Here is a 70,085-nt window from a genome sequence, read left to right as displayed (position 1 = left end):
GATGCGATGGGAACGCCGGGAATTCTTTCCGTTGAAAGCAGGGAAAGGATCCCTCATCTCGAGCTCCGAGGGGGAAACGGGGCTCCTCTGGATGTGGGCGGGACCATCGTGCTTCCTCTCGAGTGGAGACGGGTATGGCGGTGAACTTCTTGAGTTGCAGCAAGGGTGTGAACGACCCTTTCGAAGTTCCAGAGGTTAGGTGTCATTAGTCTCCAGACGCCTCATCGGAAATAGGCCTCATCTCGCCTGGAAGGGAGAACTTCCTGGATTTTCTCGAGTTGCGGCAGGTGTTCTCGAGTTACGACGGGGACCTCAGGGACCCGCCCTGGTGGCCTCAGGAAAGGCCAGTCCCCATGCGAGGTGCTAGGGGGCCTCTCGGGATTCCTCTCCCGTCGATACCAGGGCCAAAAACCTTGTGTGGAGTCAGGGCCGGAACCGAGGATTCCTCTCAGGGGCTGACATGGATCTTTGGGTACTTCTGGAGTCTCCGCAGGGGAGTCAGGCCTCGTCTCGAGTGGGGGCATGCACGTGCGTTTTCTTTCCAGTCTGTAGCAGCAATGTCACGCTTCCCGTCGCGTGGATCAAAGGATCTGTGGTTTTCCCTCGAGGCTTTCCCACAGGGCTGTCCCACGTTCCACCGTGGTGTGAGTCGATCCTCGGCGTGAAAGATGAGCCAGTGCAGGGCACAGAGGTTCCTCTGGAATGGACTGAGACATCTGGGGGACTCTTGGAATGGTGGTACGACCATGGAGTTCCTCTCGCCTTTCCTGTTGAGAGTGCCTCCTCTTGAAATGCGACGGGAACGCCGGGAATTCTTTCCCGTTGAAAGCAGGGAAAGGATCCCTCATCTCGAGCTACAAGGGGGAAACGGGGCTCCTCTGGATGTGGGCGGGACCATCGTGCTTCCTCTCTAGTGGAGACGGGTATTGCCGGGGTCCAGCCCCGGTGGATCCAGGGAATTCGAAGGGTGGACGGCGTTGGCGTGGAAAGACTTGTTTTTTTATTAATATAAGATTAGATTAAGAAACTGTAGTGCAGTAGGAAGATTAAGTGGAGAAAGAGGGCTGAATAGCTTGGTTTACGCGGAAGACCAATAAAATTCCAGACAAGGAATTTGCACCATCTACGTTGGGCCACCGGTGCCCGCTTGAATATCTAAGGGTGCCTCGCCTTAAGCTCCCTTTCTCGCGGATCTTAATAACCAGGGCAAATAAGTAGACCTGGCGAGCCTCCGCGCCCCAGATGGAAATTCAGCCTGAAATTAAAGTAAAGAGCAGAGGGAAGAAAAGGGAGAGAAAAAGAGAGAGAGAGAGAGACACGGGGGGAGCCATATTCCCAAGACACCAGGCCGAGACTAGTCCGAGAAACTGGTCTGAGAATCTGGTCCCGTCCTTTATTGTTCAGAAGGCCTTTTATACTTTTGATAAAACATGGAGATCAATGGGTAACACAAAGTTATGCAGCGTTAGCAGTCCAGACTCTTATCAAAACCAGGCTTTTCTCTCTGCATACCTAATTGTATACACAAGTCTTAGGTAATTTACATCATCTTCCAACCAAAAGGGCCAATTAACATTTTACAGCCTTTTTTCTGATAAGGGTTTGTCAACCACAAGACTTATTTGTGTTGATCTTCCCAAGGTCTGGTGCCACTCTCGGAAAGCACTAAAGAAAGTTACATTCTTAGACAGCAAGGATACAGCAACTTATAACAAGTAGAGGGAGTGCAGTGATTTATAGCAAAAGAGAAGCAATTAACTCAAAAGTCTAGTGTTGCTAACATCAAAACTACTATGTATCTTTTTCTACATCCTGCTTACATTAACATCCTTCCAGGTGCCTAAAAGATAAAGAATAAGGAGGTCTGGCAGCAATCCTTGAGTCAACAGTGAAAACCCTCTACCAATATAATTTTTAACTCTTTAGAAAAGGCTCTGTATCTTTAAGATGCTTTTAAGCTTTGTGCCTCCCGCGGTTGGGGGGCTGTAAGCAATTCACAAGCTGTAAGCTTTGTGCCTCTCGCGGTTGGGGGGCTGTAAGCAATTCACAAGCTGTAAGAGGTCTGGGGAACCTGTTAGGCAGACTAGAGAGCTATCAGAGGGGTTTAACTGAAACATCCCTTTCAAATGCAGAAGACTAAAACCCTGAATTGACTTTTTTCCAGAGAATATCAGAAAAGTGGAAAAGCAGAGCACAAAAGCCGGCAGATTTTTGCTGGGGTACATGCTTAGGAATATCCAGAGGGGTCCCTGAAGTCTGAGCACGCCTTGCGTATGTCAGCTTCCTTCCTCATGACCTTGTCACGGGCGGGATTCCTCACACTGGCTTCCGGCAACTCCCCCTTCTTTATTAGTTTTTTAAAAAAATTAGGTGCAGTTCAGTCGCGAGATTCCGAATGCTCTGCCGAAGAGTCCTGACAACACAAGGAAGCACGATTACAAGGAGCAGGATTATGGCACCCACAGCAGCATAGCTAGAGACAGTAGTCAGAAGAGTTTTTCCAGAAATGAAGTCAGAGAAGGTGTGGAAAAAGTCATTGGCTTCTCCTGCGGCGGTAAAATCTAATCGGGAGTGTTCCAAGGTCTGAATCTGATTATGAAGTTTCCCTAAATCTAAACTAATATCTGAGCTGTTCCAGACACCTAAAATATGATTTTTGACCCTCTCCCATTTAAAATCTGTCTCATTTACTTTCAGGGATGTAACACATATCCACCGGTAATCGGCATGACATGAAAGAGCCAATTTCATTTTCAGACTCTGTAATTCATTCCCAATATGCATTACTGCTTCTTCTAAGGCATCAATCCTTATTTCTAGCTTCCTATCTATAATTTCCTGGGTTGCCAGCGTTAGAGAAACATTTTTGGATACGGTGTCAACATATTGGGCAGTATACACTTGTTGAGACAATGATAATGCCGCCACAGTAACAGAAGTAATTGCGGTTATCAAAGCTGATATTCCCAAAACAAGTAAGCCCACAAACCGTCGTGTTCGCATTAAATCTTGTAGCTGTTGCAGTACAGCTAGGCCATGGTTATCATACCAATACGTGGCTACAGTTACAGGTACCATGAGATAGGGCGGACGTTTTAAAACCATGAAAGAGCAAACTTTATATTGAGGAGTTAAACAGGATGAAAGCATACATTGTTCACAAGACACTACATGGGGTCCACCTGTATAATTCAATTGTATGTTAAGTCTTTCAGAATCATTAGTGAAAAGAAAAACATAAGGAGAGGGTAGACAAGCTAAAATAGAGTAAATAGAGGTATTTTTTGGTCGGATTAAAATAATAGGGGCAGTAGCCGCAAGGGCTCTCCAAATTTCTGGCTGCCAAAAGGTTTTACCTCTAGTTATATAAGACAGCATAGGGGGAACAAATTGGTTATGATGCCGTCTGGTGGCAACTAACGGCCAAGAAATTGAATATTCTTTCCAATTATCCAATCTATTGATAAAGTCATCGTCAGACTCAGGGTCTTGACCTGGATTTGGGTTGCTCCAGTCCTGAATCGCACAATTTCTTCCTCCCGGCATATTGTAATCTACTCTCGAATTATAAATACAAGATTTCCAAATCGGATATCCTGAATGATCATCTATAGTTTTCCAAATAACATCTGAGGGAGCAACATCATCACAATTTGGATATTCTGATGGAGTTTTGAGAGACAAAGACTTATAGGGGCCAAGGACCCCAGGCATACGGGCTCGTAATATCCAAGCAGACCGATCCCCTATAGATGCAAATTTAGAGGTTGGGGAATCTGTCATAACTGCTTTTGTGGAGGCTCCAACGCATCCTGTCTTGGTAAAGAAGTCTCCTGTAAGGCCAGGAGGAAAATTAAAGCAGACAGGAAAATCATCTGCTAGTCCTTTAAAGGTATAATTGAAATTAATAGGGTATTGGTCTTTTGTATAGGAAGTATAAGATCCTCCCAAAAGGCGAGGCTGGTCTGTACTAACTCGTATGGGGTCACTGTTCCAAGTAACAACTTGGAAAGTTGGAGGATCCGGGAGAAACGCCCAATATTTGGTTGGAATGGGAGCAGCGCTTACCTGGCAAGAGAGCAAGGCAAGCATGGCAATAAACACCTTTTCAGGAGAGACTGACGATCCCTGTAGGGTAGCTATCCCCTGTGCCTGGCGACAGAGAGCTTTAATCTGTCCCCAGGTGGGCAAGGAGGCTTGTTGGGTTGACTGAGCTGGGCGTCCTAATGGATTCCTGCGAGGCAAAAAATCAGGGGGTGCAATATCCTGTATCTGAAGTCGTGACATCTGTCCAGTGGGTGGCTCCGATCCGCGCCTATCCGGGATCTCCAATGTCAGCTGTCCTGGGGTCAGCGGCGTTTCCCGTGCTGGCGGAGGGAGCGGGGGAAGAGGGAGTTTCTTCCTTTTTAGAGATCGCGGTGGCGGGGGATTCTGGTATCCGGGGAGCTGAGACATGGCGAATTAGTCTGTCTGGAACCCAAATCGGAGCGTCCGCGTCCTGTGGAAAAACACAAGCATACCCTCGCCCATTGGTTAATAAGGGGTCAGGACCTTTCCATTGTCCGGAAAGAAGGTCCCTCCATTTTACTAATGGTTTTGCATTCAATTGCTCTGGGCACCAATGGCGAAGCATTGCAGTGTTTCCGGATGAATCAGCATTTAAGTTATTTATTACGAAAAGAGCATGTTGCAAAATCTGATGGGGGGAACTATATTTAAATTCCCCTTCTTTTAGTTTTTGAATATGGATTTTCAGTGTTTGATGTGCTCTTTCCACAATGGCTTGTCCTTGTGGGTTATAAGGGATGCCGGTGTTATGTTTAATTTGAAATCTTGTACAGAATTGCTGAAAAGATTTAGAAGTGTAAGCAGGAGCATTATCACTTTTTAAAGCTTTTGGCAAGCCCAGATAGGAAAAGCATGTAAAAAGATGTTGTATTACATCTTTAACTGCTTCCCCTGTACGAGCAGTGGCAATAATAACATGAGAGAAGGTATCTACAGTTACATGAACAAAAGACAGTTTTCCAAATGAAGAGACATGGGTTACATCCATTTGCCAGAGTGCATTAGGTTTGAGACCGCGAGGGTTAACTCCCAGAGGCAAAGCATTCACGGTAGTAGGACAATGTGAACAAGAACGAACAATCTCTCGGGCAGATTCTCGAGGAATTTGAAACTGGTATCGTAAGGCAGTGGCATTTTGGTGATGAAGTGAGTGAGAAGCTCGAGCTTCTTCAAAAACAGAAGCCACTGAAATCCTGGTTAACGAATCTGCCAATTCATTGAGAGCATTTAAAGGGCCAGGCAGGCCGGAATGAGCCCGAATGTGGCCGATAAAGAACGCCCGATTTCTTTTCCATATTTGCTGCTGCAGTTTAGTTAACAAATGGAAGATAGCAGTTTTGTTTTCAGGCAAAACTGCAGTCTCAATGTGTGGAAACAGCCTGACCACATACTGAGAGTCAGAATAAAGGTTAAATTCTTTCTCCGCAAACATAACAAAGGCCTCAATAACAGCTGTGATTTCAGCCCTTTGAGCTGAAGTTTCTTGTGTTTCCAAAAGTTTTTGATGATCTCTTGTGACTATAGAGGCTCTACCGTTAGCCGATCCATCAGTAAAGACTACCTGAGCATCTGAAATAGGGAACTGTTTACACCGGACAGGAAAAATAACTGGATGGTTAGACATAAAATTTAGTAAAACATGCGAGGGTAAATGATGCAAAATTTGACCACAGTAATTCCCTATGGCAATCTGCCAGTCTTCATCAAACATTAAAAGAGCATCAAGCTGCTCCTTATTATATGGAATTACAATCTCTGATGGCTCTTTACCAAACAATTCAATGCTCCGCTTCCTTCCTTTTAGCATTAATGTGGCAATTAAACCAGGATAAGAAGCCACGACTTTTTTAGCTTGGGTAGGAAGATGGATCCATTCTAAAGGGCCGCGTTGCCACAGAACTCCCGTAGGCGCCGTTGGAGTAGCTAGGCAAAGGAACTGCCACGTCATCGTCAAATCAATTCTTTTTACATAGCTATTTGATAAGGCTGCTTCTACTTTGCCTAGGGCTTCTTGAGCCTCAGCTGTTAATTGTCTTTTTGAGGTTGGATCAGGATCCCCGCGTAAAGTGTTAAAAAGAGGTTTTAATTCGGCAGTGGTTAATTTTAAATATGGTCTAATCCAATTAATATCACCTAAGAGTTTTTGATAATCATTTAAAGTAATAAGATGGTCTTTTCTCAATTGCAGCGGGGTATGAGTCACCGTTTCCGAATTTATGACTCTTCCTAAGTAAGTTATGGGCGGATTGATTTGAATTTTTTCTGGGGCAATTTTTAGGCCTCTGTCTGTCAATGCCTGGGTCAGGTCCTGGAGCACAGTCTGCAGGTGAACTCTATCAGGATGAGCTATTAAAATATCATCCATATAGTGAATCATATACACGTGTTCATATTTAGCCCTAGTATCTTCTAGAGCGGCATTAACAAATTTTTGGCATAAAGTAGGGCTATTTTTCATTCCCTGAGGCAGAACCTTCCACTGAAACCGTAAATAAGGCTGTTTAAGATTTTCTGATGGCAGACTAAAGGCAAATCGCTTTTTATCCTCAGGATTTAAGGGAATAGTGAAAAAACAATCTTGTAAATCAATAACAATTATATTATATCCCTCTGGAACGGCTACTGGGGAAGGGAGCCCAGGCTGTAAGGCCCCCATGTCCTCCATGGTGGCATTAATAGCTCTCAAATCCTGTAAAAGTCGCCATTTACCAGATTTTTTCTTAATGACAAAAATAGGAGTGTTCCAGGGGCTATTGGAGGGCTCAATATGTCCCAATTCTAATTGTTCAAAGATTAATGCTTTAGCTGCCAATAATTTTTCCTTATGCAGAGGCCACTGTTCTACCCACACCGGATCTTGAGATTTCCATGTGATGGGGTCGGCAGCAAAAACAATGGCCTCAATTATAAATTTGGATATCCCAATCCAGCACGTAGCTTGCGAGGAGTTGGGCAAATTGGCTCAATTATTCCTGTCTGTTGTTTACCCAATCCTTTTGATGGATCATAGCCCATCTGCAACATCTGAGAGGTCACTTTATCATCAGGGCTAAAAAGTAACACTCCCATTTGAGATAGCACGTCCCTCCCCCACAGGGTAAGGGGGAGCGAAGGAACGACATAAGGTTGGAAAGTTCCACGGGTATCCTCAAATTGCCAATCTAAAATTTTTGCACTTTTGGCTATTGTGGGGGCTCTTCCTATCCCCACCAAGTTATTTTCAGTAGTATGTGTGGGCCAGGAGCTGGGCCAGTCTTTTCCTGAAATGCAAGAAACATCTGCTCCTGTGTCTAATAACCCCACAATAGACTTGCCATTAATCAGGATAGTCTTCATAGGACGTTTCTGAGTAATTTCTGTTATCCAAAAAACCATATCACTAGACCCAAATCCTTTATCCTGCCTTTCATTTTGAGTAGCTGTGCGCCCAATTGCAGTGTGGTAAGGCAAAAGCAAAAGTTGGGCTATTCTTTGTCCCTGATGTATTTGGAAAGTTTTAGTTGGGGGTGAAATCATTATCTGGATTTCTCCTGTATAATCTGAGTCAATTACTCCAGGGATGATTGTGAGACCTTGCATAGCTAAGGAACTTCTGCCTAGTATAATTCCTACTAAACCTGTTGGTAATGGGCCTTTAACTCCTGTAGGTATTTTTACAGTGGGGCTATCTGGTGTTAATATTGCTGAGGTGGTGGAACTGAGGTCCAGTCCTGCGCTGCCTGGGGTTGCTCTGATGAGTTCTGCGATGGGACGAAGGGAATGAATGGGTTCAGTGAGGCTGCCCCAATTGTTGTCGGGGCCTGAGGCTGGCCCCTCAATCCGTTTCCCGACTGCTGGTCGGGGCCCAAAAAGGCTCCATTTCTATGGAATTGTGACCTACATTCTTTTGCCCAGTGATATCCTTTTTGACAACGAGGGCAGAGAGATCTAGGGAGATTAGTAGGCACAGCCGGGGAGGGAGAATTCGGCAGAGAAGAACCGGCTGCTTTTTGGGGACAAGCTCGCATAAGGTGCCCTTCCCGTCCGCAAGAGAAGCAGGCCTTGGATAAACCAATATTCTGGCCTGGACTACTGGAATGACTCTTTGACGGGTTATTTCTATTTGTAAAAAAGGACTGTACTGCCTGCTGGTAAGAATTTCCCTTTATGGCTGCAGCTATGGCAACGCCCTGCATCATCGCTGGTCCTACATCTGCACATTGCCTGATATAATCTATTATTTCCCCAGTTTCTTTAATAGGACGTAAAATGGCCTGGCAGGTAGAATTAGCATTTTCAAATGCCAGTTGTTTTATCAATATACTAGCTGCCTCAGTGTTGGAAATTACTCTGTTGACTGCCTCTGCAAGTCTTGATATAAAGTCTTCATATGGCTCTTCTGGTTTTTGTTTAACATTTGAGAAGGAAGAGGTAGATTCTTTCCCTTCAGGCAACAAACGCCAAGCCCCAAGGGCGCAGGCGGTTACTTGATCTAAAGTGGTTTTATCTAATCCCATTTGATCTCTAAGTGTTCCAAAATCATTAGTCCCTGCCAACATATTTTTTATAATATATCTTGGGCCATATTTTTGGTTAGCATCAGCCTGTTTTTGGGCTAGATCTTCATATTCAGTTCTCCAAAGTACATATTGACCTCCAGACAGACAAGCTTTAGCGACTGTCTTCCAGTCATGGGGTGTCATCCATCTGCCCGCTAAAGCTTCCACCAATGATACAGTGTACGGGGCTTTAGGCCCATACAAAGCACAAGCCTGTTTGAGTTCTTTAATCATTTTCATTGGAATGGGTTCCCAGTGGGGGGCTGTTCTCCCACCACTTCCACCAAATATTATGGGGAAACAAGCCTCAAGGTGGGGATCAAGTTCATCATCTGGGCTAGAGAAAACTCTTCTTCGGGGAGCTTCTAGTGGAGGCCCCTCACCCTTATAGGGAGGGGGGGGCAAGGGGTGTCCTATGTCACTTTCTTCGTACTTTGGGAATTTTTTATCCGTTCTGTGTTTAGGTCTTACGGATGTTTTATCTGGGGAATCTGGCCTTAAACTCTCAGGTGCATATAATCTGATGGGGGACATTTGTCTTGAGCCTCTGGAAGCAGAAGGCTTAATTAAGGAAATTTCTCTTGAATTTGTGGAAGCAGGTGGTCTGGTTGGGGAAGTTTTTATTAAGCTCTTTGGAGCAGATAATCTAATTGGAGAAGTTTCTCTTAAACTCCTTGGAGCATCTTTATTTAATAAAGACCAGTCCTCATCAGAATGATCTTGACTTACTTCCTCTTCCAAATCTTCCTCATCTGAAAGCTGCTCTTTTTTGTCATCTCTATCTATTACCTTTTCTTGGGCAGTCATTGCAGCTATCATTTGACTCAACTGCCGATAGTTAGGTGTAGCCTCCTTTTCATCACTCTCCTCTTCGATAGATACCTTTTTCTCTGCACTTTCCTCTTTAAGATGTACCTTTTCAGATTCAGGGGCAGGGTCTAGAGCGTCCCTAATTATATTCCATAAGGAAAAGGCGTCAGTAGGCACCTTTTGTGAGCCATGTTCAGCATGGTAAGTTTTTAGTTGTTTTCCTACTCTCTCCCAGGTGTCTAAGTTAACAGTGCCTTCTTCTGGAAACCAGGGACACTGTTCTTGTACAAAGGAAAAAAATGAATGAATATTGGATTTTTTAACTTTAATTCCTCGTTTAGTTAGTAACTGCAAGATTACTCCTGTAAAAAGCTGTCTTTCTTTTGATTCACTGTTACCCATGTCAGAAAATTAAGTCTTATAGAAAAGTCTACCTCAACAAAAAGGTTTTACCTTTGGCGAGGGGGGTTTTGTTTTCAACCCTAAGATAGCAGGTTTCTTTTCAACCTCTAGAGCACCAGGTTTCTCTTAAACCCTTGAACACTTCCCACTCCTCCTCACCCTGTCTATCCTACAGGGGGGTCCGCGGCACCCTGAGTGGGGTCCTAGCCGTCCCGAACACTCAACACTGGGGGAGTACCCGAAAGTACTCCGGGGGGAGTGATTAAGTCACTCCGGGGGGGAGCAACAGAGAGTGCTCCGGGGGGAGCAACAGAGAGTGCTCCGGGGGGAGCTACAGAGAGTGCTCCGGGGGGAGCTTTTGCTCCGAGGAACCTACCTTCGAATAGCCTGTTCCGGGCGCCACTTGCCGGGGTCCAGCCCCGGTGGATCCAGGGAATTCGAAGGGTGGACGGCGTTGGCGTGGAAAGACTTGTTTATTTATTAATATAAGATTAGATTAAGAAACTGTAGTGCAGTAGGAAGATTAAGTGGAGAAAGAGGGCTGAATAGCTTGGTTTACGCGGAAGACCAATAAAATTCCAGACAAGGAATTTGCACCATCTACGTTGGGCCACCGGTGCCCGCTTGAATATCTAAGGGTGCCTCGCCTTAAGCTCCCTTTCTCGCGGATCTTAATAACCAGGGCAAATAAGTAGACCTGGCGAGCCTCCGCGCCCCAGATGGAAATTCAGCCTGAAATTAAAGTAAAGAGCAGAGGGAAGAAAAGGGAGAGAAAAAGAGAGAGAGAGAGAGACAGGGGGGGAGCCAGATTCCCAAGAAACCAGGCCGAGACTAGTCCGAGAAACTGGTCTGAGAATCTGGTCCCGTCCTTTATTGTTCAGAAGGCCTTTTATACTTTTGATAAAACATGGAGATCAATGGGTAACACAAAGTTATGCAGCGTTAGCAGTCCAGACTCTTATCAAAACCAGGCTTTTCTCTCTGCATACCTAATTGTATACACAAGTCTTAGGTAATTTACATCATCTTCCAACCAAAAGGGCCAATTAACATTTTACAGCCTTTTTTCTGATAAGGGTTTGTCAACCACAAGACTTATTTGTGTTGATCTTCCCAAGGTCTGGTGCCACTCTCGGAAAGCACTAAAGAAAGTTACATTCTTAGACAGCAAGGATACAGCAACTTATAACAAGTAGAGGGAGTGCAGTGATTTATAGCAAAAGAGAAGCAATTAACTCAAAAGTCTAGTGTTGCTAACATCAAAACTACTATGTATCTTTTTCTACATCCTGCTTACATTAACATCCTTCCAGGTGCCTAAAAGATAAAGAATAAGGAGGTCTGGCAGCAATCCTTGAGTCAACAGTGAAAACCCTCTACCAATATAATTTTTAACTCTTTAGAAAAGGCTCTGTATCTTTAAGATGCTTTTAAGCTTTGTGCCTCCCGCGGTTGGGGGGCTGTAAGCAATTCACAAGCTGTAAGCTTTGTGCCTCTCGCGGTTGGGGGGCTGTAAGCAATTCACAAGCTGTAAGAGGTCTGGGGAACCTGTTAGGCAGACTAGAGAGCTATCAGAGGGGTTTAACTGAAACATCCCTTTCAAATGCAGAAGACTAAAACCCTGAATTGACTTTTTTCCAGAGAATATCAGAAAAGTGGAAAAGCAGAGCACAAAAGCCAGCAGATTTTTGCTGGGGTACATGCTTAGGAATATCCAGAGGGGTCCCTGAAGTCTGAGCACGCCTTGCGTATGTCAGCTTCCTTCCTCATGACCTTGTCACGGGCGGGATTCCTCACACTGGCTTCCGGCAGGGTATGGTGGTGAACTTCTTGAGTTGCAGCAAGGCTGTGAAAGACCCTTTCGAAGTTCCAGAGGTAAGGTGTCATTAGTCTCCAGACGCCTCATCGGAAATAGGCCTCATCTCGCCTGGAAGGGAGAACTTCCTGGATTTTCTCGAGTTGCGGCAGGTGTTCTCGAGTTACGACGGGGACCTCAGGGACCCGCCCTGGTGGCCTCAGGAGAGGCCAGTCCCCATGCGAGGTGCTAGGGGGCCTCTCGGGATTCCTCTCCCGTCGATACCGGGGCCAAAAACCTTGTGTGGAGTCAGGGCCGGAACCGAGGATTCCTCTCAGGGGCTGACATGGATCTTTGGGTACTTCTGGAGTCTCCCCAGGGGAGTCAGGCCTCGTCTCGAGTGGGGGCATGCACGTGCGCTTTCCTTCCAGGCTGTAGCAGCAATGTCACGCTTCCCGTGGCGTGGATCAAAGGATCTGTGGTTTTCCCTCGAGGCTTTCCCTCGAGGCTTTCCCACAGGGCTGTCCCACGTGCCACCGTGGTGTGAGTCGATCCTCGGCGTGAAAGATGAGGCAGTGCAGGGCAAAGAGGTTCCTCTGGAATGGACTGAGACATCTGGGGGACTCTTGGAATGGTGGTACGACCATGGAGTTCCTCTCGCTTTTCCTGTTGAGAGTGCCTCCTCTTGAGATGCGACGGGAACGCCGGGAATTCTTTCCCGTTGAAAGCAGGGAAAGGATACCTCATCTCGAGCTTCGAGGGGGAAACGGGGCTCCTCTGGATGTGGGCGGGACTATCGTGCTTCCTCTCGAGTGGAGACGGGTATGGCGGTGAACTTCTTGAGTTGCAGCAAGGGTGTGAAAGACCCTTTCGAAGTTCCAGAGGTTAGGTGTCATTAGTCTCCAGACGCCTCATCGGAAATAGGCCTCATCTCGCCTGGAAGGGAGAACTTCCTGGATTTTCTCGAGTTGCGGCAGCTGTTCTCGAGTTACGAAGGGGACCTCAGGGACCCGCCCTGGTGGCCTCAGGAGAGGCCAGTCCCCATGCGAGGTGCTAGGGGGCCTCTCGGGATTCCTCTCCCGACGATACCGGGGCCAAAAACCTTGTGTGGAGTCAGGGCTGGAACCGAGGATTCCTCTCAGGGGCTGACATGGATCTTTGGGTACTTCTGGAGTCTCCCCAGGGGAGTCAGGCCTCGTCTCGAGTGGGGGCATGCACGTGTGGTTTCCTTCCAGGCTGTAGCAGCAATGTCACGCTTCCCGTGGCTTGGTTCAAAGGATCTGTGGTTTTCCCTCGAGGCTTTCCCTCGAGGCTTTCCCACAGGGCTGTCCCACGTGCCACCGTGGTGTGAGTCGATCCTCGGCGTGAAAGATGAGCCAGTGCAGGGCAAAGAGGTTCCTCTGGAATGGACTGAGACATCTGGGGGACTCTTGGAATGGTGGTACGACCATGGAGTTCCTCTCGCCTTTCCTGTTGAGAGTGCCTCCTCTTGAGATGCGACGGGAACGCCGGGAATTCTTTCCCGTTGAAAGCAGGGAAAGGATCCCTCATCTCGAGCTCCGAGGGGGAAACGGGGCTCCTCTGGATGTGGGCGGGACCATCGTGCTTCCTCTCGAGTGGAGACGGGTATGGCGGTGAACTTCTTGAGTTGCAGCAAGGGTGTGAAAGACCCTTTCGAAGTTCCAGAGGTTAGGTGTCATTAGTCTCCAGACACCTCATCGGAAATAGGCCTCATCTCGCCTGGAAGGGAGAACTTCCTGGATTTTCTCGAGTTGCGGCAGGTGTTCTCGAGTTACGACGGGGACCTCAGGGACCCGCCCTGGTGGCCTCAGGACAGGCCAGTCCCCATGCGAGGTGTTAGGGGGCCTCTCGGGATTCCTCTCCCGTCGATACCGGGGCCAAAAACCTTGTGTGGAGTCAGGGCCGGAACCGAGGATTCCACTCAGGGGCTGACATGGATCTTTGGGTACTTCTGGAGTCTCCCCAGGGGAGTCAGGCCTCGTCTCGAGTGGGGGCATGCACGTGCGCTTTCCTTCCAGGCTGTAGAAGCAATGTCACGCTTCCCGTTGCTTGGATCAAAGGATCTGTGGTTTTCCCTCGAGGCTTTCCCTCGAGGCTTTCCCACAGGGCTGTCCCACGTGCCACCGTGGTGTGAGTCGATCCTCGGCGTGAAAGATGAGCCAGTGCAGGGCAAAGAGGTTCCTCTGGAATGGACTGAGACATCTGGGGGACTCTTGGAATGGTGGTACGACCATGGAGTTCCTCTCGCCTTTCCTGTTGAGAGTGCCTCCTCTTGAGATGCGATGGGAACGCCGGGAATTCTTTCCGTTGAAAGCAGGGAAAGGATCCCTCATCTCGAGCTCCGAGGGGGAAACGGGGCTCCTCTGGATGTGGGCGGGACCATCGTGCTTCCTCTCGAGTGGAGACGGGTATGGCGGTGAACTTCTTGCGTTGCAGCAAGGGTGTGAAAGACCCTTTCGAAGTTCCAGAGGTTAGGTGTCATTAGTCTCCAGACACCTCATCGGAAATTGGCCTCATCTCGCCTGGAAGGGAGAACTTCCTGGATTTTCTTGAGTTGCGGCAGGTGTTCTCGAGTTACGACGGGGACCTCAGGGACCCGCCCGGGTGGCCTCAGGAGAGGCCAGTCCCCATGCGAGTTGCTATGGGGCCTCTCGGGATTCCTCTCCCGTCGATACCGGGGCCAAAAACCTTGTGTGGAGTCAGGGCCGGAACCGAGGATTCCTCTCAGGGGCTGACATGGATCTTTGGGTACTTCTGGAGTCTCCCCAGGGGAGTCAGGCCTCGTCTCGAGTGGGGGCATGCACGTGCACTTTCCTTCCAGGCTGTAGCAGCAATGTCACGCTTCCCGTCGCGTGGATCAAAGGATCTGAGGTTTTCTCTCGAGGCTTTCCCTCGAGGCTTTCCCACAGGGCTGTCCCACGTGCCACCGTGGTGTGAGTCGATCCTCGGCGTGAAAGATGAGCCAGTGCAGGGCAAAGAGCTTCCTCTGGAATGGACTGAGACATCTGGGGGACTCTTGGAATGGTGGTACGACCATGGAGTTCCTCTCGCCTTTCCTGTTGAGAGTGCCTCCTCTTGAGATGCGACGGGAACGCCGGGAATTCTTTCCGTTGAAAGCAGGGAAAGGATCCCTCATCTCGAGCTCCGAGGCGGAAACGGGGCTCCTCTGGATGTGGGCGGGACCATCGTGCTTCCTCTCGAGTGGAGACGGGTATGGCGGTGAACTTCTTGAGTTGCAGCAAGGGTGTGAAAGACCCTTTCGAAGTTCCAGAGGTTAGGTGTCATTAGTCTCCAGACACCTCATCGGAAATAGGCCTCATCTCGCCTGGAAGGGAGAACTTCCTGGATTTTCTCGAGTTGCGGCAGGTGTTCTCGAGTTACGACGGGGACCTCAGGGACCCGCCCTGGTGGCCTCAGGACAGGCCAGTCCCCATGCGAGGTGTTAGGGGGCCTCTCGGGATTCCTCTCCCGTCGATACCGGGGCCAAAAACCTTGTGTGGAGTCAGGGCCGGAACCGAGGATTCCTCTCAGGGGCTGACATGGATCTTTGGGTACTTCTGGAGTCTCCCCAGGGGAGTCAGGCCTCGTCTCGAGTGGGGGCATGAACGTGCGCTTTCCTTCCAGGCTGTAGCAGCAATGTAACGCTTCCCGTTGCTTGGATCAAAGGATCTGTGGTTTTCCCTCGAGGCTTTCCCTCGAGGCTTTCCCACAGGGCTGTCCCACGTGCCACCGTGGTGTGAGTCGATCCTCGGCGTGAAAGATGAGCCAGTGCAGGGCAAAGAGGTTCCTCTGGAATGGACTGAGACATCTGGGGGACTCTTGGAATGGTGGTACGACCATGGAGTTCCTCTCGCCTTTCCTGTTGAGAGTGCCTCCTCTTGAGATGCGATGGGAACGCCGGGAATTCTTTCCGTTGAAAGCAGGGAAAGGATCCCTCATCTGGAGCTACGAGGGGGAAACGGGGCTCCTCTGGATGTGGGCGGGAATATCGTGCTTCCTCTCGAGTGGAGACGGGTATGGCGGTGAACTTCTTCAGTTGCAGCAAGGGTGTGAAAGACCCTTTCGAAGTTCCAGAGGTTAGGTGTCATTAGTCTCCAGACACCTCATCGGAAATTGGCCTCATCTCGCCTGGAAGGGAGAACTTCCTGGATTTTCTTGAGTTGCGGCAGGTGTTCTCGAGTTACGACGGGGACCTCAGGGACACGCCCTGGTGGCCTCAGGAGAGGCCAGTCCCCATGCGAGGTGCTAGGGGGCCTCTCGGGATTCCTCTCCCGTCGATACCGGGGCCAAAAACCTTGTGTGGAGTCAGGGCCGGAACCGAGGATTCCTCTCAGGGGCTGACATGGATCTTTGGGTGCTTCTGGAGACTCCCCAGGGGAGTCAGGCCTCGTCTCGAGTGGGGGCATGCACGTGCGCTTTCCTTCCAGGCTGTTGCAGCAATGTCACGCTTCCCGTCACGTGGATCAAAGGATCTGTGGTTTTCCCTCGAGGCTTTCCCTCGAGGCTTTCCCTCGAGGCTTTCCCACAGGGCTGTCCCACGTGCCACCGTGGTGTGAGTCGATCCTCGGCGTGAAAGATGAGCCAGTGCAGGGCAAAGAGGTTCCTCTGGAATGGACTGAGACATCTGGGGGACTCTTGGAATGGTGGTACGACCATGGAGTTCCTCTCGCCTTTCCTGTTGAGAGTGCCTCCTCTTGAGATGCGACGGGAACGCCGGGAATTCTTGCCCGTTGAAAGCAGGGAAAGGATCCCACATCTCGAGCTACGAGGGGGAAACGGGGCTCCTCTGGATGTGGGCGGGACCATCGTTCTTCCTCTCGAGTGGAGACGTGTATGGCGGAGAACTTCTTTAGTTGCAGCAAGGGATTGAAAGACCCTTATGAAGTTCCAGAGGTTACGTGTCATTAGTCCCCAGACGACTCATCGGAAATAGGCCTCTTCTCGCCTGGAAGGGAGAACATCCTGGATTTTCTCGAGTTGCGGCAGGTGTTCTCGAGTTACGACGGGGACCTCAGGGACCCGCCCTGGTGGCCTCAGGAAAGGCCAGTCCCCATGCGAGTTGCTAGGGGGCCTCTCAGGATTCCTCTCCCGTCGATACCAGGGCGAAAAACCTTGTGTGGAGTCAGGGCCGGAACAGAGGATTCCTCTCAGGGGCTGACATGGATCTTTGGGTACTTCTGGAGTCTCCCTAGGGGAGTCAAGCCTCGTCTCGAGTGGGGGCATGCACGAGCGATTTCCTTCCAGACTGTAGCAGCAATGTCACGCTTCCCGTGGCGTGGATCAAAGGATCTGTGGTTTTCCCTCGAGGCTATCCCTCGAGGCTTTCCCACAGGGCTGTCCCACGTGCCACCGTGGTGTGAGTCGATCCTCGGCGTGAAAGATGAGCCAGTGCAGGGCAAAGAGGTTCCTCTGGAATGGACTGAGACATCTGGGGGACTCTTGGAATGGTGGTACGACCATGGAGTTCCTCTCGCCTTTCCTGTTGAGAGTGCCTCCTCTTGAGATGCGACGGGAACGCCGGGAATTCTTGCCCGTTGAAAGCAGGGAAAGGATCCCTCATCTCGAGCTACGAGGGGGAAACGGGGCTCCTCTGGATGTGGGCGGGACCATCGTGCTTCCTCTCGAGTGGAGACGGGTATGGCGGTGAACTTCTTGAGTTGCAGCAAGGGTGTGAAAGACCCTTTCGAAGTTCCAGAGGTTAGGTGTCATTAGTCTCCAGACGCCTCCTCGGAAATAGGACTCATCTCGCCTGGAAGGGAGAACTTCCTGGATTTTCTCGAGTTGCGGCAGGTGTTCTCGAGTTACGAAGGGGACCTCAGGGACCCGCCCTGGTGGCCTCAGGAGAGGCCAGTCCCCATGCGAGGTGCTAGGGGGCCTCTCGGGATTCCTCTCCCGTAGATACCGGGGCCAAAAATCTTTTGTGGAGTCAGGGCCGGAACCGAGGATTCCTCTCAGGGGCTGACATGGATCTTTGGGTACTTCTGGAGTCTCCCCAGGGGAGTCAGGCCTCGTCTCGAGTGGGGGCATGCACGTTCACTTTCCTTCCAGGCTGTAGCAGCAATGTCACGCTTCCCGTCGCGTGGATCAAAGGATCTGAGGTTTTCCCTCGAGGCTTTCCCTCGAGGCTTTCCCACAGGGCTGTCCCACGTGCCACCGTGGTGTGAGTCGATCCTCGGCGTGAAAGATGAGCCAGTGCAGGGCAAAGAGGTTCCTCTGGAATGGACTGAGACATCTGGGGGACTCTTGGAATGGTGGTACACCATGGAGTTCCTCTCGCATTTTCTGTTGAGAGTGCCTCCTCTTGAGATGTGATGGGAATGCCGGGAATTCTTTCCGTTGAAAGCAGGCAAAGGATCCCTCATCTCGAGCTCCGAGGGGGAAACGGGGCTCCTCTGGATGTGGGCGGGACCATCGTGCTTCCTCTCGAGTGGAGACGGGTATGGCGGTGAACTTCTTGAGTTGCAGCAAGGGTGTGAAAGACCCTTTCGAAGTTCCAGAGGTTAGGTGTCATTAGTCTCCAGACACCTCATCGGAAATAGGCCTCATCTCGCCTGGAAGGGAGAACTTCCTGGATTTTCTCGAGTTGCGGCAGGTGTTCTCGAGTTATGACGGGGACCTCAGGGACCCGCCCTGGTGGCCTCAGGACAGGCCAGTCCCCATGCGAGGTGTTAGGGGGCCTCTCGGGATTCCTCTCCCGTCGATACCGGGGCCAAAAACCTTGTGTGGCGTCAGGACCGTAACCGAGGATTCCTCTCAGGGGCTGACATGGATCTTTGGGTACTTCTGGAGTCTCCCCAGGGGAGTCAGGCCTCGTCTCGAGTGGGGGCATGCACGTGCGCTTTCCTTCCAGGCTGTAGAAGCAATGTCACGCTTCCCGTTGCTTGGATCAAAAGATCTGTGGTTTTCCCTCGAGGCTTTCCCTCGAGGCTTTCCCACAGGGCTGTCCCACGTGCCACCGTGGTGTGAGTCGATCCTCGGCGTGAAAGATGAGCCAGTGCAGGGCAAAGAGGTTCCTCTGGAATGGACTGAGACATCTGGGGGACTCTTGGAATGGTGGTACGACCATGGAGTTCCTCTCGCCTTTCCTGTTGAGAGTGCCTCCTCTTGAGATGCGATGGGAACGCCGGGAATTCTTTCCGTTGAAAGCAGGGAAAGGATCCCTCATCTCGAGCTCCGAGGGGGAAACGGGGCTCCTCTGGATGTGGGCGGGACCATCGTGCTTCCTCTCGAGTGGAGACGGGTATGGCGGTGAACTTCTTGAGTTGCAGCAAGGGTGTGAAAGACCCTTTCGAAGTTCCAGAGGTTAGGTGTCATTAGTCTCCAGACACCTCATCGGAAATTGGCCTCATCTCGCCTGGAAGGGAGAACTTCCTGGATTTTCTTGAGTTGCGGCAGGTGTTCTCGAGTTACGACGGGGACCTCAGGGACACGCCCTGGTGGCCTCAGGAGAGGCCAGTCCCCATGCGAGGTGCTAGGGGGCCTCTCGGGATTCCTCTCCCGTCGATACCGGGGCCAAAAACCTTGTGTGGAGTCAGGGCAGGAACCGAGGATTCCTCTCAGGGGCTGACATGGATCTTTGGGTACTTCTGGAGTCTCCCCAGGGGAGTCAGGCCTCGTCTCGAGTGGGGGCATGCACGTGCGCTTTCCTTCCAGGCTGTTGCAGCAATGTCACGTTTCCCGTCGCGTGGATCAAAGGATCTGTGGTTTTCCCTCGAGGCTTTCCCTCGAGGCTTTCCCACAGGGCTGTCCCATGTGCCACCGTGGTGTGAGTCGATCCTCGGCGTGAAAGATGAGCCAGTGCAGGGCAAAGAGCTTCCTCTGGAATGGACTGAGACATCTGGGGGACTCTTGGAATGGTGGTACGACCATGGAGTTCCTCTCGCCTTTCCTGTTGAGAGTGCCTCCTCTTGAGATGCGACGGGAACGCCGGGAATTCTTTTCCGTTGAAAGCAGGGAAAGGATCCCTCATCTCGAGCTACGAGTGGGAAACGGGGCTCCTCTGGATGTGGGCGGGACCATCGTGCTTCCTCTCGAGTGGAGACGGGTATGGCGGTGAACTTCTTGAGTTGCAGCAAGGGTGTGAAAGACCCTTTCGAAGTTCCAGAGGTTAGGTGTCATTAGTCTCCAGACACCTCATCGGAAATAGGCCTCATCTCGCCTGGAAGGGAGAACTTCCTGGATTTTCTCGAGTTGCGGCAGGTGTTCTCGAGTTACGACGGGGACCTCAGGGACCCGCCCTGGTGGCCTCAGGACAGGCCAGTCCCCATGCGAGGTGTTAGGGGGCCTCTCGGGATTCCTCTCCCGTCGATACCGGGGCCAAAAACCTTGTGTGGAGTCAGGGCCGGAACCGAGGATTCCTCTCAGGGGCTGACATGGATCTTTGGGTACTTCTGGAGTCTCCCCAGGGGAGTCAGGCCTCGTCTCGAGTGGGGGCATGAACGTGCGCTTTCCTTCCAGGCTGTAGCAGCAATGTCACGCTTCCCGTTGCTTGGATCAAAGGATCTGTGGTTTTCCCTCGAGGCTTTCCCTCGAGGCTTTCCCACAGGGCTGTCCCACGTGCCACCGTGGTGTGAGTCGATCCTCGGCGTGAAAGATGAGCCAGTGCAGGGCAAAGAGGTTCCTCTGGAATGGACTGAGACATCTGGGGGACTCTTGGAATGGTGGTACGACCATGGAGTTCCTCTCGCCTTTCCTGTTGAGAGTGCCTCCTCTTGAGATGCGATGGGAACGCCGGGAATTCTTTCCGTTGAAAGCAGGGAAAGGATCCCTCATCTGGAGCTACGAGGGGGAAACGGGGCTCCTCTGGATGTGGGCGGGAATATCGTGCTTCCTCTCGAGTGGAGACGGGTATGGCGGTGAACTTCTTCAGTTGCAGCAAGGGTGTGAAAGACCCTTTCGAAGTTCCAGAGGTTAGGTGTCATTAGTCTCCAGACACCTCATCGGAAATTGGCCTCATCTCGCCTGGAAGGGAGAACTTCCTGGATTTTCTTGAGTTGCGGCAGGTGTTCTCGAGTTACGACGGGGACCTCAGGGACACGCCCTGGTGGCCTCAGGAGAGGCCAGTCCCCATGCGAGGTGCTAGGGGGCCTCTCGGGATTCCTCTCCCGTCGATACCGGGGCCAAAAACCTTGTGTGGAGTCAGGGCCGGAACCGAGGATTCCTCTCAGGGGCTGACATGGATCTTTGGGTGCTTCTGGAGACTCCCCAGGGGAGTCAGGCCTCGTCTCGAGTGGGGGCATGCACGTGCGCTTTCCTTCCAGGCTGTTGCAGCAATGTCACGCTTCCCGTCGCGTGGATCAAAGGATCTGTGGTTTTCCCTCGAGGCTTTCCCTCGAGGCTTTCCCTCGAGGCTTTCCCACAGGGCTGTCCCACGTGCCACCGTGGTGTGAGTCGATCCTCGGCGTGAAAGATGAGCCAGTGCAGGGCAAAGAGGTTCCTCTGGAATGGACTGAGACATCTGGGGGACTCTTGGAATGGTGGTACGACCATGGAGTTCCTCTCGCCTTTCCTGTTGAGAGTGCCTCCTCTTGAGATGCGACGGGAACGCCGGGAATTCTTGCCCGTTGAAAGCAGGGAAAGGATCCCACATCTCGAGCTACGAGGGGGAAACGGGGCTCCTCTGGATGTGGGCGGGACCATCGTTCTTCCTCTCGAGTGGAGACGTGTATGGCGGAGAACTTCTTTAGTTGCAGCAAGGGATTGAAAGACCCTTATGAAGTTCCAGAGGTTACGTGTCATTAGTCCCCAGACGACTCATCGGAAATAGGCCTCTTCTCGCCTGGAAGGGAGAACATCCTGGATTTTCTCGAGTTGCGGCAGGTGTTCTCGAGTTACGACGGGGACCTCAGGGACCCGCCCTGGTGGCCTCAGGAAAGGCCAGTCCCCATGCGAGTTGCTAGGGGGCCTCTCAGGATTCCTCTCCCGTCGATACCAGGGCGAAAAACCTTGTGTGGAGTCAGGGCCGGAACAGAGGATTCCTCTCAGGGGCTGACATGGATCTTTGGGTACTTCTGGAGTCTCCCTAGGGGAGTCAAGCCTCGTCTCGAGTGGGGGCATGCACGAGCGATTTCCTTCCAGACTGTAGCAGCAATGTCACGCTTCCCGTGGCGTGGATCAAAGGATCTGTGGTTTTCCCTCGAGGCTATCCCTCGAGGCTTTCCCACAGGGCTGTCCCACGTGCCACCGTGGTGTGAGTCGATCCTCGGCGTGAAAGATGAGCCAGTGCAGGGCAAAGAGGTTCCTCTGGAATGGACTGAGACATCTGGGGGACTCTTGGAATGGTGGTACGACCATGGAGTTCCTCTCGCCTTTCCTGTTGAGAGTGCCTCCTCTTGAGATGCGACGGGAACGCCGGGAATTCTTGCCCGTTGAAAGCAGGGAAAGGATCCCTCATCTCGAGCTACGAGGGGGAAACGGGGCTCCTCTGGATGTGGGCGGGACCATCGTGCTTCCTCTCGAGTGGAGACGGGTATGGCGGTGAACTTCTTGAGTTGCAGCAAGGGTGTGAAAGACCCTTTCGAAGTTCCAGAGGTTAGGTGTCATTAGTCTCCAGACGCCTCCTCGGAAATAGGACTCATCTCGCCTGGAAGGGAGAACTTCCTGGATTTTCTCGAGTTGCGGCAGGTGTTCTCGAGTTACGAAGGGGACCTCAGGGACCCGCCCTGGTGGCCTCAGGAGAGGCCAGTCCCCATGCGAGGTGCTAGGGGGCCTCTCGGGATTCCTCTCCCGTAGATACCGGGGCCAAAAATCTTTTGTGGAGTCAGGGCCGGAACCGAGGATTCCTCTCAGGGGCTGACATGGATCTTTGGGTACTTCTGGAGTCTCCCCAGGGGAGTCAGGCCTCGTCTCGAGTGGGGGCATGCACGTTCACTTTCCTTCCAGGCTGTAGCAGCAATGTCACGCTTCCCGTCGCGTGGATCAAAGGATCTGAGGTTTTCCCTCGAGGCTTTCCCTCGAGGCTTTCCCACAGGGCTGTCCCACGTGCCACCGTGGTGTGAGTCGATCCTCGGCGTGAAAGATGAGCCAGTGCAGGGCAAAGAGGTTCCTCTGGAATGGACTGAGACATCTGGGGGACTCTTGGAATGGTGGTACACCATGGAGTTCCTCTCGCATTTCCTGTTGAGAGTGCCTCCTCTTGAGATGTGATGGGAATGCCGGGAATTCTTTCCGTTGAAAGCAGGCAAAGGATCCCTCATCTCGAGCTCCGAGGGGGAAACGGGGCTCCTCTGGATGTGGGCGGGACCATCGTGCTTCCTCTCGAGTGGAGACGGGTATGGCGGTGAACTTCTTGAGTTGCAGCAAGGGTGTGAAAGACCCTTTCGAAGTTCCAGAGGTTAGGTGTCATTAGTCTCCAGACACCTCATCGGAAATAGGCCTCATCTCGCCTGGAAGGGAGAACTTCCTGGATTTTCTCGAGTTGCGGCAGGTGTTCTCGAGTTATGACGGGGACCTCAGGGACCCGCCCTGGTGGCCTCAGGACAGGCCAGTCCCCATGCGAGGTGTTAGGGGGCCTCTCGGGATTCCTCTCCCGTCGATACCGGGGCCAAAAACCTTGTGTGGCGTCAGGACCGTAACCGAGGATTCCTCTCAGGGGCTGACATGGATCTTTGGGTACTTCTGGAGTCTCCCCAGGGGAGTCAGGCCTCGTCTCGAGTGGGGGCATGCACGTGCGCTTTCCTTCCAGGCTGTAGAAGCAATGTCACGCTTCCCGTTGCTTGGATCAAAAGATCTGTGGTTTTCCCTCGAGGCTTTCCCTCGAGGCTTTCCCACAGGGCTGTCCCACGTGCCACCGTGGTGTGAGTCGATCCTCGGCGTGAAAGATGAGCCAGTGCAGGGCAAAGAAGTTCCTCTGGAATGGACTGAGACATCTGGGGGACTCTTGGAATGGTGGTACGACCATGGAGTTCCTCTCGCCTTTCCTGTTGAGAGTGCCTCCTCTTGAGATGCGATGGGAACGCCGGGAATTCTTTCCGTTGAAAGCAGGGAAAGGATCCCTCATCTCGAGCTCCGAGGGGGAAACGGGGCTCCTCTGGATGTGGGCGGGACCATCGTGCTTCCTCTCGAGTGGAGACGGGTATGGCGGTGAACTTCTTGAGTTGCAGCAAGGGTGTGAAAGACCCTTTCGAAGTTCCAGAGGTTAGGTGTCATTAGTCTCCAGACACCTCATCGGAAATTGGCCTCATCTCGCCTGGAAGGGAGAACTTCCTGGATTTTCTTGAGTTGCGGCAGGTGTTCTCGAGTTACGACGGGGACCTCAGGGACACGCCCTGGTGGCCTCAGGAGAGGCCAGTCCCCATGCGAGGTGCTAGGGGGCCTCTCGGGATTCCTCTCCCGTCGATACCGGGGCCAAAAACCTTGTGTGGAGTCAGGGCAGGAACCGAGGATTCCTCTCAGGGGCTGACATGGATCTTTGGGTACTTCTGGAGTCTCCCCAGGGGAGTCAGGCCTCGTCTCGAGTGGGGGCATGCACGTGCGCTTTCCTTCCAGGCTGTTGCAGCAATGTCACGTTTCCCGTCGCGTGGATCAAAGGATCTGTGGTTTTCCCTCGAGGCTTTCCCTCGAGGCTTTCCCACAGGGCTGTCCCATGTGCCACCGTGGTGTGAGTCGATCCTCGGCGTGAAAGATGAGCCAGTGCAGGGCAAAGAGCTTCCTCTGGAATGGACTGAGACATCTGGGGGACTCTTGGAATGGTGGTACGACCATGGAGTTCCTCTCGCCTTTCCTGTTGAGAGTGCCTCCTCTTGAGATGCGACGGGAACGCCGGGAATTCTTTTCCGTTGAAAGCAGGGAAAGGATCCCTCATCTCGAGCTACGAGTGGGAAACGGGGCTCCTCTGGATGTGGGCGGGACCATCGTGCTTCCTCTCGAGTGGAGACGGGTATGGCGGTGAACTTCTTGAGTTGCAGCAAGGGTGTGAACGACCCTTTCGAAGTTCCAGAGGTTAGGTGTCATTAGTCTCCAGACGCCTCATCGGAAATAGGCCTCATCTCGCCTGGAAGGGAGAACTTCCTGGATTTTCTCGAGTTGCGGCAGGTGTTCTCGAGTTACGACGGGGACCTCAGGGACCCGCCCTGGTGGCCTCAGGAAAGGCCAGTCCCCATGCGAGGTGCTAGGGGGCCTCTCGGTATTCCTCTCCCGTCGATACCGGGGCCAAAAACCTTGTGTGGAGTCAGGGCCGGAACCGAGGATTCCTCTCAGGGGCTGACATGGATCTTTGGGTACTTCTGGAGTCTCCCCAGGGGAGTCAGGCCTCGTCTCGAGTGGGGGCATGCACGTGCGCTTTCCTTCCAGGCTGTAGCAGCAATGTCACGCTTCCCGTGGCGTGGATCAAAGGATCTGTGGTTTTCCCTCGAGGCTTTCCCTCGAGGCTTTCCCACAGGGCTGTCCCACGTGCCACCGTGGTGTGAGTCGATCCTCGGCGTGAAAGATGAGGCAGTGCAGGGCAAAGAGGTTCCTCTGGAATGGACTGAGACATCTGGGGGACTCTTGGAATGGTGGTACGACCATGGAGTTCCTCTCGCCTTTCCTGTTGCGAGTGCCTCCTCTTGAGATGCGACGGGAACGCCGGGAATTCTTTCCCGTTGAAAGCAGGGAAAGGATCCCTCATCTCGAGCTACGAGGGGGAAACGGGGATTCTCTGGATGTGGGCGGGACCATCGTTCTTCCTCTCGAGTGGAGACGGGTATGGCGGTGAACTTCTTGAGTCCCAGCAAGGGTGTGAAAGACCCTTTCGAAGTTCCAGAGGTTAGGTGTCATTAGTCTCCAGACGCCTCATCGGAAATAGGCCTCATCTCGCCTGGAAGGGAGAACTTCCTGGATTTTCTCGAGTTGCGGCAGGTGCTCTCGAGTTACGACGGGGACCTCAGGGACCCGCTCTGGTAGCCTCAGGAGAGGCCAGTCCCCATGCGAGGTGCTAGGGGGCCTCTCGGGATTCCTCTCCCGTCGATACCGGGGCCAAAAACCTTGTGAGGAGTCAGGGCCGGAACCGAGGATTCCTCTCAGGGGCTGATATGGATCTTTGGGTACTTGTGGAGTCTCCCCAGGGGAGACAGGCCTCGTCTCGAGTGGGGGCATGCACGTGCGCTTTCCTTCCAGGCTGTAGCAGCAATGTCACGCTTCCCGTCGCGTGGATCAAAGGATCTGTGGTTTTCCCTCGAGGCTTTCCCACAGGGCTGTCCCACGTGCCACCGTGGTGTGAGTCGATCCTCGGCGTGAAAGATGAGCCAGTGCAGGGCAAAGAGCTTCCTCTGGAATGGACTGAGACATCTGGGGGACTCTTGGAATGGTGGTACGACCATGGAGTTCCTCTCGCCTTTCCTGTTGAGAGTGCCTCCTCTTGAGATGCGACGGGAACGCCGGGAATTCTTTCCCGTTGAAAGCAGGGAAAGGATCCCACATCTCGAGCTACGAGGGGGAAACGGGGCTCCTCTGGATGTGGGCGGGACCATCGTGCTTCCTCTCGAGTGGAGACGGGTATGGCGGTGAACTTAATGACTTGCAGCAAGGGTGTGAAAGACCCTTTCGAAGTTCCAGAGGTTAGGTGTCATTAGTCTCCAGACGCCTCATCGGAAATAGGCCTCATCTCGCCTGGAAAGGAGAACTTCCTGGATTTTCTCGAGTTGCGGCAGGTGTTCTCGAGTTACGACGGGGACCTCAGGGACCCGCTCTGGTGGCCTCAATAGAGGCCAGTCCCCATGCGAGTTCCTAGGGGGCCTCTCGGGATTCCTCTCCCGTCGATACCGGGGCCAAAAACCTTGTGTGGAGTCAGGGCTGGAAACTAGGATTCCTCTCAGGGGCTGACATGGATCTTTGGGTACTTCTGGAGTCTCCCCAGGGGAGTCAGGCCTTGTCTCGAGTGGGGGCATGCACGTCCGCTTTCCTTCCAGGCTGTAGCAGCAATGTCACGCTTCCCGTGGCTTGGATCAACGGATCTGTGGTTTTCCCTCGAGGCTTTCCCTCGAGGCTTTCCCACAGGGCTGTCCCACGTGCCACCGTGGTGTGAGTCGATCCTCGGCGTGAAAGATGAGCCAGTGCAGGGCAAAGAGGTTCCTCTGGAATGGACTGAGACATCTGGGGGACTCTTGGAATGGTGGTACGACCATGGAGTTCCTCTCGCCTTTCCTGTTGAGAGTGCCTCCTCTTGAGATGCGATGGGAACGCCGGGAATTCTTTCCGTTGAAAGCAGGGATAGGATCCCTCATCTCGAGCTCCGAGGGGGAAACGGGGCTCCTCTGGATGTGGGCGGGACCATCGTGCTTCCTCTCGAGTGCAGACTGGTATGGCGGACAACTTCTTGAGTTGCAGCAATTGTGTGAAAGACCCTTTCGAAGTTCCAGAGGTTACGTTTCATTAGTCCCCAGACGACTCATCGGAAATAGGCCTCTAGTCGCCTGGAAGGGAGAACTTCCTGGATTTTCTCGAGTTGCGGCAGGTATTCTCGAGTTACGACGGGGACCTCAGGGACCCGCCCTGGTGGCCTCAGGACAGGCCAGTCCCCATGCGAGTTGCTAGGGGGCCTCTCGGGATTCCTCTCCCGTCGATACCGGGGCCAAAAACCTTGTGTGGAGTCAGGGCCGGAACCGAGGATTCCTCTCATGGTCTGACATGGATCTTTGGGTACTTCTGGAGTCTCCACAGGGGAGTCAGGCCTCGTCTCGAGTGGGGGCATGCACGTGTGCTTTCCTTCCAGGCTGTTGCAGCAATGTCACGCTTCCCGTGGCGTGGATCAAAGGATCTGTGGTTTTCCCTCGAAGCTTTCCCACAGGGCTGTCCCACGTGTAACTGTGGTGTGATTCGACCTCGCCGTGAAAGATGAGCCAGTGCAGGGCAATGAGGTTCCTCTGGAATGGAATGAGACATCTGGGGGACTCTTGGAATGGTGATACGGCCATGTAGTTTCTCTCGCCTTTCCTGTTGAGAGTGCCTCCACTTGAGATGCGACGGGAACGCCGGGAATTATTTCCCGTTGAAAGCAGGGAAAGGATCCCTCATCTCGAGCTACGAGGGGGAAACGGGTCTCCTCTGGATGTGGGCGGGACCATCGTGCTTCCTCTCGAGTGGAGACGGGTATGGCGGATAACTTCTTAAGTTGCAGCAAGGGTGTGAAAGACCCTTTCGAAGTTCCAGAGGTTACGTGTCATTACTCTCCAGATGCCTCATCGGAAATAGGCCTCATCTCGCCTGGAAGGGAGAATTTCCTGGATTTTCTCGAGTTGCGGCAGGTGTTCTCGAGTTACGATTGGGACCTCAGGGACCCGCCCTGGTGGCCTCAGGAAAGGCCAGTCCCCATGCGAGTTGCTAGGGGGCCACTCGGGATTCCTCTCCTGTCGATACCGGGGCCAAAAACCTTGTGTGGAGTCAGGGCCGGAACCGAGGATTCCTCTCAGGGGCTGACATGGATCTTTGGGTACTTCTGGAGTCTCCCCAGGGGAGTCAGGCCTCGTCTCGAGTGGGGGCATGCACTTGCGCTTTCCTTCCAGGCTGTAGCAGCAATGTCACTCTTGCCGTCGCCTGGATCAAACGATCTGTGGTTTTCCCTCGAGGCTTTCCCTCGAGGCTTTCCCACAGGGCTGTCCCACGTGCCACCGTGGTGTGAGTCGATCCTCGGCGTGAAAGATGAGCCAGTGCAGGGCAAAGAGGTTCCTCTGGAATGGACTGAGACATCTGGGGACTCTTGTAATGGTGGTAGGACCATGGAGTTCCTCTCGCCTTTCCTGTTGAGAGTGCCTCCTCTTGCGATGCGACGGGAACGCCGGGAATTCTTTCCCGTTGAAAGCAGGGAAAGGATCCCTCATCTCGAGCTTCCAGGGGGAAACGGGGCTCCTCTGGATTTGGACGGGATCATCGGGCTTCCTCTCGAGTGGAGTCGGGTATGGCGGATAACTTCTTGAGTTGCTGCAAGGGTGTGAAAGACCCTTTCGAAGTTCCAGAGGTTAGTTGTCATTCGTCTCCAGACGCCTCATCGGAAATAAGCCTCATCTCGCCTGGAAGGGAGAACTTCCTGGAATTTCTCGAGTTGCGGCAGGTGTTCTCGAGTTACGACGGGGACATCAGGGAACCGCCCTGGTGGCCTCAGGAAAAGCCAGTCCCCATGCGAGTTCCTAGGGGGCCTCTCGGCATTCCTTTCCCATCGATACCGGGGCCAAAATCCTTTTGTGGAGTCAGGGCCGGAACTGAGGATTCCTCTCAGGGGCTGACATGAATCCTGGGGTACTTCTGAAGTCTCCCCAGGGTAGTCAGGCCTCGTCTCGAGTGGGGGCATGCACGTGCGCTTTCCCTCCAGGCTGTAGCAGTAATGTCACGTTTCCCCTCGCGTGAATCAAAGGATCTGTGGTTTTCCCTCGAGGCTTTCCCTCGAGGCTTTCCCACAGGGCTGTCCCACGTGCCACCGTGGTGTGAGTCGATCCTCGGCGTGAAAGATGAGCCAGTGCAGGGCAAAGAGGTTCCTCTGGAATGGACTGAGACATCTGGGGGACTCTTGGAATGGTGGTACGACCATGGAGTTCCTCTCGCCTTTCCTGTTGAGAGTGCCTCCTTTTGAGATGCGACGGGAACGCCGGGAATTCTTTCCCGTTGAAAGCAGGCAAAGGATCCCTCATCTTGAGCTACGAGGGGGAAACGGGGCTCCTCTGGAAGTGGGCGGGACCATCGTGCTTCCTTTCGAGTGGAGACTGGTATGGCGGTGAACTTCTTGAGTTGCAGCAAGGGTGTGAAAGGCCCTTTCGAAGTTCCCGACGTTAGGTGTCATTAGTCTCCAGAGGCCTCATAGGAAATAGGCCTCATCTCGCCTGGAAGGGAGAACTTCCTGGATTTTCTCGAGTTGCGGCAGGAGTTCTCGAGTTACTACGGGGACCTCAGGGACCCGCCCTGGTGGCCTCAGGAAAGGCCAGTCCCCATGCGAGTTGCTAGGGGGCCTCTCGGGATTCCTCTCCCATCGAAACCTGGGCCAAAAACCTTGTGTGGAGTCAGGGCCGGAACCGAGAATTCCTCTCAGGGGCTAACATGGATCTTGGGGTACTTCTGAAGTCTCCCCAGGGGAGTCAAGCCTCGTCTCGAGTGGGGGCATGCACGTGCGCTTTCCCTCCAGGCTGTAGCAGCAATGTCACCCTTCCCGTCGCGTAGATCAAACGATCTGTGTTTTTCCCTCGAGGCTTTCCCTCGAGGCTTTCCCACAGGGCTGTCCCACGTGCCACCGTGGTGTGAGTCGATCCTCGGCGTGAAAGATGAGCCAGTGCAGGGCAAAGAGGTTCCTCTGGAATGGACTGAGACATCTGGGGGACTCCTGGAATGGTGGTACGACCATGGAGTTCCTATCGCCTTTCCTGTTGAGAGTGCCTCCTCTTGAGATGCGATGGGAACGCCGGGAATTCTTTCCCGTTGAAATCAGGGAAAGGATCCCTCATCTCGAGCTACGAGGGGGAAACGGGGCTCCTCTGGATGTGGGCGGGACCATCGTGCTTCCTCTCGAGTGGAGACGGGTATGGCGGTGAACTTCTTGAGTTGCAGCAAGGGTGTGAAAGACCCTTTCGAAGTTCCAGAGGTTAATTGTCATTAGTCTCCAGACGCCTCATCGGAAATAGGCCTCATCTCGCCTGGAAGGGAGAACTTCCTGGATTTTCTCGTGTTGCGGCAGGTGTTCTCGAGTTACGACGGGGACTTCAGGGACCCGCCCTGGTGGCCTCAGGAAAGGCCAGTCCCCATGCGAGTTGCTAGGTGGCCTCTCCGGATTCCTCTCCCGTCGGTTCCGGGGCCAAAATCCTTGTGTGGAGTCAGGGCCAGAACCGAGGATTCCTCTCAGGGGCTGACATGGATCTTTGGGTACTTCTGGAGTTTCCCCAGGGGAGTTAGGCCTCTTCTCGAGTGGGGGCATGCACGTGCGCTTTCCTTCCAGGCTGTAGCAGTAATGTCACGCTTCCCGTGGCGTAGATCAAAGGATCTGTGGTTTTCCCTAGAGGCTTTCCCTCGAGGCTTTCCCACAGGGCTGTCCCACGTGCCACCGTGGTGTGAGTCGATCCTCGGCGTGAAAGATGAGCCAGTGCAAGGCAAACAGGTTCCTCTGGAATGGACTGAGACATCTGGGGGACTCTTGGAATGGTGGTACGACCATGGAGTTGCTCTCGACTTTCCTGTTGAGAGTGCCTCCTCTTGAGATGCGACGGGAATGCCGGGAATTCTTTCCCGTTGAAAGCAGGGAAAGGATCCCTCATTTCGAGCTACGAGGGGGAAACGGGGCTCCTCTGGATGTGGGCGGGACCATCGTGCTTCCTCTCGAGTGGAGACGGGTATGGCGGTGAACTTCTTTAGTTGCAGCAAGGGTGTGAAAGACCCTTTAGAAATTCCAGAGGTTAGGTGTCTTTCTTCTCCAGACGCCTCATCGGAAATAGGCCTCATCTCGCCTGGAAGGGAGAACTTCCTGGATTTTCTCGAGTTGCGGCAGGTGTTTTCAAGTTACGACGGGGACCTCAGGGACCCGCTCTGGTGGTCTCAGGAGAGGCCATTCCCCATGCGAGTTGCTAGGGGGCCTCTCGGGATTCCGCTCCCGTCGATACCGGGGCCAAAAACCTTGTGTGGAGTCAGGGCCGGAACCGAGGATTCATCTCAGGGGCTGACATGGATCTTTGGGTACTTCTGGAGTCTCCCCAGGGACGTCAGGCTTAGTCACGAGTCGGGGCATGCACGTGCGCTTTCCTTCCAGGCTGTAGCAGCAATGTCACGCTTCCCGTCGCGTGGATCAAAGGATATGTGGTTTTCTCTCGAGGCTTTCCCACAGGGCTGTCCCACGTGCCCCCGTGGTGTGAGTCGATCCTCGGCGTGAAAGATGAGCCAGTGCAGGGCAAAGAGGTTCCTCTGGAATGGACTGAGACATCTGGGGGGCTCTTGGAATGGTGCTACGACCATGGAGTTCCTCTCGCCTTTCCTGTTGAGAGTGCCTCCTCTTGAGATGCGACGGGAACGCCGGGAATTCTTTCCCGTTGAAAGCAGGGAAAGGATCCCTCATCTCGAGCTACGAGGGGGATACGGGGCTCCACTGGATGTGGGCGGGACCATCGTGCTTCCTCTCGAGTGGAGACGGGTATGGCGGTGAACTTCTTGAGTTGCAGCAAGGGTGTGAAAGACCCTTTCGAAGTTCCAGAGGTTAGGTGTCATTAGTCTCCAGACGCCTCATCGGAAATAGGCCTCATCTCGCCTGGAAGGGACAACTTCCTGGATTTTCTCGAGTTGCAGCAAGTGTTCTCGAGTTACGACGGGGACCTCAGGGACCCACCCTGGTGGCGTCAGGAGAGGCCAGTCCCCATGCGAGTTGCTAGGGGGCCTCTCGGGATTCCTCTCCCGTCGATACCGGGGTCAAAAACCTTGTGTGGAGTCAGGGCCGGAACCGAGGATTCCTCTCAGGGGCTGACATGAATCTTTGGGTACTTCTGGAGTCTCCCCAGGGGTGTCAGGCCTCGTCTCGAGTGGGGGCATGCACGTGCGATTTCCTTCCAGGCTGTAGCAGCAATGTAACGCTTCCCGTCGCGTGGATCAAAGGATCTGTGGTTTTCCCTCGAAGCTTTACCTCGAGGCTTTCCCACAGGGCTGTCCCACGTGCCACCGTGGTGTGAGTCGATCCTCGGCGTGAAAGATGAGCCAGTGCAGGGCAAAGAGGTTCCTCTGGAATGGACTGAGACATCTGGGGGACTCTTGGAATGGTGGTACGACCATGGAGTTCCTCTCGCCTTTCCTGTTGAGAGTGCCTCCTCTTGAGATGCGACGGGAACGCCGGGAATTCTTTCCCGTTGAAAGCAGGGACAGGATCCCTCATCTCGAGCTACGAGGGGGAAACGGGGCTCCTCTGGATGCGGGCGGGACCATCGTGCTTCCTCTCGAGTGGAAACGGGTATGGCGGTGAACTTCATGAGTTGCAGCAAGGGTGTGAAAGACCCTTTAGAAATTCCAGAGGTTAGGTGTCTTTCGTCTCCAGACGCCTCATCGGAAATAGGCCTCATCTCGCCTGGAAGGGAGAACTTCCTTGATTTTCTCGAGTTGCGGCAGGTGTTTTCAAGTTACGACGGGGACCTCAGGGACCCGCTCTGGTGGTCTCAGGAGAGGCCAGTCCCCATGCGAGTTGCTAGGGGGCCTCTCGGGATTCCTCTCCCGTCGATACCGGGGCCAAAAACCTTGTGTGGAGTCAGGGCCGGAACCGAGGATTCATCTCAGGGGCTGACATGGATCTTTGGGTACTTCTGGAGTCTCCCCAGGGACGTCAGGCTTAGTCACGAGTCGGGGCATGCACGTGCGCTTTCCTTCCAGGCTGTAGCAGCAATGTCACGCTTCCCGTCGCGTGGATCAAAGGATATGTGGTTTTCTCTCGAGGCTTTCCCACAGGGCTGTCCCACGTGCCCCCGTGGTGTGAGTCGATCCTCGGCGTGAAAGATGAGCCAGTGCAGGGCAAAGAGGTTCCTCTGGAATGGACTGAGACATCTGGGGGACTCTTGGAATGGTGCTACGACCATGGAGTTCCTCTCGCCTTTCCTGTTGAGAGTGCCTCCTCTTGAGATGCGACGGGAACGCCGGGAATTCTTTCCCGTTGAAAGCAGGGAAAGGATCCCTCATCTCGAGCTACGAGGGGGATACGGGGCTCCACTGGATGTGGGCGGGACCATCGTGCTTCCTCTCGAGTGGAGACGGGTATGGCGGTGAACTTCTTGAGTTGCAGCAAGGGTGTGAAAGACCCTTTCGAAGTTCCAGAGGTTAGGTGTCTTTCGTCTCCAGACGCCTCATTGGAAATAAGCCTCATCTCGCCTGGAAGGGAGAACTTCCTGGATTTTCTCGAGTTGCGGCAGGTGTTCTCGAGTTACGACGGGGACCTCAGGGACCCGCCCTGGTGGCCTCAGGAGAGGCCAGTCCCCATGCGAGTTGCTAGGGGGCCTCTTGGGATTCCTCTCCCGTCGATACCGGGGCCAAAAACCTTGTGTGGAGTCAGGGCCGGAACCGAGGATTCCTCTCAGGGGCTGACATGAATCTTTGGGTACTTCTGGAGTCTCCCCAGGGGAGTCAGGCCTCGTCTCGAGCGGGGGCATGCACGTGCGCTTTCCTTCCAGGCTGTAGCAGCAATGTCACGCTTCCCGTCGCGTGGATCAAAGGATCTGTGGTTTTCCCTCGAGGCTTTCCCTCGAGGCTTTCCCACAGGGCTGTCCCACGTGCCACCGTGGTGTGAGTCGATCCTCGGCGTGGAAGATGAGCCAGTGCAGGGCAAAGAGTTTCCTCTGGAATGGACTGAGAAATCTGGGGGACTTTGGAATGGTGGTACGACCATGGATTTCCTCTCCCCTTTCCTGTTGAGAGTGCCTCCTCTTGAGATGCGACGGGAACGCCGGGAATTCTTTCCCGTTGAAAGCAGGGAAAGGATCCCACATCTCGAGCTACGAGGGGGAAACGGGGCTCCTCTGGATGTGGGCGGGACAATCGTGCTTCCTCTCGAGTGGAGACGGGTATGGCGGTGAACTTCTTGAGTTGCAGCAAGGGTGTGAAAGACCCTTTCGACGTTCCAGAGGTTAGGTGTCATTAGTCTCCAGACGCCTCATCGGAAATAGGCCTCATCTCGCTGGAAGGGAGAACTTCCTGGATTTTCTCGAGTTGCGGCAGGTGTTCTCGAGTTACGACGGGGACCTCAGGGACCCGCCCTGGTGGCCTCAGGAGAGGCCAGTCCCCATGCGAGTTGCTAGGGGGCCTCTCGGGATTCCTCTCCCGTCGATACCGGGGCCAAAAACCTTGTGTGGAGTCAGGGCCGGAACCGAGGATTCCTCTCAGGGGCTGACATGGATCTTTGGGTACTTCTGGAGTCTCCACAGGGGAGTCAGGCCTCGTCTCGAGTGGGGGCATGCACGTGCGCTTTCCTTTCAGGCTGTAGCAGCAATGTCACGCTTCCCGTCGCGTGGATCAAAGGATCTGTGGTTTTCCCTCGAGGCTTTCCCTCGAGGCTTTCCCACAGGGCTGTCCCACGTGCCACCGTGGTGTGAGTCGATCCTCGGCGTGAAAGATGAGCCAGTGCAGGGCAAAGAGGTTCCTCTGGAATGGACTGAGACATCTGGGGACTCTTGTAATGGTGGTAGGACCATGGAGTTCCTCTCGCCTTTCCTGTTGAGAGTGCCTCCTCTTGCGATGCGACGGGAACGCCGGGAATTCTTTCCCGTTGAAAGCAGGGAAAGGATCCCTCATCTCGAGCTTCCAGGGGGAAACGGGGCTCCTCTGGATTTGGACGGGATCTTCGGGCTTCCTCTCGAGTGGAGTCGGGTATGGCGGATAACTTCTTGAGTTGCTGCAAGGGTGTGAAAGACCCTTTCGAAGTTCCAGAGGTTAGTTGTCATTCGTCTCCAGACGCCTCATCGGAAATAAGCCTCATCTCGCCTGGAAGGGAGAACTTCCTGGAATTTCTCGAGTTGCGGCAGGTGTTCTCGAGTTACGACGGGGACATCAGGGAACCGCCCTGGTGGCCTCAGGAAAAGCCAGTCCCCATGCGAGTTCCTAGGGGGCCTCTCGGCATTCCTTTCCCATCGATACCGGGGCCAAAATCCTTTTGTGGAGTCAGGGCCGGAACTGAGGATTCCTCTCAGGGGCTGACATGAATCCTGGGGTACTTCTGAAGTCTCCCCAGGGTAGTCAGGCCTCGTCTCGAGTGGGGGCATGCACGTGCGCTTTCCCTCCAGGCTGTAGCAGTAATGTCACGTTTCCCCTCGCGTGAATCAAAGGATCTGTGGTTTTCCCTCGAGGCTTTCCCTCGAGGCTTTCCCACAGGGCTGTCCCACGTGCCACCGTGGTGTGAGTCGATCCTCGGCGTGAAAGATGAGCCAGTGCAGGGCAAAGAGGTTCCTCTGGAATGGACTGAGACATCTGGGGGACTCTTGGAATGGTGGTACGACCATGGAGTTCCTCTCGCCTTTCCTGTTGAGAGTGCCTCCTTTTGAGATGCGACGGGAACGCCGGGAATTCTTTCCCGTTGAAAGCAGGCAAAGGATCCCTCATCTTGAGCTACGAGGGGGAAACGGGGCTCCTCTGGAAGTGGGCGGGACCATCGTGCTTCCTTTCGAGTGGAGACTGGTATGGCGGTGAACTTCTTGAGTTGCAGCAAGGGTGTGAAAGGCCCTTTCGAAGTTCCCGACGTTAGGTGTCATTAGTCTCCAGAGGCCTCATAGGAAATAGGCCTCATCTCGCCTGGAAGGGAGAACTTCCTGGATTTTCTCGAGTTGCGGCAGGAGTTCTCGAGTTACTACGGGGACCTCAGGGACCCGCCCTGGTGGCCTCAGGAAAGGCCAGTCCCCATGCGAGTTGCTAGGGGGCCTCTCGGGATTCCTCTCCCATCGAAACCTGGGCCAAAAACCTTGTGTTGAGTCAGGGCCGGAACCGAGAATTCCTCTCAGGGGCTAACATGGATCTTGGGGTACTTCTGAAGTCTCCCCAGGGGAGTCAAGCCTCGTCTCGAGTGGGGGCATGCACGTGCGCTTTCCCTCCAGGCTGTAGCAGCAATGTCACCCTTCCCGTCACGTAGATCAAAGGATCTGTGTTTTTCCCTCGAGGCTTTCCCTCGAGGCTTTCCCACAGGGCTGTCCCACGTGCCACCGTGGTGTGAGTCGATCCTCGGCGTGAAAGATGAGCCAGTGCAGGGCAAAGAGGTTCCTCTGGAATGGACTGAGACATCTGGGGGACTCTTGGAATGGTGGTACGACCATGGAGTTCCTCTCGCCTTTCCTGTTGAGAGTGCCTCCTCTTGAGATGCGATGGGAACGCCGGGAATTCTTTCCCGTTGAAATCAGGGAAAGGATCCCTCATCTCGAGCTACGAGGGGGAAACGGGGCTCCTCTGGATGTGGGCGGGACCATCGTGCTTCCTCTCGAGTGGAGACGGGTATGGCGGTGAACTTCTTGAGTTGCAGCAAGGGTGTGAAAGACCCTTTCGAAGTTCCAGAGGTTAGGTGTCATTAGTCTCCAGACGCCTCATCGGAAATAGGCCTCATCTCGCCTGGAAGGGAGAACTTCCTGGATTTTCTCGAGTTGCGCCAGGTGTTCTCGAGTTACGACGGGGACCTCAGGGACCCGCCCTGGTGGCCTCAGGAAAGGCCAGTCTCCATGCGAGTTGCTAGGGGGCCTCTCGGGATTCCTCTCCCGTCGATACCGGGGCCAAAAACCTTGTGTGGAGTCAGGGCCGGAACCGAGGATTCCTCTCAGGGGCTGACATGGATCTTTGGGTACTTCTGGAGTCTCCCCAGGGGAGTCAGGCCTCGTCTCGAGTGGGGGCATGCACGTGCGCTTTCCTTCCAGGCTCTAGCAGCAATGTCACGCTTCCCGTCGCGTGGATTAAAGGATCTGTGGTTTTCCCTTGAGGCTTTCCCTCGAGGCTTTCCCACAGGGCTGTCCCACGTGCCACCTTGGTGTGAGTCGATCCTCGGCGTGAAAGATGAGCCAGTGCAGGGCAAAGAGGTTCCTCTTTAATGGACTGAGACATCTGGGGGACTCCTGGAATGGTGGTACGACCATGGAGTTCCTATCGCCTTTCCTGTTGAGAGTGCCTCCTCCTGAGATGCGACGGGAAAGCCTGGAATTCTTTCCCGTTAAAAGCAGGGAAAGGATCCCTCATCTCGAGCTACGAGGGGGAAACGGGGCTCCTCTGGATGTGGGCGGGACCATCGTGCTTCCTCTCGAGTGGAGACGGGTATGGCGGTGAACTTCTTGAGTTGCAGCAAGGGTGTGAAAGACCCTTTCGAAGTTCCAGAGGTTAGGTGTCATTAGTCTCCAGACGCCTCATCGGAAATAGGCCTCATCTCGCCTGGAAGGGAGAACTTCCTGGATTTTCTCGAGTTGCGGCAGGAGTTCTCGAGTTACGACGGGGACCTCAGGGACCCGCCCTGGTGGCCTCAGGAAAAGCAAGTCCCCATTCGAGTTGCTAGGGGGCCTCTCGGGATTCCTCTCCCGTCGATACCGGGGCCAAAATCCTTTTGTGGAGTCAGGGCCGGAACCGAGGATTCCTCTCAGGGGCTGACATGGATCTTGGGGTGCTTCTGAAGTCTCCCCAGGGGTGTCAGGCCTCGTCTCGAGTGGTGGCATGCACGTGCGCTTTCCCTCCAGGCTGTAGTAGCAATGACACGATTCCCGTTGCATGAATCAAAGGATCTGTGGTTTTCCCTCGAGGCTTTCCCTCGAGGCTTTCCCACAGGGCTGTCCCACGTGCCACCGTGGTGTGAGTCGATCCTCGGCGTGAAAGATGAGCCAGTGCAGGGCAAAGAGGTTCCTCTGGAATGGACTGAGACATCTGGTGGACTCTTGGAATGGTGGTACGACCATGGAGTTCCTCTCGCCTTTCCTGTTGAGAGTGCCTCCTCTTGAGATGCGACGGGAAAGCCGGGAATTCCTTCCCGTTGAAAGCAGGGAAAGGATCCCTCATCTCGAGCTACGAGGGGGAAACAGGGCTCCTCTGGATGTGGGCGGGACCATCGTGCTTCCTCTCGAGTGGAGACGGGGATGGCGGTGAACTTCTTGAGTTGCAGCAAGGGTGTGAAAGACCCTTTCGAAGTTCCAGAGGTTAATTGTCATTAGTCTCCAGACGCCTCATCGGAAATAGGCCTCATCTCGCCTGGAAGGGAGAACTTCCTGGATTTTCTCGTGTTGCGGCAGGTGTTCTCGAGTTACGACGGGGACCTCAGGGACCCGCCCTGGTGGCCTCAGGAAAGGCCAGTCCCCATGCGAGTTGCTAGGTGGCCTCTCCGGATTCCTCTCCCGTCGGTTCCGGGGCCAAAATCCTTGTGTGGAGTCAGGGCCAGAACCGAGGATTCCTCTCAGGGGCTGACATGGATCTTTGGGTACTTCTGGAGTTTCCCCAGGGGAGTTAGGCCTCTTCTCGAGTGGGGGCATGCACGTGCGCTTTCCTTCCAGGCTGTAGCAGTAATGTCACGCTTCCCGTGGCGTAGATCAAAGGATCTGTGGTTTTCCCTAGAGGCTTTCCTTCGAGGCTTTCCCACAGGGCTGTCCCACGTGCCACCGTGGTGTGAGTCGATCCTCGGCGTGAAAGATGAGCCAGTGCAAGGCAAACAGGTTCCTCTGGAATGGACTGAGACATCTGGGGGACTCTTGGAATTGTGGTACGACCATGGAGTTGCTCTCGACTTTCCTGTTGAGAGTGCCTCCTCTTGAGATGCGACGGGAATGCCGGGAATTCTTTCCCGTTGAAAGCAGGGAAAGGATCCCTCATTTCGAGCTACGAGGGGGAAACGGGGCTCCTCTGGATGTGGGCGGGACCATCGTGCTTCCTCTCGAGTGGAGACGGGTATGGCGGTGAACTTCTTTAGTTGCAGCAAGGGTGTGAAAGACCCTTTAGAAATTCCAGAGGTTAGGTGTCTTTCGTCTCCAGACGCCTCATCGGAAATAGGCCTCATCTCGCCTGGAAGGGAGAACTTCCTGGATTTTCTCGAGTTGCGGCAGGTGTTTTCAAGTTACGACGGGGACCTCAGGGACCCGCTCTGGTGGTCTCAGGAGAGGCCATTCCCCATGCGAGTTGTTAGGGGGCCTCTCGGGATTCCGCTCCCGTCGATACCGGGGCCAAAAACCTTGTGTGGAGTCAGGGCCGGAACCGAGGATTCATCTCAGGGGCTGACATGGATCTTTGGGTACTTCTGGAGTCTCCCCAGGGACGTCAGGCTTAGTCACGAGTCGGGGCATGCACGTGCGCTTTCCTTCCAGGCTGTAGCAGCAATGTCACGCTTCCCGTCGCGTGGATCAAAGGATATGTGGTTTTCTCTCGAGGCTTTCCCACAGGGCTGTCCCACGTGCCCCCGTGGTGTGAGTCGATCCTCGGCGTGAAAGATGAGCCAGTGCAGGGCAAAGAGGTTCCTCTGGAATGGACTGAGACATCTGGGGGGCTCTTGGAATGGTGCTACGACCATGGAGTTCCTCTCGACTTTCCTGTTGAGAGTGCCTCCTCTTGAGATGCGACGGGAACGCCGGGAATTCTTTCCCGTTGAAAGCAGGGAAAGGATCCCTCATCTCGAGCTACGAGGGGGATACGGGGCTCCACTGGATGTGGGCGGGACCATCGTGCTTCCTCTCGAGTGGAGACGGGTATGGCGGTGAACTTCTTGAGTTGCAGCAAGGGTGTGAAAGACCCTTTCGAAGTTCCAGAGGTTAGGTGTCATTAGTCTCCAGACGCCTCATCGGAAATAGGCCTCATCTCGCCTGGAAGGGACAACTTCCTGGATTTTCTCGAGTTGCAGCAAGTGTTCTCGAGTTACGACGGGGACCTCAGGGACCCACCCTGGTGGCGTCAGGAGAGGCCAGTCCCCATGCGAGTTGCTAGGGGGCCTCTCGGGATTCCTCTCCCGTCGATACCGGGGTCAAAAACCTTGTGTGGAGTCAGGGCCGGAACCGAGGATTCCTCTCAGGGGCTGACATGAATCTTTGGGTACTTCTGGAGTCTCCCCAGGGGTGTCAGGCCTCGTCTCGAGTGGGGGCATGCACGTGCGATTTCCTTCCAGGCTGTAGCAGCAATGTAACGCTTCCCGTCGCGTGGATCAAAGGATCTGTGGTTTTCCCTCGAAGCTTTACCTCGAGGCTTTCCCACAGGGCTGTCCCACGTGCCACCGTGGTGTGAGTCGATCCTCGGCGTGAAAGATGAGCCAGTGCAGGGCAAAGAGGTTCCTCTGGAATGGACTGAGACATCTGGGGGACTCTTGGAATGGTGGTACGACCATGGAGTTTCTCTCGCCTTTCCTGTTGAGAGTGCCTCCTCTTGAGATGCGACGGGAACGCCGGGAATTCTTTCCCGTTGAAAGCAGGGACAGGATCCCTCATCTCGAGCTACGAGGGGGAAACGGGGCTCCTCTGGATGCGGGCGGGACCATCGTGCTTCCTCTCGAGTGGAAACGGGTATGGCGGTGAACTTCATGAGTTGCAGCAAGGGTGTGAAAGACCCTTTAGAAATTCCAGAGGTTAGGTGTCTTTCGTCTCCAGACGCCTCATCGGAAATAGGCCTCATCTCGCCTGGAAGGGAGAACTTCCTTGATTTTCTCGAGTTGCGGCAGGTGTTTTCAAGTTACGACGGGGACCTCAGGGACCCGCTCTGGTGGTCTCAGGAGAGGCCAGTCCCCATGCGAGTTGCTAGGGGGCCTCTCGGGATTCCTCTCCCGTCGATACCGGGGCCAAAAACCTTGTGTGGAGTCAGGGCCGGAACCGAGGATTCATCTCAGGGGCTGACATGGATCTTTGGGTACTTCTGGAGTCTCCCCAGGGACGTCAGGCTTAGTCACGAGTCGGGGCATGCACGTGCGCTTTCCTTCCAGGCTGTAGCAGCAATGTCACGCTTCCCGTCGCGTGGATCAAAGGATATGTGGTTTTCTCTCGAGGCTTTCCCACAGGGCTGTCCCACGTGCCCCCGTGGTGTGAGTCGATCCTCGGCGTGAAAGATGAGCCAGTGCAGGGCAAAGAGGTTCCTCTGGAATGGACTGAGACATCTGGGGGACTCTTGGAATGGTGCTACGACCATGGAGTTCCTCTCGCCTTTCCTGTTGAGAGTGCCTCCTCTTGAGATGCGACGGGAACGCCGGGAATTCTTTCCCGTTGAAAGCAGGGAAAGGATCCCTCATCTCGAGCTACGAGGGGGATACGGGGCTCCACTGGATGTGGGCGGGACCATCGTGCTTCCTCTCGAGTGGAGACGGGTATGGCGGTGAACTTCTTGAGTTGCAGCAAGGGTGTGAAAGACCCTTTCGAAGTTCCAGAGGTTAGGTGTCTTTCGTCTCCAGACGCCTCATTGGAAATAGGCCTCATCTCGCCTGGAAGGGAGAACTTCCTGGATTTTCTCGAGTTGCGGCAGGTGTTCTCGAGTTACGACGGGGACCTCAGGGACCCGCCCTGGTGGCCTCAGGAGAGGCCAGTCCCCATGCGAGTTGCTAGGGGGCCTCTTGGGATTCCTCTCCCGTCGATACCGGGGCCAAAAACCTTGTGTGGAGTCAGGGCCGGAACCGAGGATTCCTCTCAGGGGCTGAAATGAATCTTTGGGTACTTCTGGAGTCTCCCCAGGGGAGTCAGGCCTCGTCTCGAGCGGGGGCATGCACGTGCGCTTTCCTTCCAGGCTGTAGCAGCAATGTCACGCTTCCCGTCGCGTGGATCAAAGGATCTGTGGTTTTCCCTCGAGGCTTTCCCTCGAGGCTTTCCCACAGGGCTGTCCCACGTGCCACCGTGGTGTGAGTCGATCCTCGGCGTGGAAGATGAGCCAGTGCAGGGCAAAGAGTTTCCTCTGGAATGGACTGAGAAATCTGGGGGACTTTGGAATGGTGGTACGACCATGGATTTCCTCTCCCCTTTCCTGTTGAGAGTGCCTCCTCTTGAGATGCGACGGGAACGCCGGGAATTCTTTCCCGTTGAAAGCAGGGAAAGGATCCCACATCTCGAGCTACGAGGGGGAAACGGGGCTCCTCTGGATGTGGGCGGGACCATCGTGCTTCCTCTCGAGTGGAGACGGGTATGGCGGTGAACTTCTTGAGTTGCAGCAAGGGTGTGAAAGACCCTTTCGAAGTTCCAGAGGTTAGGTGTCATTAGTCTCCAGACGCCTCATCGGAAATAGGCCTCATCTCGCTGGAAGGGAGAACTTCCTGGATTTTCTCGAGTTGCGGCAGGTGTTCTCGAGTTACGACGGGGACCTCAGGGACCCGCCCTGGTGGCCTCAGGAGAGGCCAGTCCCCATGCGAGTTGCTAGGGGGCCTCTCGGGATTCCTCTCCCGTCGATACCGGGGCCAAAAACCTTGTGTGGAGTCAGGGCCGGAACCGAGGATTCCTCTCAGTGGCTGACATGGATCTTTGGGTACTTCTGGAGTCTCCACAGGGGAGTCAGGCCTCGTCTCGAGTGGGGGCATGCACGTGCGCTTTCCTTTCAGGCTGTAGCAGCAATGTCACGCTTCCCGTCGCGTGGATCAAAGGATCTGTGGTTTTCCCTCGAGGCTTTCCCTCGAGGCTTTCCCACAGGGCTGTCCCACGTGCCACCGTGGTGTGAGTCGATCCTCGGCGTGAAAGATGAGCCAGTGCAGGGCAAAGAGGTTCCTCTGGAATGGACTGAGACATCTGGGGGACTCTTGGAATGGTGGTACGACCATGGAGTTTCTCTCGCCTTTCCTGTTGAGAGTGCCTCCTCTTGAGATGCGACGGGAACGCCGGGAATTCTTTCCCGTTGAAAGCAGGGACAGGATCCCTCATCTCGAGCTACGAGGGGGAAACGGGGCTCCTCTGGATGCGGGCGGGACCATCGTGCTTCCTCTCGAGTGGAAACGGGTATGGCGGTGAACTTCATGAGTTGCAGCAAGGGTGTGAAAGACCCTTTAGAAATTCCAGAGGTTAGGTGTCTTTCGTCTCCAGACGCCTCATCGGAAATAGGCCTCATCTCGCCTGGAAGGGAGAACTTCCTTGATTTTCTCGAGTTGCGGCAGGTGTTTTCAAGTTACGACGGGGACCTCAGGGACCCGCTCTGGTGGTCTCAGGAGAGGCCAGTCCCCATGCGAGTTGCTAGGGGGCCTCTCGGGATTCCTCTCCCGTCGATACCGGGGCCAAAAACCTTGTGTGGAGTCAGGGCCGGAACCGAGGATTCATCTCAGGGGCTGACATGGATCTTTGGGTACTTCTGGAGTCTCCCCAGGGACGTCAGGCTTAGTCACGAGTCGGGGCATGCACGTGCGCTTTCCTTCCAGGCTGTAGCAGCAATGTCACGCTTCCCGTCGCGTGGATCAAAGGATATGTGGTTTTCTCTCGAGGCTTTCCCACAGGGCTGTCCCACGTGCCCCCGTGGTGTGAGTCGATCCTCGGCGTGAAAGATGAGCCAGTGCAGGGCAAAGAGGTTCCTCTGGAATGGACTGAGACATCTGGGGGACTCTTGGAATGGTGCTACGACCATGGAGTTCCTCTCGCCTTTCCTGTTGAGAGTGCCTCCTCTTGAGATGCGACGGGAACGCCGGGAATTCTTTCCCGTTGAAAGCAGGGAAAGGATCCCTCATCTCGAGCTACGAGGGGGATACGGGGCTCCACTGGATGTGGGCGGGACCATCGTGCTTCCTCTCGAGTGGAGACGGGTATGGCGGTGAACTTCTTGAGTTGCAGCAAGGGTGTGAAAGACCCTTTCGAAGTTCCAGAGGTTAGGTGTCTTTCGTCTCCAGACGCCTCATTGGAAATAGGCCTCATCTCGCCTGGAAGGGAGAACTTCCTGGATTTTCTCGAGTTGCGGCAGGTGTTCTCGAGTTACGACGGGGACCTCAGGGACCCGCCCTGGTGGCCTCAGGAGAGGCCAGTCCCCATGCGAGTTGCTAGGGGGCCTCTTGGGATTCCTCTCCCGTCGATACCGGGGCCAAAAACCTTGTGTGGAGTCAGGGCCGGAACCGAGGATTCCTCTCAGGGGCTGAAATGAATCTTTGGGTACTTCTGGAGTCTCCCCAGGGGAGTCAGGCCTCGTCTCGAGCGGGGGCATGCACGTGCGCTTTCCTTCCAGGCTGTAGCAGCAATGTCACGCTTCCCGTCGCGTGGATCAAAGGATCTGTGGTTTTCCCTCGAGGCTTTCCCTCGAGGCTTTCCCACAGGGCTGTCCCACGTGCCACCGTGGTGTGAGTCGATCCTCGGCGTGGAAGATGAGCCAGTGCAGGGCAAAGAGTTTCCTCTGGAATGGACTGAGAAATCTGGGGGACTTTGGAATGGTGGTACGACCATGGATTTCCTCTCCCCTTTCCTGTTGAGAGTGCCTCCTCTTGAGATGCGACGGGAACGCCGGGAATTCTTTCCCGTTGAAAGCAGGGAAAGGATCCCACATCTCGAGCTACGAGGGGGAAACGGGGCTCCTCTGGATGTGGGCGGGACCATCGTGCTTCCTCTCGAGTGGAGACGGGTATGGCGGTGAACTTCTTGAGTTGCAGCAAGGGTGTGAAAGACCCTTTCGAAGTTCCAGAGGTTAGGTGTCATTAGTCTCCAGACGCCTCATCGGAAATAGGCCTCATCTCGCTGGAAGGGAGAACTTCCTGGATTTTCTCGAGTTGCGGCAGGTGTTCTCGAGTTACGACGGGGACCTCAGGGACCCGCCCTGGTGGCCTCAGGAGAGGCCAGTCCCCATGCGAGTTGCTAGGGGGCCTCTCGGGATTCCTCTCCCGTCGATACCGGGGCCAAAAACCTTGTGTGGAGTCAGGGCCGGAACCGAGGATTCCTCTCAGTGGCTGACATGGATCTTTGGGTACTTCTGGAGTCTCCACAGGGGAGTCAGGCCTCGTCTCGAGTGGGGGCATGCACGTGCGCTTTCCTTTCAGGCTGTAGCAGCAATGTCACGCTTCCCGTCGCGTGGATCAAAGGATCTGTGGTTTTCCCTCGAGGCTTTCCCTCGAGGCTTTCCCACAGGGCTGTCCCACGTGCCACCGTGCTGTGAGTCGATCCTCGGCGTGAAAGATGAGCCAGTGCAGGGCAAAGAGGTTCCTCTGGAATGGACTGAGACATCTGGGGGACTCTTGGAATGGTGGTACGACCATGGAGTTGCTCTCGACTTTCCTGTTGAGAGTGCCTACTCTTGAGATGCGACGGGAATGCCGGGAATTCTTTCCCATTGAAAGCAGGGATAGGATCCCTCATCTCGAGCTACGAGGGGGAAACGGGGCTCCTCTGGATGTGGGCGGGACCATCGTGCTTCCTCTCGAGTGGAGACGGGTATGGCGGTGAACTTCTTGAGTTGCATCAAGGGTGTGAAAGACCCATTCGAAATTCCAGAGGTTAGGTGTCATTAGTCTCCAGACGCCTCATCGGAAATAGGCCTCATCTCGCCTGGAAGGGAGAACTTCCTGGATATTCTCGAGTTGCGGCAGGTGTTTTCGAGTTACGACGGGGACCCCAGGGACCCGCTCTGGTGGTCTCAGGAGAGTCCAGTCCCCATGCGAGTTGCTAGGGGGCCTCTCGGGATTCCTCTCCCGTCGACACCGGGGCCAAAAACCTTGTGTGGAGTCAGGGCCGGAACCGAGGATTCCACTCAGGGGCTGACATGGATCTTTGGGTGCTTCTGGAGTCTCCCCAGGGACGTCAGGCTTAGTCACGAGTCGGGGCATGCACGTGCGCTTTCCTTCCAGGCTGTAGCAGCAATGTCACGCTTCCCGTCGCGTGGATCAAAGGATCTGTGGTTTTCCCTCGAGGCTTTCCCACAGGGCTGTCCCACGGGCCACCGTGGTGTGAGTCGATCCTCGGCGTGAAAGATGAGCCAGTGCAGGGCAAAGAGGTTCCTCTGGAATGGACTGAGACATCTGGGGGACTCTTGGAATGGTGGTACGACCATGGAGTTCCTCTCGCCTTTCCTGTTGAGAGTGCCTCCTCTTGAGATGCGAAGGGAAAGCCGGGAGTTCTTTCCCGTTGAAAGCAGGGAAAGGATCCCTCATCTCGAGCTACGAGGGGGAAACGGGGCTCCTCTGGATGTGGGCGGGACCATCGAGCTTCCTCTCGAGTGGAGACGGGTATGGCGGTGAACTTCTTGAGTTGCAGCAAGGGTGTGAAAGACCCTTTCGAAGTTCCAGAGGTTAGGTGTCATTTGTCTCCAGACGCCTTATCGGAAATAGGCCTCATCTCGCCTGGAAGGGAGAACTTCCTGGATTTTCTCGAGTTGCGGCAGGTGTTCTCGAGTTACGACGGGGACCTCAGGGACCCGCCCTGGTGCCCTCAGGAGAGGCCAGTCCCCATGCGAGTTGCTAGGGGGCCTCTCGGGATTCCTCTCCCTTCGATACCGGGGCCAAAATCCTTGTGTGGAGTCAGGGCCGGAACCGAGGATTCCTCTCAGGGGCTGACATGGATCTTTGGGTACTTCTGGAGTCTCCCCAGGGGAGTCAGGCCTCGTCTCGATTGGGGGCATGCACGTGCACTTTCCTTCCAGGCTGTAGCAGCAATGTCACTCTTCCCGTTGCCTGGATCAAAGTATCTGTGGTTTTCCCTCGAGGCTTTCCCTCGAGGCTTTCCCACAGGGCTGTCCCACGTGCCACCGTGGTGTGAGTCGATCCTCGGCGTGAAAGATGAGCCAGTGCAGGGCAAAGAGGTTCCTCTGGAATGGACTGAGACATCTGGGGGACTCTTGGAATGGTGGTACGACCATGGAGTTGCTCTCGACTTTCCTGTTGAGAGTGCCTCCTCTTGAGATGCGACGGGAATGCCGGGAATTCTTTCCCGTTGAAAGCAGGGAAAGGATCCCTCATTTCGAGCTACGAGGGGGAAACGGGGCTCCTCTGGATGTGGGCGGGACCATCGTGCTTCCTCTCGAGTGGAGACGGGTATGGCGGTGAACTTCTTGAGTTGCAGCAAGGGTGTGAAAGACCCTTTCGAAGTTCCAGAGGTTAGGTGTCATTAGTCTCCAGACGCCTCATCGGAAATAGGCCTCATCTCGCCTGGAAGGGAGAACTTCCTGGATTTTCTGGAGTTGCGGCAGGTGTTCTCGAGTTACGACGGGGTCCTCAGGGACCCGCCTTGGTGGCCTCAGGAGAGGCCAGTCCCCATGCGAGTTGCTAGGGCGCCTCTCGGGATTCCTCTCCCGTCGATACCGGGGCCAAAAACCTTGTTTGGAATCAGGGCCAGAACCGAGGATTCCTCTCAGGGGCTGACATGGATCTCTGGGTACTTCTGGAGTCTCCCCAGGGGAGTTAGGCCTCTTTTCGTGTGGGGGCATGCACGTGCGCTTTCCTTCCAGGCTGTAGCAGTAATGTCACGCTTCCCGTGGCGTAGATCAAAGGATATGTGGTTTTCCCCCGAGGCTTTCCCTCGAGGTTTCTCACAGGGCTGTCCCACGTGCCACCGTGGTGTGAGTCGATCCTCGGCGTGAAAGATGAGCCAGTGCAGGGCAAAGAGGTTCCTCTGGAATGGACTGAGACATCTGGGGGACTCTTGGAATGGTGGTACGACCATGGAGTTGCTCTCGACTTTCCTGTTGAGAGTGCCTCCTCTTGAGATGCGACGGGAATGCCGGGAATTCTTTCCCGTTGAAAGCAGGGAAAGGATCCCTCATTTCGAGCTACAAGGGGGAAACGGGGCTCCTCTGGATGTGGGCGGGACCATCGTGCTTCCTCTCGAGTGGAGACGGGTATGGCGGTGAACTTCTTGAGTTGCAGCAAGGGTGTGAAAGACCCTTTCGAAATTCCAGAGGTTAGGTGTCATTCGTCGCCAGACGCCTCATCGGAAATAGGCCTCATCTCGCCTGGAAGGGAGAACTTCCTGGATTTTCTCGAGTTGCGGCAGGTGTTTTCAAGTTACGACAGGGACCTCAGGGACCCGCTCTGGTGGTCTCAGGAGAGGCCAGTCCCATGCGAGTTGCTAGGGGGCCTCTCGGGATTCCTCTCCCGTCGATACCGGGGCCAAAAACCTTGTGTGGAGTCAGGGCCGGAACCGAGGATTCCTCTCAGGGGCTGACATGGATCTTTGGGTAATTCTGGAGTCTCCCCAGGGACGTCAGGCTTAGTCACGAGTCGGGGCATGCACGTGCGCTTTCCTTCCAGTCTGTAGCAGCAATGTCACGCTTTCCGTCGGGTGGATCAAAGGATCTGTGGTTTTCCCTCGAGGCTTTCCCACAGGGCTGTCCCACGTGCCACCGTGGTGTGAGTCGATCCTCGGCATGAAAGATGAGCCAGTGCAGGGCAAAGAGGTTCCTCTGGAATGGACTGAGACATCTGGGGGACTCTTGGAATGGTGGTACGACCATGGAGTTCCTCTCGCCTTTCCTGTTGAGAGTGCCTCTTCTTGAGATGCGACGGGAAAGCCGGGAATTCTTTCCCGTTGAAAGCAGGGCAAGGATCCCTCATCTCGAGCTCCGAGGGGGAAACGGGACTCCTCTGGATGTGGGCGGGACCATCGTGCTTCCTCTCGAGTGGAGACGGGTATGGGGGTGAACTTCTTGAGTTGCAGCAAGGGTGTGAAAGACCCTTTCGAAGTTCCAGAGGTTAGGTGTCATTTGTCTCCAGACGCCTCATCGGTAATAGGCCTCATCTCGCCTGGAAGGGAGAACTTCCTGGATTTTCTCGAGATGCGGCAGGTGTTCTCGAGTTACGACGGGGACCTCAGGGACCCGCCCTGGTGCCCTCAGGAGAGGCCAGTCCCCATGCGAGTTGCTAGGGGGCCTCTCGGGATTCCTCTCCCGTCGATACCGGGGCCAAAAACCTTGTGTGGAGTCAGGGCCGGAACCGAGGATTCCTCTCAGGGGCTGACATGGATCTTTGGGTACTTCTGGAGTCTCCCCAGGGGAGTCAGGCCTCGTCTCGAGTGGGGGCATGCACGTGCGCTTTCCTTGCAGGCTGTAGCATCAATGTCACGCTTCCCGTCGCGTGGATCAAAGGATCTGTGGTATTCCCTCGAAGCTTTCCCTCGAGGCTTTCCCACAGGGCTGTCCCACATGCCACCGTGGTGTAAGTCGATCCTCGGCGTGAAAGATGAGCCAGTGCAGGGCAAAGAGGTTCCTCTGGAATGGACTGAGACATCTGGGGGACTCTTGGAATGGTGGTACGACCATGGAGTTCCTCTCGCCTTTCCTGTTGAGAGTGCCTCCTCTTGAGATGCGACGGGAACGCCGGGAATTCTTTCCCGTTGAAAGCAGAGAAAGGATCCCTCATCTCGAGCTACGAGGTGGAAACGGCGCTCCTCTGGATGTGGGCGGGACCATCGTGCTTCCTCTCGAGTGGAGACGGGTATGGCGGTGAACTTCTTGAGTTGCAGCAAGTGTGTGAAAGACCCTTTCGAAGTTCCAGAGGTTAGGTGTCATTAATCTCCAGACTCCTCATCGGAAATAGGCCTCATCTCGCCTGGAAGGGAGAACTTCCTGGATTTTCTCGAGTTGCGGCAGGTGTTCTCGAGTTACGACGGGGACCTCAGGGACCCCCCCTGGTGGCCTCAGGAGAGGCCAGTCCCCATGCGAGTTGCTAGGGGGCCTCTCGGGATTCCTCTCCCGTCGATACCGGGGCCAAAAACCTTGTGTGGAGTCAGGGCCGGAACCGAGGATTCCTCTCAGGGGCTGACATGGATCTTTGGGTACTTCTGGAGTCTCCACAGGGGAGTCAGGCCTCGTCTCGAGTGGGGGCATGCACGTGCGCTTTCCTTCCAGGCTGTAGCAGCAATGTCACGCTTCCCGTGTCGTGGATCAAAGGATATGTGGTTTTCTATCGAGGCTTTCCCACAGGGCTGTCCCACGTGCCCCCGTGGTGTGAGTCGATCCTCGGCGTGAAAGATGAGCCAGTGCAGGGCAAAGAGGTTCCTCTGGAATGGACTGAGACATCTGGGGGACTCTTGGAATGGTGCTCCGACCATGGAGTTCCTCTCGCCTTTCCTGTTGAGAGTGCCTCCTCCTGAGATGCGACGGGAACGCCGGGAATTCTTTCCCCTTGAAAGCAGGGAAAGGATCCCTCATCTCGAGCTACGAGGGGGATACGGGGCTCCTCTGGATGTGGGCGGGACCATCGTGCTTCCTCTCGAGTGGAGACGGGTATGGCGGTGAACTTCTTGAGTTGCTGCAAGGGTGTGAAAGACCCTTTCGAAGTTCCAGAGGTTAGGTGTCATTAATCTCCAGACGCCTCATCGGAAATAGGCCTCATCTCGCCTGGAAGGGAGAACTTCCTGGATTTTCTCGAGTTGCGGCAAGTGTTCTCGAGTTACGACGGGGACCTCAGGGACCCACCCTGGTGGCGTCAGGAGAGGCCAGTCCCCATGCGAGTTGCTAGGGGGCCTCTCGGGATTCCTCTCCCGTCGATACCGGGGTCAAAATCCTTGTGTGGATTCAGGGCCGGAACCGAGGATTCCTCTCAGGGGCTGACATGAATCTTTGGGTACTTCTGGAGACTCCCCAGGGGAGTCAGGCCTCGTCTCGAGTGGGGGCATGCACGTGCGCTTTCCTTCCAGGCTGTAGCAGCAATGTCACGCTTCCCGTCGCGTGGATCAAAGGATCTGTGGTTTTCCCTCGAAGCTTTCCCTCGAGGCTGTCCCACAGGGCTGTCCCACGTGCCACCGTGGTGTGAGTCGATCCTCGGCGTGAAAGATGAGCCAGTGCAGGGCAAAGAGGTTCCTCTGGAGTGGACTGAGACATCTGGGGGACTCTTGGAATGGTGATACAACCATGGAGTTCCTCTCGCCTTTCCTGTTGAGAGTGCCTCCTCTTGAGAAGAGACGGGAACGCTGGGAATTCTTTCCCGTTGAAAGCAGGAAAATGATCCCTCACCTCGAGCTACGAGGGGGAAACGGGGCTCCTCTGGATGTGGGCGGGACCATCGTGCTTCCTCTCGAGTGGAGACGGGTATGGCGGAGAACTTCTTGAGTCGCAGCAAGGGTGTGAAAGACCCTTTCGTAGTTCCAGAGGTTAGGTGTCATTAGTCTCCAGACGCCTCATCGGAAATAGGCCTCATCTCGCCTGGAAGGGAGAACTTCCTGGATTTTCTCGAGTTGCCGCAGGTGTTCTCGAGTTACGACGGGGACCTCAGGGACCCGCCCTGGTGGCCTCAGGAAAGGCCAGTCCCCATGCGAGTTGCTAGGTGGCCTCTCGGGATTCCTCTCCCGTCGGTTCCGGGGCCAAAATCCTTGTGTGGAGTCAGGGCCAGAACCGAGGATTCCTCTCAGGGGCTGCCATGGATCTTTGGGTACCTCTGGAGTCTCCCCAGGGGAGTCAGGAATCGTCTCGAGTGGGGGCATGCACGTGCACTTTCCTTCCATGCTGTAACAGCAATGTCACGCTTCCCGTCGCGTGCATCAAAGGATCTGCGGTTTTCCCTCGAGGCTTTCCCTCAAGGATTTCCCACAGGGCTATCCCACGTGCCACCGTGGTGTGAGTCGATCCTCGGCATGAAAGATGAGCCAGTGCAGGGCAAAGAGGTTCCTCTGGAATGGACTGAGACATCTGGGGGACTCTTGGAATGGTGGTACGACCATGGAGTTCCTCTCGCCTTTCCTGTTGAGAGTGCCTCTTCTTGAGATGCGACGGGAAAGCCGGGAATTCTTTCCCGTTGAAAGCCGGGAAAGGATCCCTCATCTCGAGCTCCGAGGGGGAAACGGGACTCCTCTGGATGTGGGCGGGACCATCGTGCTTCCTCTCGAGTGGAGACGGGTATGGGGGTGAACTTCTTGAGTTGCAGCAAGGGTGTGAAAGACCCTTTCGAAGTTCCAGAGGTTAGGTGTCATTTGTCTCCAGACGCCTCATCGGTAATAGGCCTCATCTCGCCTGGAAGGGAGAACTTCCTGGATTTTCTCGAGATGCGGCAGGTGTTCTCGAGTTACGACGGGGACCTCAGGGACCCGCCCTGGTGCCCTCAGGAGAGGCCAGTCCCCATGCGAGTTGCTAGGGGGCCTCTCGGGATTCCTCTCCCGTCGATACCGGGGCCAAAAACCTTGTGTGGAGTCAGGGCCGGAACCGAGGATTCCTCTCAGGTGCTGACATGGATCTTTGGGTACTTCTGGAGTCTCCCCAGGGGAGTCAGGCCTCGTCTCGAGTGGGGGCATGCACGTGCGCTTTCCTTGCAGGCTGTAGCATCAATGTCACGCTTCCCGTCGCGTGGATCAAAGGATCTGTGGTATTCCCTCGAAGCTTTCCCTCGAGGATTTCCCACAGGGCTGTCCCACGTGCCACCGTGGTGTGAGTCGATCCTCGGCGTGAAAGATGAGCCAGTGCAGGGCAAAGAGGTTCCTCTGGAATGGACTGAGACATCTGGGGGACTCTTGGAATGGTGGTACGACCATGGAGTTCCTCTCGCCTTTCCTGTTGAGAGTGCCTCCTCTTGAGATGCGACGGGAACGCCGGGAATTCTTTCCCGTTGAAAGCAGAGAAAGGATCCCTCATCTCGAGCTACGAGGTGGAAACGGCGCTCCTCTGGATGTGGGCGGGACCATCGTGCTTCCTCTCGAGTGGAGACGGGTATGGCGGTGAACTTCTTGAGTTGCAGCAAGGGTGTGAAAGACCCTTTCGAAGTTCCAGAGGTTAGGTGTCATTAGTCTCCAGACTCCTCATCGGAAATAGGCCTCATCTCGCCTGGAAGGGAGAACTTCCTGGATTTTCTCGAGTTGCGGCAGGTGTTCTCGAGTTACGACGGGGACCTCAGGGACCCCCCCTGGTGGCCTCAGGAGAGGCCAGTCCCCATGCGAGTTGCTAGGGGGCCTCTCGGGATTCCTCTCCCGTCGATACCGGGGCCAAAAACCTTGTGTGGAGTCAGGGCCGGAACCGAGGATTCCTCTCAGGGGCTGACATGGATCTTTGGGTACTTCTGGAGTCTCCACAGGGGAGTCAGGCCTCGTCTCGAGTGGGGGCATGCACGTGCGCTTTCCTTGCAGGCTGTAGCATCAATGTCACGCTTCCCGTCGCGTGGATCAAAGGATCTGTGGTATTCCCTCGAAGCTTTCCCTCGAGGATTTCCCACAGGGCTGTCCCACGTGCCCCCGTGGTGTGAGTCGATCCTCGGCGTGAAAGATGAGCCAGTGCAGGGCAAAGAGGTTCCTCTGGAATGGACTGAGACATCTGGGGGACTCTTGGAATGGTGCTCCGACCATGGAGTTCCTCTCGCCTTTCCTGTTGAGAGTGCCTCCTCTTGAGATGCGACGGGAACGCCGGGAATTCTTTCCCGTTGAAAGCAGGGAAAGGATCCCTCATCTCGAGCTACGAGGGGGATACGGGGCTCCTCTGGATGTGGGCGGGACCATCGTGCTTCCTCTCGAGTGGAGACGGGTATGGCGGTGAACTTCTTGAGTTGCAGCAAGGGTGTGAAAGACCCTTTCGAAGTTCCAGAGGTTAGGTGTCATTAATCTCCAGACGCCTCATCGGAAATAGGCCTCATCTCGCCTGGAAGGGAGAACTTCCTGGATTTTCTCGAGTTGCGGCAAGTGTTCTCGAGTTACGACGGGGACCTCAGGGACCCACCCTGGTGGCGTCAGGAGAGGCCAGTCCCCATGCGAGTTGCTAGGGGGCCTCTCGGGATTCCTCTCCCGTCGATACCGGGGTCAAAATCCTTGTGTGGATTCAGGGCCGGAACCGAGGATTCCTCTCAGGGGCTGACATGAATCTTTGGGTACTTCTGGAGACTCGCCAGGGGAGTCAGGCCTCGTCTCGAGTGGGGGCATGCACGTGCGCTTTCCTTCCAGGCTGTAGCAGCAATGTCACGCTTCCCGTCGCGTGGATCAAAGGATCTGTGGTTTTCCCTCGAAGCTTTCCCTCGAGGCTTTCCCAAAGGGCTGTCCCACGTGCCACCGTGGTGTGAGTCGATCCTCGGCGTGAAAGATGAGCCAGTGCAGGGCAAAGAGGTTCCTCTGGAGTGGACTGAGACATCTGGGGGACTCTTGGAATGGTGATACAACCATGGAGTTCCTCTCGCCTTTCCTGTTGAGAGTGCCTCCTCTTGAGAAGAGACGGGAACGCTGGGAATTCTTTCCCGTTGAAAGCAGGAAAATGATCCCTCACCTCGAGCTACGAGGGGGAAACGGGGCTCCTCTGGATGTGGGCGGGACCATCGTGCTTCCTCTCGAGTGGAGACGGGTATGGCGGAGAACTTCTTGAGTCGTAGCAAGGGTGTGAAAGACCCTTTCGTAGTTCCAGAGGTTAGGTGTCATTAGTCTCCAGACGCCTCATCGGAAATAGGCCTCATCTCGCCTGGAAGGGAGAACTTCCTGGATTTTCTCGAGTTGCCGCAGGTGTTCTCGAGTTACGACGGGGACCTCAGGGACCCGCCCTGGTGGCCTCAGGAAAGGCCAGTCCCCATGCGAGTTGCTAGGTGGCCTCTCGGGATTCCTCTCCCGTCGGTTCCGGGGCCAAAATCCTTGTGTGGAGTCAGGGCCAGAACCGAGGATTCCTCTCAGGGGCTGGCATGGATCTTTGGGTACTTCTGGAGTCTCCCCAGGGGAGTCAGGCCTCGTCTCGAGTGGGGGCATGCACGTGCACTTTCCTTCCATGCTGTAACAGCAATGTCACGCTTCCCGTCGCGTGCATCAAAGGATCTGCGGTTTTCCCTCGAGGCCTTCCCTCAAGGATTTCCCACAGGGCTATCCCACGTGCCACCGTGGTGTGAGTCGATCCTCGGCGTGAAAGATGAGCCAGTGCAGGGCAAAGAATTCCTCTGGAATGGACTGAGACATCTGGGGGACTCTTGGAATGGTGGTACAACCATGGAGTTCCTCTCGCCTTTCCTGTTGAGAGTGCCTCCTCTTGAGAAGAGACGGGAACGCTGGGAATTCTTTCCCGTTGAAAGCAGGGAAATGATCCCTCACCTCGAGCTACGAGGGGGAAACGGGGCTCCTCTGGATGTGGGCGGGACCATCGTGCTTCCTCTCGAGTGGAGACGGGTATGGCGGTGAACTTCTTGAGTTGCAGCAAGGGTGTGAAAGACCCTTTCGAAGTTCCAGAGGTTAGGTGTCATTAGTCTCCAGACGCCTCATCGGAAATAGGCCTCATCTCGCCTGGAAGGGAGAACTTCCTGGATTTTCTCGTGTTGCGGCAGGTGTTCTCGAGTTACGACGGGGACCTCAGGGACCCGCCCTGGTGGCCTCAGGAAAGGCCATTCCCCATGCGAGTTGCTAGGTGGCCTCTCGGGATTCCTCTCCCGTCGGTTCCGGGGCCAAAATCCTTGTGTGGAGTCAGGGCCAGAACCGAGGATTCCTCTCAGGGGCTGGCATGGATCTATGGGTACTTCTGGAGTCTCCCCATGGGAGTCAGGCCTCGTCTCAAGTGGGGGCATGCACGTGCACTTTCCTTCCAGGCTGTAGCAGCAATGTCACGCTTCCCGTCGCGTGGATCAAAGGATCTTTGGTTTTCCTAGAGGCTTTCCCTCGAGGCTTTCCCACAGGGCTGTCTCATGTGCCACCGTGGTGTGAGTCGATCCTCGGCGTGAAAGATGAGACAGTGCAGGGCAAAGAGGTTCCTCTGGAATGGACTGAGACATCTGGGGGACTCTTGGAATGGTGGTACGACCAGGGAGTTCCTCTCGACTTTCCTGTTGAGAGTGCCTCCTCTTGAGATGCGAAGGGAAAGCCGGAAGTTCTTTCCCGTTGAAAGCAGGGAAAGGATCCCTCATCTCGAGCTACGAGGGGGAAACGGGGCTCCTCTGGATGTGGGCGGGACCATCGAGCTTCCTCTCGAGTGGAGACGGGTATGGCGGTAAACTTCTTGAGTTGCAGCAAGGGTGTGAAAGACCCTTTCGAAGTTCCAGAGGTTAGGTGTCATTTGTCTCCAGACGCCTCATCGGTAATAGGCCTCATCTCGCCTGGAAGGGAGAACTTCCTGGATTTTCTCGAGTTGCGGCAGGTGTTCTCGAGTTACGACGGGGACCTCAGGGACCCGCCCTGGTGCCCTCAGGAGAGGCCAGTCCCCATGCGAGTTGCTAGGGGGCCTCTCGGGATTCCTCTCCCTTCGATACCGGGGCCAAAATCCTTGTGTGGAGTCAGGGCCGGAACCGAGGATTCCTCTCAGGGGCTGACATGGATCTTTGGGTACTTCTGGAGTCTCCCCAGGGGAGTCAGGCCTCGTCTCGAGTGGGGGCATGCACGTGCGTATTCCTTCCAGGCTGTAGCAGCAATGTCACGCTTCCCGTGGCGTGGATCAAAGGATCTGTGGTTTTCCCTCGAGGCTTTCCTCGAGGCTTTCCCACAGGGCTGTCCCACGTGCCACCGTGGTGTGAGTCGATCCTCGGCGTGAAAGATGAGCCAGTGCAGGGCAAAGAGGTTCCTCTGGAATGGACTGAGACATCTGGGGGACTCTTGGAATGGTGGTACGACCATGGAGTTCCTCTCGCCTTTCCTGTTGAGAGTGCCTCCTCTTGAGATGCGACGGGAACGCCGGGAATTCTTTCCCGTTGAAAGCAGGGAAAGGATCCCTCATCTCGAGCTACGAGGGGGATACGGGGCTCCTCTGGATGTGGGCGGGACCATCGTGCTTCCTCTCGAGTGGAGACGGGTATGGCGGTGAACTTCTTGAGTTGCAGCAAGGGTGTGAAAGACCCTTTCGAAGTTCCAGAGGTTAGGTGTCATTAATCTCCAGACGCCTCATTGGAAATAGGCCTCATCTCGCCTGGAAGGGAGAACTTCCTGGATTTTCTCGAGTTGCGGCAAAAGTTCTCGAGTTACGACGGGGACCTCAGGGACCCACCCTGGTGGCGTCAGGAGAGGCCAGTCCCCATGCGAGTTGCTAGGGGGCCTCTCGGGATTCCTCTCCCGTCGATACCGGGGCCAAAAACCTTGTGTGGAGTCAGGGCCGGAACCGAGGATTCCTCTCAGGGGCTGACATGTATCTTTGGGTACTTCTGGAGTCTCCCCAGGGGAGTCAGGCCTCGTCTCGAGTGGGGGCATGCACGTGCGCTTTCCTTCCAGGCTGTAGCTGCAATGTCACGCTTCCCTTGTCGTGGATCAAAGGATCTGTGGTTTTCTCTCGAGGCTTTCACACAGGGCTGTCCCACGTGCCACCGTGGTGTGAGTCGATCCTCGGCGTGAAAGATGAGCCAGTGCAGGGCAAAGAGGTTCCTCTGGAATGGACTGAGACATCTGGGGGACTCTTGGAATGGTGGTACGACCATGGAGTTCCTCTCGCCTTTCCTGTTGAGAGTGCCTCCTCTTGAGATGCGACGGGAACGCCGGGAATTCTTTCCCGTTGAAAGCAGGGAAAGGATCCCTCATCTCGAGCTACGAGGGGGAAACGGGGCTCCTCTGGATGTGGGCGGGACCATCGTGCTTCCTCTCGAGTGGAGATGGGTATGGCGGAGAACTTCTTGAGTTGCAGCAAGGGTGTGAGAGACCCTTTCGAAGTTCCAGAGGTTAGGTGTCATTAGTCTCCAGACGCCTTATCGGAAATAGGCCTCATCTCGCCTGGAAGGGAGAACTTCCTGGATTTTCTCGAGTTGCGGCAGGTGTTCTCGAGTTACGACGGGGACATCAGGGACCCCCCTTGGTGGCCTCAGGAGAGGCCAGTCCCCATGCGAGTTGCTAGGGGGCCTCTCGGGATTCCTCTCCCGTCGATACCGGGGCCAAAAACATTGTGTGGAGTCAGGGCCGGAACCGAGGATTCCTCTCAGGGGCTGACATGGATCTTTGGGTACTTCTGGAGTCTCCCCAGGGGAGTCAGGCCTCGTCTCGATTGGGGGCATGCACGTGCACTTTCCTTCCAGGCTGTAGCAGCAATGTCACTCTTCCCGTTGCCTGGATCAAAGTATCTGTGGTTTTCCCTCGAGGCTTTCCCTCGAGGCTTTCCCACAGGGCTGTCCCACGTGCCACCGTGGTGTGAGTCGATCCTCGGCGTGAAAGATGAGCCAGTGCAGGGCAAAGAGGTTCCTCTGGAATGGACTGAGACATCTGGGGGACTCTTGGAATGGTGGTACGACCATGGAGTTGCTCTCGACTTTCCTGTTGAGAGTGCCTCCTCTTGAGATGCGACGGGAATGCCGGGAATACTTTCCCGTTGAAAGCAGGGAAAGGATCCCTCATTTCGAGCTACGAGGGGGAAACGGGGCTCCTCTGGATGTGGGCGGGACCATCGTGCTTCCTCTCGAGTGGAGACGGGTATGGCGGTGAACTTCTTGAGTTGCAGCAAGGGTGTGAAAGACCCTTTCGAAGTTCCAGAGGTTAGGTTTCATTAGTCTCCAGACGCCTCATCGGAAATAGGCCTCATCTCGCCTGGAAGGGAGAACTTCCTGGATTTTCTGGAGTTGCGGCAGGTGTTCTCGAGTTACGACGGGGTCCTCAGGGACCCGCCTTGGTGGCCTCAGGAGAGGCCAGTCCCCATGCGAGTTGCTAGGGCGCCTCTCGGGATTCCTCTCCCGTCTATACCGGGGCCAAAAACCTTGTTTGGAATCAGGGCCAGAACCGAGGATTCCTCTCAGGGGCTGACATGGATCTCTGGGTACTTCTGGAGTCTCCCCAGGGGAGTTAGGCCTCTTCTCGTGTGGGGGCATGCACGTGCGCTTTCCTTCCAGGCTGTAGCAGTAATGTCACGCTTCCCGTGGCGTAGATCAAAGGATCTGTGGTTTTCCCCCGAGGCTTTCCCTCGAGGCTTTCTCACAGGGCTGTCCCACGTGCCACCGTGGTGTGAGTCGATCCTCGGCGTGAAAGATGAGCCAGTGCAGGGCAAAGAGGTTCCTCTGGAATGGACTGAGACATCTGGGGGACTCTTGGAATGGTGGTACGACCATGGAGTTGCTCTCGACTTTCCTGTTGAGAGTGCCTCCTCTTGAGATGCGACGGGAATGCCGGGAATTCTTTCCCGTTGAAAGCAGGGAAAGGATCCCTCATTTCGAGCTACAAGGGGGAAACGGGGCTCCTCTGGATGTGGGCGGGACCATCGTGCTTCCTCTCGAGTGGAGATGGGTATGGCGGTGAACTTCTTGAGTTGCAGCAAGGGTGTGAAAGACCCTTTCGAAATTCCAGAGGTTAGGTGTCATTCGTCGCCAGACGCCTCATCGGAAATAGGCCTCATCTCGCCTGGAAGGGAGAACTTCCTGGATTTTCTCGAGTTGCGGCAGGTGTTTTCAAGTTACGACCGGGACCTCAGGGACCCGCTCTGGTGGTCTCAGGAGAGGCCAGTCCCATGCGAGTTGCTAGGGGGCCTCTCGGGATTCCTCTCCCGTCGATACCGGGGCCAAAAACCTTGTGTGGAGTCAGGGCCGGAACCGAGGATTCCTCTCAGGGGCTGACATGGATCTTTGGGTACTTCTGGAGTCTCCCCAGGGACGTCAGGCTTAGTCACGAGTCGGGGCATGCACGTGCGCTTTCCTTCCAGGCTGTAGAAGCAATGTCACGCTTTCCGTCGGGTGGATCAAAGGATCTGTGGTTTTCCCTCGAGGCTTTCCCACAGGGCTGTCCCACGTGCCACCGTGGTGTGAGTCGATCCTCGGCATGAAAGATGAGCCAGTGCAGGGCAAAGAGGTTCCTCTGGAATGGACTGAGACATCTGGGGGACTCTTGGAATGGTGGTACGACCATGGAGTTCCTCTCGCCTTTCCTGTTGAGAGTGCCTCTTCTTGAGATGCGACGGGAAAGCCGGGAATTCTTTCCCGTTGAAAGCAGGGAAAGGATCCCTCATCTCGAGCTCCGAGGGGGAAACGGGACTCCTCTGGATGTGGGCGGGACCATCGAGCTTCCTCTCGAGTGGAGACGGGTATGGGGGTGAACTTCTTGAGTTGCAGCAAGGGTGTGAAAGACCCTTTCGACGTTCCAGAGGTTAGGTGTCATTTGTCTCCAGACGCCTCATCGGTAATAGGCCTCATCTCGCCTGGAAGGGAGAACTTCCTGGATTTTCTCGAGATGCGGCAGGTGTTCTCGAGTTACGACGGGGACCTCAGGGACCCGCCCTGGTGCCCTCAGGAGAGGCCAGTCCCCATGCGAGTTGCTAGGGGGCCTCTCGGGATTCCTCTCCCGTCGATACCGGGGCCAAAAACCTTGTGTGGATTCAGGGCCGGAACCGAGGATTCCTCTCAGGGGCTGACATGGATCTTTGGGTACTTCTGGAGTCTCCCCAGGGGAGTCAGGCCTCGACTCGAGTGGGGGCATGCACGTGCGCTTTCCTTGCAGGCTGTAGCATCAATGTCACGCTTCCCGTCGCGTGGATCAAAGGATCTGTGGTATTCCCTCGAAGCTTTCCCTCGAGGCTTTCCCACAGGGCTGTCCCACGTGCCACCGTGGTGTGAGTCGATCCTCGGCGTGAAAGATGAGCCAGTGCAGGGCAAAGAGGTTCCTCTGGAATGGACTGAGACATCTGGGGGACTCTTGGAATGGTGGTACGACCATGGAGTTCCTCTCGCCTTTCCTGTTGAGAGTGCCTCCTCTTGAGATGCGACGGGAACACCGGGAATTCTTTCCCGTTGAAAGCAGAGAAAGGATCCCTCATCTCGAGCTACGAGGTGGAAACGGCGCTCCTCTGGATGTGGGCGGGACCATCGTGCTTCCTCTCGAGTGGAGACGGGTATGGCGGTGAACTTCTTGAGTTGCAGCAAGGGTGTGAAAGACCCTTTCGAAGTTCCAGAGGTTAGGTGTCATTAATCTCCAGACTCCTCATCGGAAATAGGCCTCATCTCGCCTGGAAGGGAGAACTTCCTGGATTTTCTCGAGTTGCGGCAGGTGTTCTCGAGTTACGACGGGGACCTCAGGACCCCCCCTGGTGGCCTCAGGAGAGGCCAGTCCCCATGCGAGTTGCTAGGGGGCCTCTCGGGATTCCTCTCCCGTCGATACCGGGGCCAAAAACCTTGTGTGGAGTCAGGGCCGGAACCGAGGATTCCTCTCAGGGGCTGACGTGGATCTTTGGGTACTTCTGGAGTCTCCCCAGGGGAGTCAGGCCTCGTCTCGAGTGGGGGCATGCACGTGCGCTTTCCTTCCAGGCTGTAGCAGCAATGTCACGCTTCCCGTGTCGTGGATCAAAGGATATGTGGTTTTCTCTCGAGGCTTTCCCACAGGGCTGTCCCACGTGCCCCCGTGGTGTGAGTCGATCCTCGGCGTGAAAGATGAGCCAGTGCAGGGCAAAGAGGTTCCTCTGGAATGGACTGAGACATCTGGGGTACTCTTGGAATGGTGCTCCGACCATGGAGTTCCTCTCGCCTTTCCTGTTGAGAGTGCCTCCTCTTGAGATGCGACGGGAACGCCGGGAATTCTTTCCCGTTGAAAGCAGGGAAAGGATCCCTCATCTCGAGCTACGAGGGGGATACGGGGCTCCTCTGGATGTGGGCGGGACCATCGTGCTTCCTCTCGAGTGGAGACGGGTATGGCGGTGAACTTCTTGAGTTGCAGCAAGGGTGTGAAAGACCCTTTCGAAGTTCCAGAGGTTAGGTGTCATTAATCTCCAGACGCCTCATCGGAAATAGGCCTCATCTCGCCTGGAAGGGAGAACTTCCTGGATTTTCTCGAGTTGCGGCAAGTGTTCTAGAGTTACGACGGGGACCTCAGGGACCCACCCTGGTGGCGTCAGGAGAGGCCAGTCCCCATGCGAGTTGCTAGGGGGCCTCTCGGGATTCCTCTCCCGTCGATACCGGGGTCAAAATCCTTGTGTGGATTCAGGGCCGGAACCGAGGATTCCTCTCAGGGGCTGACATGAATCTTTGGGTACTTCTGGAGACTCCCCAGGGGAGTCAGGCCTCGTCTCGAGTGGGGGCATGCACGTGCGCTTTCCTTCCAGGCTGTAGCAGCAATGTCACGCTTCCCGTCGCGTGGATCAAAGGATCTGTGGTTTTCCCTCGAAGCTTTCCCTCGAGGCTTTCCCACAGGGCTGTCCCACGTGCCACCGTGGTGTGAGTCGATCCTCGGCGTGAAAGATGAGCCAGTGCAGGGCAAAGAGGTTCCTCTGGAGTGGACTGAGACATCTGGGGGACTCTTGGAATGGTGATACAACCATGGAGTTCCTCTCGCCTTTCCTGTTGAGAGTGCCTCCTCTTGAGAAGAGACGGGAACGCTGGGAATTCTTTCCCGTTGAAAGCAGGAAAATGATCCCTCACCTCGAGCTACGAGGGGGAAACGGGGCTCCTCTGGATGTGGGCGGGACCATCGTGCTTCCTCTCGAGTGGAGACGGGTATGGCGGAGAACTTCTTGAGTCGCAGCAAGGGTGTGAAAGACCCTTTCGTAGTTCCAGAGGTTAGGTGTCATTAGTCTCCAGACGCCTCATTGGAAATAGGCCTCATCTCGCATGGAAGGGAGAACTTCCTGGATTTTCTCGAGTTGCCGCAGGTGTTCTCGAGTTACGACGGGGACCTCAGGGACCCGCCCTGGTGGCCTCAGGAAAGGCCAGTCCCCATGCGAGTTGCTAGGTGGCCTCTCGGGATTCCTCTCCCGTCGGTTCCGGGGCCAAAATCCTTGTGTGGAGTCAGGGCCAGAACCGAGGATTCCTCTCAGGGGCTGGCATGGATCTTTGGGTACTTCTGGAGTCTCCCCAGGGGAGTCAGGCCTCGTCTCGAGTGGGGGCATGCACGTGCACTTTCCTTCCATGCTGTAACAGCAATGTCACGCTTCCCGTCGCGTGCATCAAAGGATCTGCGGTTTTCCCTCGAGGCTTTCCCTCAAGGATTTCCCACAGGGCTATCCCACGTGCCACCGTGGTGTGAGTCGATCCTCGGCATGAAAGATGAGCCAGTGCAGGGCAAAGAGGTTCCTCTGGAATGGACTGAGACATCTGGGGGACTCTTGGAATGGTGGTACGACCATGGAGTTCCTCTCGCCTTTCCTGTTGAGAGTGCCTCTTCTTGAGATGCGACGGGAAAGCCGGGAATTCTTTCCCGTTGAAAGCAGGGAAAGGATCCCTCATCTCGAGCTCCGAGGGGGAAACGGGACTCCTCTGGATGTGGGCGGGACCATCGTGCTTCCTCTCGAGTGGAGACGGGTATGGGGGTGAACTTCTTGAGTTGCAGCAAGGGTGTGAAAGACCCTTTCGAAGTTCCAGAGGTTAGGTGTCAATTGTCTCCAGACGCCTCATCGGTAATAGGCCTCATCTCGCCTGGAAGGGAGAACTTCCTGGATTTTCTCGAGATGCGGCAGGTGTTCTCGAGTTACGACGGGGACCTCAGGGACCCGCCCTGGTGCCCTCAGGAGAGGCCAGTCCCCATGCGAGTTGCTACGGGGCCTCTCGGGATTCCTCTCCCGTCGATACCGGGGCCAAAAACCTTGTGTGGAGTCAGGGCCGGAACCGAGGATTCCTCTCAGGGGCTGACATGGATCTTTGGGTACTTCTGGAGTCTCCCCAGGGGAGTCAGGCCTCGTCTCGAGTGGGGGCATGCACGTGCGCTTTCCTTGCAGGCTGTAGCATCAATGTCACGCTTCCCGTCGCGTGGATCAAAGGATCTGTGGTATTCCCTCGAAGCTTTCCCTCGAGGATTTCCCACAGGGCTGTCCCACGTGCCACCGTGGTGTGAGTCGATCCTCGGCGTGAAAGATGAGCCAGTGCAGGGCAAAGAGGTTCCTCTGGAATGGACTGAGACATCTGGGGGACTCTTGGAATGGTGGTACGACCATGGAGTTCCTCTCGCCTTTTCTGTTGAGAGTGCCTCCTCTTGAGATGCGACGGGAACGCCGGGAATTCTTTCCCGTTGAAAGCAGAGAAAGGATCCCTCATCTCGAGCTACGAGGTGGAAACGGCGCTCCTCTGGATGTGGGCGGGACCATCGTGCTTCCTCTCGAGTGGAGACGGGTATGGCGGTGAACTTCTTGAGTTGCAGCAAGGGTGTGAAAGACCCTTTCGAAGTTCCAGAGGTTAGGTGTCATTAGTCTCCAGACTCCTCATCGGAAATAGGCCTCATCTCGCCTGGAAGGGAGAACTTCCTGGATTTTCTCGAGTTGCGGCAGGTGTTCTCGAGTTACGACGGGGACCTCAGGGACCCCCCCTGGTGGCCTCAGGAGAGGCCAGTCCGCATGCGAGTTGCTAGGGGGCCTCTCGGGATTCCTCTCCCGTCGATACCGGGGCCAAAAACCTTGTGTGGAGTCAGGGCCGGAACCGAGGATTCCTCTCAGGGGCTGACATGGATCTTTGGGTACTTCTGCAGTCTCCACAGGGGAGTCAGGCCTCGTCTCGAGTGGGGGCATGCACGTGCGCTTTCCTTCCAGGCTGTAGCAGCAATGTCACGCTTCCCGTGTCGTGGATCAAAGGATATGTGGTTTTCTCTCGAGGCTTTCCACAGGGCTGTCCCACGTGCCCCCGTGGTGTGAGTCGATCCTCGGCGTGAAAGATGAGCCAGTGCAGGGCAAAGAGGTTCCTCTGGAATGGACTGAGACATCTGGGGGACTCTTGGAATGGTGCTCCGACCATGGAGTTCCTCTCGCCTTTCCTGTTGAGAGTGCCTCCTCTTGAGATGCGACGGGAACGCCGGGAATTCTTTCCCGTTGAAAGCAGGGAAAGGATCCCTCATCTCGAGCTACGAGGGGGATACGGGGCTCCTCTGGATGTGGGCGGGACCATCGTGCTTCCTCTCGAGTGGAGACGGGTATGGCGGTGAACTTCTTGAGTTGCAGCAAGGGTGTGAAAGACCCTTTCGAAGTTCCAGAGGTTAGGTGTCATTAATCTCCAGACGCCTCATCGGAAATAGGCCTCATCTCGCCTGGAAGGGAGAACTTCCTGGATTTTCTCGAGTTGCGGCAAGTGTTCTCGAGTTACGACGGGGACCTCAGGGACCCACCCTGGTGGCGTCAGGAGAGGCCAGTCCCCATGCGAGTTGCTAGGGGGCCTCTCGGGATTCCTCTCCCGTCGATACCGGGGTCAAAATCCTTGTGTGGATTCAGGGCCGGAACCGAGGATTCCTCTCAGGGGCTGACATGAATCTTTGGGTACTTCTGGAGACTCCCCAGGGGAGTCAGGCCTCGTCTCGAGTGGGGGCATGCACGTGCGCTTTCCTTCCAGGCTGTAGCAGCAATGTCACGCTTACCGTCGCGTGGATCAAAGGATCTGTGGTTTTCCCTCGAAGCTTTCCCTCGAGGCTTTCCCACAGGGCTGTCCCACGTGCCACCGTGGTGTGAGTCGATCCTCGGCGTGAAAGATGAGCCAGTGCAGGGCAAAGAGGTTCCTCTGGAGTGGACTGAGACATCTGGGGGACTCTTGGAATGGTGATACAACCATGGAGTTCCTCTCGCCTTTCCTGTTGAGAGTGCCTCCTCTTGAGAAGAGACGGGAACGCTGGGAATTCTTTCCCGTTGAAAGCAGGAAAATGATCCCTCAACTCGAGCTACGAGGGGGAAACGGGGCTCCTCTGGATGTGGGCGGGACCATCGTGCTTCCTCTCGAGTGGAGACGGGTATGGCGGAGAACTTCTTGAGTCGCAGCAAGGGTGTGAAAGACCCTTTCGTAGTTCCAGAGGTTAGGTGTCATTAGTCTCCAGACGCCTCATCGGAAATAGGCCTCATCTCGCCTGGAAGGGAGAACTTCCTGGATTTTCTCGAGTTCCCGCAGGTGTTCTCGAGTTACGACGGGGACCACAGGGACCCGCCCTGGTGGCCTCAGGAAAGGCCAGTCCCCATGCGAGTTGCTAGGTGGCCTCTCGGGATTCCTCTCCCGTCGGTTCCGGGGCCAAAATCCTTGTGTGGAGTCAGGGCCAGAACCGAGGATTCCTCTCAGGGGCTGGCATGGATCTTTGGGTACTTCTGGAGTCTCCCCAGGGGAGTCAGGCCTCGTCTCGAGTGGGGGCAATCACGTGCACTTTCCTTCCATGCTGTAACAGCAATGTCACGCTTCCCGTCGCGTGCATCAAAGGATCTGCGGTTTTCCCTCGAGGCTTTCCCTCAAGGATTTCCCACAGGGCTATCCCACGTGCCACCGTGGTGTGAGTCGATCCTCGGCGTGAAAGATGAGCCAGTGCAGGGCAAAGAATTCCTCTGGAATGGACTGAGACATCTGGGGGACTCTTGGAATGGTGGTACAACCATGGAGTTCCTCTCGCCTTTCCTGTTGAGAGTGCCTCCTCTTGAGAAGAGACGGGAACGCTGGGAATTCTTTCCCGTTGAAAGCAGGGAAATGATCCCTCACCTCGAGCTACGAGGGGGAAACGGGGCTCCTCTGGATGTGGGCGGGACCATCGTGCTTCCTCTCGAGTGGAGACGGGTATGGCGGTGAACTTCTTGAGTTGCAGCAAGGGTGTGAAAGACCCTTTCGAAGTTCCAGAGGTTAGGTGTCATTAGGCTCCAGACGCCTCATCGGAAATAGGCCTCATCTCGCCTGGAAGGGAGAACTTCCTGGATTTTCTCGTGTTGCGGCAGGTGTTCTCGAGTTACGACGGGGACCTCAGGGACCCGCCCTGGTGGCCTCAGGAAAGGCCAGTCCCCATGCGAGTTGCTAGGTGGCCTCTCGGGATTCCTCTCCCGTCGGTTCCGGGGCCAAAATCCTTGTGTGGAGTCAGGGCCAGAACCGAGGATTCCTCTCAGGGGCTGGCATGGATCTATGGGTACTTCTGGAGTCTCCCCATGGGAGTCAGGCCTCGTCTCGAGTGGGGGCATGCACGTGCACTTTCCTTCCAGGCTGTAGCAGCAATGTCACGCTTCCCGTCGCGTGGATCAAAGGATCTGTGGTTTTCCTAGAGGCTTTCCCTCGAGGCTTTCCCACAGGGCTGTCTCATGTGCCACCGTGGTGTGAGTCGATCCTCGGCGTGAAAGATGAGCCAGTGCAGGGCAAAGAGGTTCCTCTGGAATGGACTGAGACATCTGGGGGACTCTTGGCATGGTGGTACGACCATGGAGTTCCTCTCGCCTTTCCTGTTGAGAGTGCCTCCTCTTGAGATGCGACGGGAACGCCGGGAATTCTTTCCTGTTGAAAGCAGGGAAAGGATCCCTCATCTCGAGCTACGAGGGGGAAACGGGGTTGCTCTGGATGTAGGCAGGACCATCGTGGTTCCTCTCGAGTGGAGACGGGTATGGCGGTGAACTTCTTGATTTGCAGCAAGGGTGTGAAAGACCGTTTCGAAGTTCCAGAGGTTAGGTGTCATTAGTGTCCAGACGCCTCATCGGAAATAGGCCTCATCTCGCCTGGAAGGGAGAACTTCCTGGATTTTCTGGAGTTGCGGCAGGTGTTCTCGAGTTACGACGGGGTCCTCAGGGACCCGCCTTGGTGGCCTCAGGAGAGGCCAGTCCCCATGCGAGTTCCTAGGGCGCCTCTCGGGATTCCTCTCCCGTCGATACCGGGGCAAAAAACCTTGTTTGGAATCAGGGCCAGAACCGAGGATTCCTCTCAGGGGCTGACATGGATCTCTGGGTACTTCTGGAGTCTCCCCAGGGGAGTTAGGCCTCTTCTCGAGTGAGGGCATGCACGTGCGCTTTCCTTCCAGGCTGTAGCAGTAATGTCACGCTTCCCGTGGCGTAGATCAAAGGATCTGTGGTTTTCCCTCGAGGCTTTCCCTCGAGGCTTTCTCACAGGGCTGTCCCACGTGCCACCGTGGTGTGAGTCGATCCTCGCCGTGAAAGATGAGCCAGTGCAGGGCAAAGAGGTTCCTCTGGAATGGTCTGAGACATCTGGGGGACTCTTGGAATGGTGGTACGACCATGGAGTTGCTCTCGACTTTCCTGTTGAGAGTGCCTCCTCTTGAGATGCGACGGGAATGCCGGGAATTCTTTCCCGTTCAAAGCAGGGAAAGGATCCCTCATTTCGAGCTACGAGGGGGAAACGGGGCTCCTCTGGATGTGGGCGGGACCATCGTGCTTCCTCTCGAGTGGAGACGGGTATGGCGGTGAACTTCTTGAGTTGCAGCAAGGGTGTGAAAGACCCTTTCGAAATTCCAGAGGTTAGGTGTCATTCGTCTCCAGACGCCTCATCGGAAATAGGCCTCATCTCGCCTGGAAGGGAGAACTTCCTGGATTTTCTCGAGTTGCGGCAGGTGTTTTCAAGTTACGACGGGGACCTCAGGGACCCGCTCTGGTGGTCTCAGGAGAGGCCAGTCCCCATGCGAGTTGCTAGGGGGCCTCTCGGGATTCCTCTCCCGTCGATACCGGGGCCAAAAACCTTGTGTGGAGTCAGGGCCGGAACCGAGGATTCCTCTCAGGGGCTGACATGGATCTTTGGGTACTTCTGGAGTCTCCCCAGGGACGTCAGGCTTAGTCACGAGTCGGGGCATGCACGAGCGCTTTCCTTCCAGGCTGTAGCAGCAATGTCACGCTTTCCGTCGCGTGGATCAAAGGATCTGTGGTTTTCCCTCGAGGTTTTCCCACAGGGCTGTCCCACGTGCCACCGTGGTGTGAGTCGATCCTCGGCGTGAAAGATGAGCCAGTGCAGGGCAAAGAGGTTCCTCTGGAATGGACTGAGACATCTGGGGGACTCTTGGAATGGTGGTACGACCATGGAGTTCCTCTCGCCTTTCCTGTTGAGAGTGCCTCCTCTTGAGATGCGACGGGAAAGCCGGGAATTCTTTCCCGTTGAAAGCAGGGAAAGGATCCCTCATCTCGAGCTACGAGGGGGAAACGGGGCTCCTCTGGATGTGGGCGGGACCATCGTGCTTCCTCTCGAGTGGAGACGGGTATGGGGGTGAACTTCTTGAGTTGCAGCAAGGGTGTGAAAGACCCTTTCGAAGTTCCAGAGGTTAGGTGTCATTTGTCTCCAGACGCCTCATCGGTAGTAGGCCTCATCTCGCCTGGAAGGGAGAACTTCCTGGATTTTCTCGAGATGCGGCAGGTGTTCTCGAGTTACGACGGGGACCTCAGGGACCCGCCCTGGTGCCCTCAGGAGAGGCCAGTCCCCATGCGAGTTGCTAGGGGGCCTCTCGGGATTCCTCTCCCGTCGATACCGGGGCCAAAAACCTTGTGTGGAGTCAGGGCCGGAACCGAGGATTCCTCTCAGGGGCTGACATGGATCTTTGGGTACTTCTGGAGTCTCCCCAGGGGAGTCAGGCCTCGTCTCGAGTGGGGGCATGCACGTGCGCTTTCCTTCCAGGCTGTAGCATCAATGTCACGCTTCCCGTCGCGTGGATCAAAGGATCTGTGTTATTCCCTCGAAGCTTTCCCTCGAGGCTTTCCCACAGGGCTGTCCCACGTGCCACCGTGGTGTGAGTCGATCCTCGGCGTGAAAGATGAGCCAGTGCAGGGCAAAGAGCTTCCTCTGGAATGGACTGAGACATCTGGGGGACTCTTGGAATGGTGGTACGACCATGGAGTTCCTCTCGCCTTTCCTGTTGAGAGTGCCTCCTCTTGAGATGCGACGGGAACGCCGGGAATTCTTTCCCGTTGAAAGCAGGGAAAGGATCCCTCATCTCGAGCTACGAGGTGGAAACGGGGCTCCTCTGGATGTGGGCGGGACCATCGTGCTTCCTCTCGAGTGGAGACGGGTATGGCGGTGAACTTCTTGAGTTGCAGCAAGGGTGTGAAAGACCCTTTCGAAGTTCCAGAGGTTAGGTGTCATTAGTCTCCAGACTCCTCATCGGAAATAGGCCTCATCTCGCCTGGAAGGGAGAACTTCCTGGATTTTCTCGAGTTGCGGCAGGTGTTCTCGAGTTACGACGGGGACCTCAGGGACCCCCCCTGGTGGCCTCAGGAGAGGCCAGTCCCCATGCGAGTTGCTAGGGGGCCTCTCGGGATTCCTCTCCCGTCGATACCGGGGCCAAAAACCTTGTGTGGAGTCAGGGCCGGAACCGAGGATTCCTCTCAGGGGCTGACATGGATCTTTGGGTACTTCTGGAGTCTCCACAGGGGAGTCAGGCCTCGTCTCGAGTGGGGGCATGCACGTGCGCTTTCCTTCAAGGCTGTAGCAGCAATGTCACGCTTCCTGTGTCGTGGATCAAAGGATATGTGGTTTTCTCTCGAGGCTTTCCCACAGGGCTGTCCCACGTGCCCCCATGGTGTGAGTCGATCCTCGGCGTGAAAGATGAGCCAGTGCAGGGCAAAGAGGTTCCTCTGGAATGGACTGAGACATCTGGGGGACTCTTGGAATGGTGGTACGACCATGGAGTTCCTCTCGCCTTTCCTGTTGAGAGTGCCTCCTCTTGAGATGCGACGGGAACGCCGGGAATTCTTTCCCGTTGAAAGCAGGGAAAGGATCCCTCATCTCGAGCTACGAGGGGGATACGGGGCTCCTCTGGATGTGGGCGGGACCA

Source organism: Capricornis sumatraensis, chromosome 5 (assembly GCF_032405125.1).
Source record: "Capricornis sumatraensis isolate serow.1 chromosome 5, serow.2, whole genome shotgun sequence".
In the NCBI taxonomy this organism is placed as follows: domain Eukaryota; kingdom Metazoa; phylum Chordata; class Mammalia; order Artiodactyla; family Bovidae; genus Capricornis; species Capricornis sumatraensis.
This window is presented reverse-complemented; position numbering follows the sequence as displayed.